General features: G+C 40.6%; 3 protein-coding genes across 3 annotated transcripts; all 3 read left to right on the top strand.

Moving 5' to 3' along the window:
• The first annotated feature begins 41,708 nt into the window (after window positions 1-41,708).
• LOC138357546 (uncharacterized) lies at window positions 41,709-46,490 on the top strand. Its single transcript, XM_069314407.1, has 4 exons — window positions 41,709-41,790; window positions 44,039-44,198; window positions 45,044-45,136; window positions 46,343-46,490. Exons 1-4 carry the CDS (start codon window positions 41,709-41,711, stop codon window positions 46,488-46,490), a joined length of 483 nt encoding a protein of 160 aa, XP_069170508.1.
• Window positions 46,491-56,509: 10,019 nt separating this feature from the next.
• On the top strand, window positions 56,510-57,475 carry LOC138357534 (dynein heavy chain-like). The gene has a single exon (XM_069314405.1). The coding sequence runs from the start codon at window positions 56,510-56,512 to the stop codon at window positions 57,473-57,475; it is 966 nt and encodes a 321-aa protein (XP_069170506.1).
• A 1,456-nt stretch (window positions 57,476-58,931) lies between these two features.
• On the top strand, window positions 58,932-67,305 carry LOC138357525 (zinc finger CCHC domain-containing protein 10-like). Its single transcript, XM_069314394.1, has 3 exons — window positions 58,932-59,083; window positions 61,606-61,843; window positions 67,216-67,305. The coding sequence occupies exons 1-3, from the start codon at window positions 58,932-58,934 to the stop codon at window positions 67,303-67,305; spliced, it is 480 nt and encodes a 159-aa protein (XP_069170495.1).
• The last annotated feature ends 4,784 nt before the right edge of the window (window positions 67,306-72,089 follow it).

Here is a 72,089-nt window from a genome sequence, read left to right as displayed (position 1 = left end):
ACAATGTCTTCTCAGAAAAGATATATATTGTAAATTAATTTAAATTAGTTGGTGAAGGCAGAGGTAATCTAGACACGTATTCTTTGCATCAATTAGCTATATGCAATGAGTTATCAACTAAGGGTTGTTACTTCAATTTGCTGATGCCTTTCACACAATTTGTTATTCTGAAATAATTCAATTAAACTACGAGGAGGCTATTAAGACCACTATAGTTTATGCATCTGTGGGGCTATGGAAATATCGCGCCCTACACACACACACACACACACACACACACACACACACACACACACACACACACACACACACACACACACACACACACACACAACTACACACACACACACAAACACACACACACACACACACACACACACACACACACACACACACACACACACACACACACACACACACACACACACACACACACACACACACACACACTCGTCCCAGAGCTACGAGGGATGGGGTATGAAGAGCGCCTGAGGGAACTGTGCCTTACGACACTAGAAAGAAGAAGGGAGAGGGGGGACATGATAGGAACGTATAAGATACTCAGAGGAATTGACAGAGTGGACATAGACGAAATGTTCACACGGAATAGTAACAGAACGAGAGGACATGGATGGAAGCTTGAAACTCAGATGAGTCACAGAGATGTTAGGAAGTTTTCTTTTAGCGTGAGAGTAGTGGGGAAATGGAATGCACTTCAGGAACAGGTTGTGGAAGCAAATACTATTCATAATTTTAAAACCAGGTATGATAGGTAAATGGGACAGGAGTCATTGCTGTAAACAACCAATGCTCGAAAGGCGGGATCCAAGAGTCAATGCTCGATCCTGCAAGCACATATAGGTGAGTACATATAGGTGAGTACACACACACACACACACACACACACACACACACAGAGCCGGAGCTCAACCCCCGCAAGCACAATTAGGTGAGTACAATTAGGTGAGTACACACACATAAACCACTCTTTCTAGCATATACATTGAAATACAAACACGTAAACACTGACAAACATGTATACACAAACATATGAATATACATACACGTACCCCGTAAATAAAAAAATAAACACAAATACTTGTACATACACATCTTTGATATATATAATAAACACACATACACAGCAAAAACATAAACAAAAAACAACACATGAGACATATAATGTCACACATTCGCCTCATCACTAGCAAAAAATCTTGAATCAGTGTGCATGACCAGAAACACGCATGATTCATTCTTAATTGATACCAACCCGTCTCACAACTCATCAGCATTAGCCAGAGTAGCAATACTGATGTGATGAATGCACATTCAGGTGTTTATAATGCAGCATGGCCATAATGACGGTAAATCAACAGGTTAACGGGGGAATTGATCGATTCGATTAGTATTCCGGCAGTTGCTTTGCAGCGGAGGTTCGTTTGGTATGGCCGTGCTTGTGTTTAAACGAGGGCGTGAATCTTGTTTTTTTCTTTGTATGCTCTTGTGTTATGCGTTAGTGTGTGTGTGTGTGACTGTGTGTGACTGTGTGTGTGTGTGTGTGTGTGTGTGTGTGTGTGTGACTGTGTGTGTGTGTGTGTGTGTGTGTGTGTGTGTGTGTGTGTGTGTGTGTGTGTGTGTGTGTGTGTGTGTGTGTGTGTGTGTGTGTGTGTGAGTGTGTGTGTTCGAGCTATTAGCTCTTGGACCTCGCCTTTATAACCAATCTATTTTTCTCCTATTATATCTACTACATATATTTCTAACACACGCGCACATACACATCCCCAGGAAACAGCCCGTAGTAGCTGTCTAACTCCCAGATACCTATTTACTGTTAGGTGAACAGGATCATCAGGGTGAAAGAAACTCTGCCAATTTGTTTCCGCCTCGGCCGGGAATTGAACCAAGGCCCTTTGGACTACGACACCCCGGCGCTGTTCACTCACCCGCGACGCCTCTTAAGTACTCACCTAGTTGTGCTTGCCGGGGTTGAGTTTTGGCTATTTGGTCCCACCTCTACACCGTCATTCAACTGGTGAACAGATTCTTGCGCCTACTGGGCTCTATCTAAACTACATTTGAAACTGTGTATGGAGTCAGCCTCCACCACATCACTGCTTAATGCATTCCATTTGTTTACTACTCTGACACTGAACAATTCTTTCTAATGTATCTGTGGCTCCTCTGGGTACTAAGTTTCCACCTGTGTCCCCTTGTTCGTGTTCCACCCGTGCTGAAGAGTTTGTCTTTGTCCACCCTGTCAATTCCTCTGAGTATTTTGTAGATGGTTGTCATGTTTCCTTTTACTCTTCTGTTTTCCAGGGACGTGAGGTTCAGCTCCCTTAGTCTTTCCTCGTAGCTCATACCTCTCAGTTCCGGGACTAGTCTGGTGGCGTACTTATGAATCTTTTCTAACGTGGTCTTGTGTTTACCTAGGTATGGACACCAAACTGGAACTGCATACTCAAGGATTGGTCTGACATAGGTGATATTCAAGGTCCTGAACGATTTCTTATACATGTATGTGTGTGTATTCACCTAGTTGTGCTTGTGGGGGTTAAGCTCTACTCTTTCGGCACGCCTCACGACTGTCAATCAATTGTTATTAACTACTATCCCCCCCCCCCACACACACACCCAGGAAGCAGGCCGTAACAGCTGTCTAATTCCCAGGTACCTGTTTACTGCTAGGTAACAGGGGCATCAAGATAAAAGAAACTCTGCCCATCTGTTTCCGCCAGCGCCGGAATCGAACCAGGACCCTAGGATTATGATTCCTAAGCGCTGTCCATTCAGCCACAGGCCCCTGTGTGTGTTTGTGTGTGTGTGTGTGTGTGTGTGTGTGTGTGTGTGTGTGTGTGTGTGTGTGTGTGTGTGTGTGTGTGTGTGTGTGTGTGTGTGTGTGTGCAGTCCCTCCACATACGCAAACCAATATGTTAGTATCAATATATGTATACACTTACCTAAGACAGTCTGCAGGGCATGAGTCCCCTCGCATCTCACACACGAGTCGAGCAATAATCACCAGCACATTACGAGGCGCTTAAACACTAAACAAGTCATTAGACGTTGCTTACCTGTAATAAAAACAAAGAAAACAGGAAAATAAATAAAATTATTAGATTTAAAATAACTCACAACATCTTTATTATTATTTTATTTTAGGTTACAGTTGCACCGTTTCAATACAGTTACCTGTATATATATACAAATCTTGTGCACAGTTGTAACTACTGTAATAAATTATAATTATATGTGGGGAAATTGATTGAATATAATATTATCATTAGGGAATTGTTTAAGATGGTTGAATTTTGTAAGACACCATATATCCTGAAAGCCAGTCTGTTGCCAAAACGAGTCCTATGTATAATAATAATAATAATAATAATAATAATAATTTACTTACACAAATGTACAGAGATATGATACATAAACACAGGTAGATACATAAGTAAGACAAGAACGTTGCATAAAGTCACTTAATATATTTCTGGAACGACAAGCGTCGAAATATATAAACAAAAAACGCGCTCATAATCGATTGTATATTTATAACGTTGCTTACAATTTTGTTTATAGAACATTATTTATTTGCACAATGGAATTATAACACGCAATCTGTTCTTGTAACCTGCAAATCCATCTCTGGATGAATCAGGAGTCATCTTTGGCCGCTGAATCTCTGGTCATCTTCCAGAGATTCAGTCTCACGCGTCCCCATTATTTACTTCCAATATCCCCATTGGGTACGAATACCCACCCCCATTTTCACCCCACCCATGGTTAAGAATCTTTGATCTAGAGTGCTGCACTAGGATATGGTATCCAGACCTAAATTGCCTTCTAATATTCCAGGATATATCCTACTTATTTAACAGAAAAGAACCCAAGATTTGATGCTTCACATTACATAATCCCAGTCTGATTACGTGAACTGAAATTTTAATCCAAGATCCATTAAGGGTTGTTAGAAAACATATTGGCATTGGAATGCCAGTATGTTTTATAACATACAGACCATATCTAGCATAAACAGCAGAAAACTATTTTTTTTTTTTTTGCTGTATATGTTATGCCATTCCGCATAGCATATACAGCAGTAATAATACTTATGCCCATTACACAGGATTCAATGATTTATAGAAATTAACCCCTATTTATGATCTGTCATCAACAACAATATTAATAAAAATAATAATAATAATAATAATAACTACATGTAAAAACAATAAAATAATAATAATAATTATAATATTTACAAGCAATAACAATAAAATTATAATTATAACAATGTAAATGATTTAATTTACACATTTTCGACAGGAGTTGAGGACACTTAAATTTCGCACACTTTTGCAAATTCTTCGGGCTGAGTGAGAGGGACTCAAACCACCACCGCTAAAACTGCCAAGATTTAGCAAGACAAACGTTTACGTGTCCACGGTAACTTGAGGAAGGTTTTAGAATTCTAAGAAAACTAACCATAAGAGGCAGCTTGAGCCTCCGATATTCTCAGGCCTAGGCCCCGGCTTCTTGGCAAATCCTCTTTCCTCTCCCTCCTGCACCACCCCACTTGCTCTCCCCTTCCTCTCTCTCCCTGTCTCACTCCTTCTATGTCCTACTTTTACTTGTCTCCTTTCTCGCCTCTACTAAATTCCCCTTAATCTCTCTCCACCTCCTCCCCCCAGCAATCGCTCTTACTCTCTCTCTCTCTCTCTCTCTCTCTCTCTCTCTCTCTCTCTCTCTCTCTCTCTCTCTCTCTCTCTCTCTCTCTCTCTCTCTCTCTCTCTCTCTTCTGGTGCTCTTCCCCCTGCTTGCTCCGACCCTTACGTACCATAAGCCTCACTTCCGCTTCGCTTTCTTCTGAATCCAGGCTCTGCTTCGGCTCTGAGAGCAGACAATCCCTTTAAACATTTTATTTTCTCGCTAATAGCAGGCCTCAACATGGGAAGTGTAAAGTTTGTATAGAGGGAAGGAAGGAACTTTCGTAGTTGTGTGGACGAAGGAGAGGGGGAGAGCGTGTATGCGTGCCCCCATGTGTGTGTGAGTCCGTATGAGTGTATGTGTGAGTGTCTGCGCCAATGAGCGTGTACGGGTCCATGTGCACATGTCCGACATGTGTTCTCCTTATTCATGTAGGTGGCATAAATCACCAGGTTGCACATGACGGCATAGCGGCGTCAGGCGGCGGGATCATACCAACACTCCAGAGACTCGAGTGTCAACACTCTGGACAGTGAAGAAACGCGACGACTAATGAACGAGGCAGTGAAGAGACCAAACACTGAAGGAACAAGACATGTTGGGTCGAGACAAGGATAAGAAAAAACCCACTGATTAGTCTGTGAAAGAACGAGTTAAGGTAAGAGATAGTGAGAGAAGGAGACAATGATGGTGTTAATAGTGTTGTTAATGGTTGTTTTGAACCATAACTGCATATTACTTATATATATATATATATATATATATATATATATATATATATATATATATATATATATATATATATATATATATATATATATATATTTGTATATGTTGTATTTATATTTATTTTGAGTCACTTTTTTATTGCAGGGTTTGATAGTGAATTGCAGTGATTTTTCTATTTATCTTGGCAATAAACGTATAATTGATGATGTGATTATTTTGAGCCTCTCATTGTTATTCACTGATATGGAGTTGTGATACATCAGTACTCGAACAAGTAAAACGTTCTATGGGTTTATGTGGTCATGGTATGTGGAAATGTTTGGCCAAGGTATGTGGAAATGTTTGGCCAAGGTATGTGGAAATGTTTGGCCAAGGTATGTGGAAATGTTTGGCCAAGGTATGTGGAAATGTTTGGCAATGGTATGTGGAAATGTTTGGCCATGGTATGTGGAAATGTTTGGCCATGGTATGTGGAAATGTTTGGTCATGGTATGTAGAAATATTTGGCCATGGTATGTAGAAATGTTTGGCCATGGTATGTGGAAATGTTTGGTCATGGTATGTGGAAATGTTTGGCCATGGTATGTAGAAATGTTTGGCCATGGTATGTGGAAATGTTTCTTCATAGTATGTGGAAATGTTTGGCCATGGTATGTGAAAATGTTTGGACATGGTATGTGGAAATGTTTGGTCATGGTATGTAGAAATATTTGGCCATGGTATGTTGAAATGTTTGTTCAAGGTATGTGGAAATGATTGGTCATGGGATGTAGAAATATTTTGACATGGAATGTAAAAATGCTTGTAAATACAGGAAATATATGAATATATATATTCTGTGGGCAACCGAGGATCAGGGTCGACTGGTTAGGGAGAGAGAGATGGTTAGTACCCTTTAGAGCTCTGAGCGTACATTAGCGTACGTTCGTAATGGTACGAGCGTACATAATGCACGCTCCGAATGGTAATAGCATATATTACATGCGCCTGAAACATAGTGAAAACAAACTGGATTATGATAAGTATCAATCTTCTTTCACTTAAAAATAATGCAGATACTAAACAGGTCAAGAACGAGAGTATAAACCTCAATATATACACATGTTCCCCCACACTCACCCCTACAAGCACTCACAGGTGTATACGCAGGCACATATACACTCACACACAAACACTGACACATAAATACGAACAGGCTGAAAGAGCACACTATTTGAAGGGATACGAACGCGGGAGACCACAGCTGGAAACTAAGTGTCCGAATTAGACACGCGGTTGCTAGAAAGGAAGTCATTAGTGTCGTTCTCGACTCACTATCTGGGATCCCGGGTTCAATTCCCCGGTGGGACAGAAATATGTGGGCACATCTTCTTTTACCAAATGCTTTTTTTCACCTAGCAGTAAACAAGTAACCGGGAGTTAAACCACCCATACACCTTCCTCCCCACCGATACACCTTCCTCCCCCACCCGTACACCTGATATGGACAGCAACCCCACCCCTTCCCCATCCCTTGCCCCCCCCCCCCCCCCACACACACACATACACACGCCACCATTACAGCTCACGTTCATCACCAATACACGACACAGAGGGGAAGAGGACAGTAGAGTTAGGGGTGTTGTGAAGGGTAGGGGAAGGGGAGGTGGGGACGGGAGGGGAGAGAGGGTAGGGGGTAAGGAAGGAATGTATGACATTTCTCTCCTCTTTTTCTTCCCCCTTTAAGATTTCTCTCTTTTTTCTTTATTATCCTCATTCCTACTCTCAGTCTCCCCTATTCTCAGACTCTTCAGTCTCCTCTCCCTTCCGACTCACCAACCCTCTACCCCTCCATCTCTCCCCTCCTCTCCCCCCCCTCCTCCTCCTACCCCACACCCCCACCTTTTCTTCTTCCTTACAGACCCCCGACCTCCCACACGTTACCAAATTGTTCATATTTTCCCTTTGTCTTACGTCAGTTTTCAAGCGTCATACGAGAATATTTGTCCGTCTCCTCTCCTGTCTTACAACCAGTCAAGGAACAACGCCACAACCCACAACAAATGTAACCAAAACCACATATTATGAGCCTAAATAATACACTGCAGTATGTCGATTAAAAGTGACAACCAATTACGTTTGATTTTCAGGAACAGTGGCATCGAGGGATCCCTAAGCCGCCCTGGGGCCGGCACTTCGTAGGCCTATAGCAGCGGTGGTGTCCACAACTCCCGCCCGGCCTCGACCTCAACTTAAGATTAACGCCAAATTATACTTCCCCCCTCCCCTCAATTTCCCCTTTCCCGAGGGGATCACCGACCCACACTCAACCATTCCAATGCGAAATCTCCGCAGGCAGGCGCTGGTTATCTGTCTTCCCACACGCATGCACCAAGCTAACAGGAAATAATTACTACCACGTCACCAGGTCACCAGTTCCCGCAGCAGTCATCACCAGCTACTTTAGGTGAAGGTGAATTGCCATGAGGTCCAGTTGGCCGGCTGGTGACCGGGATTCCGAGGTGTGCATGTTAAAGAAATAAAAGGGGAAATAAGGTCCTGAGCAGATTGTGTACAGTTATTTTGAAGACCCCCCTGAGACTTGAGCAATCACAGCAGCCACGAGGGAGGGGTGGGAGGTAGAGAGATGTCGGGGGAAGTGAGGGAGGAAGGGGAAGGGAGGAGAATATGGGGATAGGGAGGGAGAGGAGCACGTTTGTCAACCACACCCAACCCCCAGTCCTCTAAGCCCCCAACCCCGCCCCCACCCCAACAAACAAAGCCCCCGCCCACAATTCATCTCCCTCACAGTAACAGAAGGGAAGGAGGGAGAGAGAAAAATCATTCTCTCCCCAAGCCTACAACTCATCCCATCCCATTTCATCTACCTTCTCTTAACTCTCCCTTCTGCATCTTCCACTCTCCCCTCATTTTCCCTCCCTACCACTCTACCTTTTTGTTTTCTTTCCCTGCATCTCCCACACTCTCTCCCTCCCCCCATATTTCTAACTTCCAATTCTATCTAATTTAAAGAAATCTCTTTCATTTATAAAATGGAAGCTAATTAATCACCATATTCAACTAATACCTATGCCTGCCAAGCACACAAAGGCTTGAAATACATAATGGGGAGATTATTATTATTATTATTATTATTATTATTATTATTATTATTATTATTATTATTATTATATATACATACATATATATATATATATATATATATATATATATATATATATATATATATATATATATATGTATATATATATATATATATATATATATATATATACATATATATATATATATATATATATATATATATATATATATGTATATATATATATATATATATATATATATATATATATATATACATATATATATATATATATATATATATATATATATATATATATATATATATATATATATATATATCTTATGATCGGAGGCTCGTGCTGGATCAAGCGACGTAAGTGACATGACTAAGCAAGATGGACGATATGTATGGTGTGGGGCTTTTGGTGATTGAACAACTGGACTAGGCCTGGCTGAGTTGGAATAGGCCTAGGCTCAGGGTTCAGCAAGGTCAAGGCTGGTCTGAGTTTGGCTTGACTTGGGTTGGGCTAGTCGAGGATGGGCAAGGTCAATGCTTGTCGGTCTTAGGCATGGATTTATTTGGCTAGGTTGGGTTGATTTTGGTTTAGTGTGGCTTGGGTAGAGCTAAGCTGAGTTGGGGTATGTCAAGGCTAGTATGGGATTAGCTTGGCTCGTTTGGGTTATTTCAAGGCTACTCGAAGATATACTATTCTGGACTGGGCGTTATTTCACGCTGTTCGGAGATAGGATAGGCTGGGTTGGTCTAAGTCAAGGTCATTCAGGGAAAGGCCTGGCTGTTTTGGACTATGTTAAAGCTGGTCTAAGACAGGCTTGGCTGGTTGGGTTAGGTTAAGATTGGTCTGGGTTGGGCTTCCCTCGACTAGGTTAAGCTAGGAGGATAGTCTGGAGCAGCCCTCCCTCATCACCAGCCCAATTTTCGGGCCGTCGTGAGACCGAGTTATCAAGAGAACGAGGACAATTTACGACCGCTGTTTCCTGATCCTATCATAAGCTTGCACCACAGAAATTTTATTTTCCTCTTTGCGAAACAGTGGCACGGAATGACGGCTCATTTTTTTTTAACTACTCGATTCTTTGTCTAGTTTCGTGTGTTCCTGACTAACTGTTCTCCAAATCAGTCTTTAGCTTCTCATTCCCTCTCTTCATACTGGGTTATAAAATCAAGAAATCAAACTGTATTCTTCTTTTGAAACGTCGATCTCTTCTTCTATGTAAGGTTCTCCTCTGAAATTACCTTGTTAATCAAAAGCATTACATCATGAACGATTACATTACAAAGTTTTAATTGCACACAAATTACTTCTGCGTCGCACACATTTCTTTAGATTATCTGCATTTTTTTCTAAAATTAACTGGGTGTTGTGTGTCTCTCTCACTCAAATGTTTGGGAAGATTTCTTGATCGAGTTGTGTTAAGTATTTTGACAGCTATTAAAGGAAATTATAGTGACCATTTGTCCTGAGTGAAAAGCGTCAAGATTACAAAATGTCATAATTGCGTCCCCATATACAGAAAATGGGTTTGAGGATCACTCGATTCTAAAAAATACAGAGCGTTTCTAGTGACAGTATCACACAATATTTGAAAGTGCAACGATTAGTAAAAGTTGTTATGACTAAAGGCTTCTAATTCTAACTCTTCCAATTATCAGGACAGAGGATGACTATAATGCTAAGAGAAAAAATAGATGACAAGTATTTAAAGGCGTGTATGGTCATGTGGAGTATGATTAATATATATATATATATATATATATATATATATATATATATATATATATATATATATATATATATATATATATATATATATATATATATTTTATATATATATTATATATATATATATATATATATGTAACAGAGTCCCTATTTTAAATGATTTACAGATTAGAAAAATGAGTACCAATTGCAACGTGAATTGTTTTCGAGGGAAAACTAAAGCATTATAATTGTCAATCCTAAAAATGTATTAGGTAAAGTAGGGATCATGCCCCGATATCCGAGATCAAAAATAAATTAATTGACGTGGATAAAAATGATTATTTATTTCAAGTTGGAATAGAGAGGACGAGTGGAGACTTGTGGAAGAAAATTAAATAAATGAGTTGAAGAAAGATATTATTTGTTTTAACAGTAAAATAGTTAAAAGATACATTTTTTACGGGCTGAGGGTGATGCATGCAGGACATATGAATGTATTACAAACATTTCTGGAGTAACTATCATTACAGACGGGGACAAATTGGTAATTCCTAGACAGTTACACACACACACATGTGCGTGTGTGCGTGTACCAAGGATCTGGTAGCTGAGCGGAACGCGCGCAGTGCTTGTAATTCTGAGGCCCGGGTTCGATTCCCAGACCAGGCAGAATCAAATGGGCAAAGTTTCATTTAATGCCTCTGTTACCTAGCAGTAAATAGGTACCTGGAAGTTAGACAGTTGTTGCGGAGCTGCTTCCTGGGTGTGTGGGTGTGGGGGGGCCGAGGAAATTAGTTAGTGATTAGTAACAGTTGATTGACAGTTGAGATGCGGGCCGAAAGAGCAAAGTTCAACCCCTGCAAGCACAACTAGATGAATGCACGTACACACACACACACACACACACACACACACACACACACACACACGTTAATCCACCAGCTCAGAGCATCAACCCTTAAAAACCCTGGCCAATCCCAGAGACTTCATAATTAGAGCCAGTCGTAATATTCAGCCTAGGGAGAGGGAGAGGTGGAAGGGAGAGAGGCAAGTGGGAGGGAGGGGGAGAGACATTTCTTCCATCGCTGTTTTTCCTCGGGACTTCTACTTTCTCAAACTTATTGCGTCTAAATCATACCAGGAACAAGAAAAATACGAATCGGAATGACGTGATAAATGAAGCAGAAATGAAATGCGACTTGCATTAGGGAGCAAGGCGGTACAGGGGAGGGGGATTGGTGGAGGGGAGGGGCGAGGGGTTACTTGGATAGGGGAAGGGTTACCGGGGGAGGTGGAGTGGTGAAAGGGTAGGAGTAAACATGGAGTTGACGGAGGGAAAGGTAACGGGGGTGGAAGATGGGTTGACTTGTGGAGGAGAGGTGGTGTGGAAATCACACATTAACACCCACACAAATGTCTTTTCCTCGATATATGAGTATGATGATGGTGGTGTTGACAAAAGGGGTGGTGGTGATGGAGGAATTGATGGAGATAATGGTGTTGGATTTGGTATTGGTGGATGTGATGCTGATGGAAGTGATGGTGGTGGTGGCAGTGATTGTGGTGGAAATGATGTTGGTGGTAGTAGTGGTATTAATGGGGATAGTGGTGCCGGAAGTAGTATTGATAATGTGGTAGTGTCATAATGGTTGTGATAGCAGTGTTGGTGGTAGTAGTGGTGTTGGAAGAGTATTGGTACTCACATATTTGTACTCATTTACCTGTGCTGGCGGGGGTTGAGCTTTGTCTCTTTGGTCCCGCCTCTCAACTATCAATCAACTCGTATGGCGGTAGTGATGATGTAGGAAATATCCCCAGCGAGGGGGTAGTCATTGAGGTGGTGACCATGATTTCGTGATTGGGTGGCCTGTGACACCAGCAGCGGAGCCCAAATATTACGGGGACAAGCCCACCAATCTCGAAAGTCGTAATCACTGTACAACTGGTCCACTGATTATACTGGGCACAATATAACTGCTCCACTGAATCTACCGGGCACAGTACAACTGGTCCACTGATTGTACCGGGCACAGTACAACCCGCCCCCTGGTTGTACTATGCCACACAGTAGTAGTAGGCATCCATCAGTCTCAGGAGACATTGGGGATCCGCTCTGGTTGTCGGTCTGGGGTGGCCTCTCCAGGGTGCAACAGTATATGCCACTCAGTATTACCGGGCATATTAACCTCGAAACAAATGTTAAACTAATTAAAACCAATTTCATAATTAAACCCCAAGAACCTTCCTAACCTAAGCAACCTTCTTAACCTCCCTAATTTATCCTAAAGAAAAAGCCTAACTAAAGACTTTTATATTTAATTATTCTGCTAATGTGATTTATATGATGGTAACTAAGTAATACTAATATTTATTTAATATGTTTAAATTAAATATCAGAGTATAGATACACAAATATTACTCTTTTTTAAATATTCAAAAGGACCACAGTCTTATCACATTAAAAACAAATCCTAATATTTTAAATAATAACAATACAGCACTAATTAAAATATTACAAACTTCAGTAATAAAATAAAATTAAGATAAATACCTAATATATTTTTTGTCTTCCTCATATTTGTATTATCACTATCATTGCAGGGCATTACTTATCATCATTATAATTATTGTTATTATTATAATTATTATTATTATTACTATTCAGTTGGTAACGAGTGTACTGTTTGCGTCGTAAGCTTCAGTTGGTAACGAGTGCAGTTTTTGGGTCGTAAATCCAGGGACGCAGAAGTTACCACTTTTATTTATTAACCTTCAAAAATCAAGTATCAAAACTAAACAGGACCCTTGGTGACACCACCCCCCTCTAATCCATTACAGCAACACACTTCCCACCCCTTTAGTGCATAAAATTTCAATCCCTTCAGTATGCATAGAAACCAAATGCATAGAAGAAAAAACAAACAAAAAATGTATACACAAAAAAGCAAAGCATCTTCACACTTTACAAAATTACGAGCTGACACAGTTTTATCTCTAACTTGCTGAAGTGGAAGTGACGCCGCATAAATCACAAAAGAATTTCCTTGTCCTTTAAATTATGGCGGGAGGCTTTTTCATTACATATCTTAGCGTGGTGTGATCCATCGCCTCTCAGATAATCCACATAGTGAGGAGAAAAGTTGGGATTTTCGGTAACCAACCTAAGTCCATTTTTCACAGAGATAATGGATGGGCTGCAATTTCCCACTTTCTCGGTGCCAAATTTAAAATATCTGACATAGATTAGAACAGTGTTAATGTCTTTATTTATGGAAGGAAGTGAGAGGTGGAAGAAGGGAAAAATGGGAAACTAGGAAAAATATGAACTTGGGTTTTGAAAGTATGCAAAAGTGGTAAGTTGTTGTTATAAGCGGGATTCGACCACGGACGACAAGAAGACTGTTTGCTGTATTGTTAATATTATGATTATTAGAATTATTGTAAAGTATTTGTAATTATTATTTCTATTATTTTATATTTATAATTATTATTTCTATTATTTTATATTTATATTTATTATTTTATTATTATTGACTTCCCCATTAACATTGCCATGGTTATTTGGATTAATAGTTTGTATTACTTTATTTGGGTTACTATAAAATCATTTGAATATTTTCAATTGTTCTGAAGAACCTGTTTTCAATTTCAACTTTGTATTATTGTTGCTCAAGATAATATATTTACTTTATGTTATGATTTTGTTATATTTACTTAAAATTATTTTCTGAATGTTAATATATTTATGACAACTGCAATTACTATTAGTATAATAAGACTGTTTTAACGATAAAATTTGCGTAAATAGAGAAGGAGGCTTTCCCTGTCTTTATGTTATTTATTCATAAAAATCTCCATTGTGATAGTAGTCTTCTAATTTGATTAACTATTAACAGCTGATTAACGTCGCCTCCCCCGCCCCAACACACACACACACACACACACACACACACACACACACACACACACACACACACACACACACACACACACATGTATTCCAAGCTCACATCTCAGCATATTACAAACCATAAAACCCACAAAGCAGGTAAGAAGAATGAGCAATTGCATCAGGGGGTTCATTCTGCACAGTGTATGGGGGGAATCTATACAGGATGAGTTATAAAGAGTCTGGCACAGTGTATCTACTCTCGTCTCCCGCCCCCCCCCCACCCTGCCTTCTCCAAACTTTGTATAGGATAATAAATGGAAGTTCCCTGTCGCTGCGCTGAATGGGGTGATCACCACCAACTTAGACCTTTGCATCAGCGAAGCAAGGTATAATGTCTCGTTGTAGTATTAAGTGTATTATGAACACTAAGTAACATCTGTAGCTAAGGGTTTTTGATTACTTATAATACATGCACATTTGTAGTTCCCACACACATTAAAATTACAAATCTACATAAATAAAAATATAATTTGTTACTAAACTTACAATAATTATAAAAAAATATAATGTATCACTAATAAGAAATTCCTACTGTATCGCTGAAGAATCAAACAGTATTAAAAAATAAAATCTTCCAGTTCTCCCTCGGGCGTCCCAACTTAAGCTGATAAAGTTAGAGCTATAAATCACAGAGAGCCGTATCGAGAAAAAGCTAAGTTTTCTTATGAATTTATATATATCTTAAATTTTTAAGCTTCGTTTTTGGCTTTTTGTTAAAAAGGTTTATTATTCATCTCGCTTCTATTTGTGTGTGTGTGTGTGTGTGTGTGTGTGTGTGTGTGTGTGTGTGTGTGTGTGTGTGTGTGTGTGTGTGTGCTTACCTAACAGTGCTTACCTTGCTATGTTGTACCTGGTATTTTTAATTTGATTTTCCTGAAGTTCGATATCTTTGTGTTTTAATCAATATTACCTCATATATAAATCTACAATTTTTACTTCTCTAAATTTCTCATTATTCTTTATGTGTCTTGTTCTTTTCATCTTAAATTTTCTGTGAAAAACAACGTTAATATCTATTCAAACTAACAGTTACAATTAGCAAAATAATAAATTTCTAAGTTATAATAATAGTAGTAGTTGAATTAGTAATGATAATTATAATGAAATAAAATAATTAATAATAATAGTAAAAATATCGGTTAAAATCATTGTAATTAAAGACAATTGCCGAATGAGATAATATTTAATTATTTACGATTTTGAAGTTATAGTTGCATTACACAACCAACAGATATTCAAGTGAAGCTGAGGATGTACGTAATGAATTCATCTTGTTATCTCTTTCAAATAGCATCCAAGAAAAGTAAAAAGTAATTGGGTTGATATGATGTTCACCGAGTTAGTACGATACCCAATGGAGATCAACACTGCGTAAATACAGTGGAAAGTAACGCTGTGTAATAAAAAACACAGTATCTCTGTGTTACTTAAAACGTCAAAAGTAACGCTGTAAACATATAATCAGGAATGACAAAAACGGAAGAAAGGTTTCTCAACGAGAAGTCCAACGCTAGCAGCCTCCAGGTTCTATATATACCTCACTGGAAATAGAACCGCCTTATCAAAACAATTTAGTCTAATCTAATCTAATCCCACCTAACCAAAACTAGTAAAACCTAACCAGGTCATTGCCTAAGCTATCCTACCCAAACTCAAAATAAACATTAACCTTGTAAAAAATAGCTGGGTGTTCATAATTTGCTTGGGCCCACCGTAGAAGAGGTAGCGTTGTACTAAATTAAAAATTTGAGCTTTTAAAATTCACATGCATAAAAATTATTTGTACTAATTTACCAGTTATTAAAATCCGAGGTCTTTCACTTCTTCGTGACTCAGTTGTTATCGAACGTCATCTGCTTCCCGGGAAGGAAATCATTTATGGAGATAATGTATTTTTGTTTCTTCACGTTTGAGCGAATATTTCCAGATCAATTGACAAAATATTTTGGATAAAACATAGAAAAGATGAAGAACAACAGAAAGACATGAAAGCCAAGGCAAAAAAAAATAATAAGAGATGTACGAGAAGAAGAATAAAAATGAAAAAAAAAACACGGATGAAAGAAAATAAAATAAAAGAGGAAGAAATTTAACATTAAAAGCATCATGGGGAAACACGAGCAATAATACCCTCTCGGACCACTCTCCATCTTTACCCCCCTTCCCTCCCAAAAGACTCTCCCCATGCCCCACTCCTCCCCCACCTCCCATCTCCCCGCCCCTCCCTCTGAGGTCCCACCAGCATTTAATTGCACACTGCCACACAACTCAACGTGCTCCACCGACATCTCCTCTTCACCCCAATAACATAACAAAAATAATGACTCATATAATAAAAATATTCAAGTTTCATTTACCTACTACATCTACAAGTAAAGAAATTACACTCTGTAAGTCTGTTAAAAAATAATTAATAAAAATATAACGTAGCCTTTTCCCCCTAAAGGAGCACACAGTGGGTATATATACGTTGGCGTAATTCACGAATGGATACAGCAGAATGATTTATTGATGGTCGTGTGTGTGTTCTGGTGGTCCCGTACATGGCAGGGACGTCCGAGATACCTGAAGCTGGTCTGAGGTCTTAATGATGTCCAGGACCACTCTTCAGGTCGGGTTCCGGTGGGCCGCGGGAAACTTTATCTGATTTCTTCATTAGGTGTTTTGTATGCAAAGAGAAGTATTGCATGTGTGGATGGGGGCTCTTGGGTGAAGTGGGTCGTGTATGATGGGGAAAATGGGAGTGGTTAATGAAATAGGTATGGTTAGGGTAATGGGTCGTGGGGTGGATAGTCTATAGGTTCGATAGGTAATGCTGTAGATAAGGTTGGGGCTGAATGGGGAGTTGCTGTAATTTGCTGGTATTGGGATGTTTTGGATGTTGGTGGATGGGGAAGAGGAATGTGCCCATTGGTGGAAGGGAGGGAACTATCAGGAGAAAGTGCCAAGCAATGACGACTTTGTAGCACAGAGAAGGGATCAGGATAAGGATTTGGGATGGGACGGGGGGAGGGGTGGAAGGAGTAGTGCCCAGCTACTTGGACGGTCGGGGATTGAGCGCCGACCTGCCTGAAGCGAGACCGTCGCTCTACCGTCCAGCCCAAGTGGTTGGGTGAAGTGTGTGTGAGTTTTTTGCTCCTATACATTTGACATGTGCCAAGAGGAAAACGTTTTGGTCCTAAACATTAGACGTGGGCCAAGATAACGACGTTTCGGTCTACTACATTCGAAATAGTACAAAGAGACAACGTTTCGGTCCGTCTTGAATCATTATTAAGTCTTGAGGACGTTTACTACGAATCTTCCTTTAGGTAAATCATTTATCTATAGTACTAAACTTTGTTGTAAATTTCCAATGATTTTAAATGAAAATTAAAATTTATACACTAGAGAACGCCTGGTAATCCAGAGTAACACATTATAGGTAAACATGGTACCCTAGAACAACACATGGTAATCAACTCTACAGGTACACATGGTAGTGTAAAGGAACACTAGGTACTCAACAGGAATATTACGCTCTACTCAGCAGGATCACATGACCCCATTCTGTATAGTAACGCATGCCACCATACCAACGGGGGAAACGCATGACACCATACTAACGGGGAAACGGATGATACCAAACCAACGGGGGAACGCATGATTCAAATATAATCTTCATACCCCTGAAGTTCATTTTATGCTGTGATGTGTTGCGCGGCTCTGTACACATCACAGCACCATGGTGACCAGTTTGGGAATTACTGACATAAATCATATAATTTTTTTTTTCACTCAGATTATTTCTCCTTTTTTTCCGCCCCGACATAATTAAACTCATTATAGGTTTCCTTTTGGGTCTGTCTGAGGGTTTAGGTTCAAAATTATATGCAAAATTATAATCAAATGCAGAAGCAACAGTAGTAACAGTAGCATTAGAAGGAGCAACAATAGTATCAGTAGCATCAGAAGCAGGAGAAGTAGCATCATACTGGGGAAAAGAAATGATTTAACGCTATCACCAACAGAAGTTGGAAGAGCAGGATTTATAAGAGCCACGTTAGCAACAGCGGTAAGACCGGTGACAGCATGAAACACTTGAGGACCAATAACAGCTGAATCAACGATAACAGCACCATCAATGATAACAGCAGCATCATCAATAACAACAGCATCAACGATAACAACAGGAGCTGACGTACGTTTATATACGTTACTTTAATACAAGCAACGACGTATATTTCTACACGCTGCAATAATACAAGTAGCAACGCACGTTTATACACACTACGACAACACGAGGAGCGACACACACGCACACACGTTCACACACAAGTACATAAAGTCTACCGGAGCAGCCATGGAAGACAGTCACGAGCGCAAGATTCCCAGAGTTTGAGGCATAAATATTGGGGCAAGCGATGCACCCGATGCCGTCAGACTCACGGACACAGCTGCTTGGCGCGAGACAAGCCCAGCATCCCCATGCCTCGTGCTGTGTCAATAACATGTCTAGCAACTGCGACAAGCATAACTCTTCCCTCAGAAGGATCAATTTATTCATACTCCTTCCGTCCGTCCGCTTGGTGGGGGACGTCGCCATGGGACTCTCCTTGGAGCCTTCTCCAGCCGCTACGGCGTCGAGTTTTACACAGATCCCACTCCTGCTTCTTGAGATTATTGTGGATTACGTTTTTAATTTTTAAGTTTTTTTATGCTAAACCGCTATATATCTGGGGGGAAAAAAAGGCTTTTCCCAGCGAGGAATGCAGGTCTGGGTAGGCTGCGCTGCCATTGGTGGAGGCGGTGACAGGGCCGGGCCCCATTAATCTCACACGACGTGGCCTGTCTTTGATGTATGGCGGACAGACTCTGAAGGGTTATAAATCCTCTACGCTTCGGGTACAGTTGCCAGGCGCCGAAATTAAAATGAGACTATACTTGAATTACTAGGATGACCGCGACGCTCTGTAGGAAGATTATACCCTCGGTGAAACGAAGATTAAAAGGGCTACTACCTCCATTATTTCAGAGCCGAGAAATGCCTCCTACAATTGCGAGAAACGAGGAAATAGTGGAGTAAATTGGCGAATGGAACCATCTTGCTTTTGTTGGCTGGCAGGATCGGAGCGCCATTACAGACTACCACCACACGGCCGCCTCTTTAACTGATTTTAAAACTTTCCGTTTTCCATACGAACTAATGCTTTATGGTTCTCGCCGCTGACTAGGGGAATTAAGCCTCATTTGAAAATAAAGTTCGAGGAGTTCCTAAAAGTTCCCAAACGCAGGCGAGCGGGTCCAGAGTTTTTGTCTCCAGTTTTTTGTTATGCTTCCACGGACCATGGTGATGTTGTTGTTGTTGTTGGTGGTGTGTTTGTTAGCGGGGTGAGGCCGCCGTGTTGGCCAAATGTGTCCACGCTGTACACAGGTGGCGTTCAGCGGCCTCACGCCACCTGGAGGGTCGTCAGGTGGTTAGCTAGGAAAGTTGTGGGAGGTGGGTTGTTGGGTGGTGGAGAGTCGAGGGTGGTGGAGAGTCGTGGGTGGTGGAGAGTCTTGGGTGGTGGAGAGTCGAGGGTGGTGGAGGAGAGTCGTGGGTGGTGGAGAGGCGAGGGTGGTGGAGGAGAGTCGTGAGTGGTGGAGGAGAGTCGTGGGTGGTGGAGGAGAGTCGTGGGTGGTGGAGAGTCGAGGGTGGTGGAGAGTCATGGGTGGTGGAGAGTCGAGGGTGGAGGAGAGTCGAGGGTGGTGGAGAGTCGAGGGTGGAGGTGAGTCGAGGGTGGTGGAGAGTCATGGGTGGTGGAGTCGAGGGTGGTGGAGAGTTGGGGTGGTGGAGAGTCGGGGGTGGTGGAGGAGAGTCGTGGGTGGTGGAGAGTCGAGGGTGGTGGAGAGTCGGGGGTAGTGGAAAGCCGTGGGTGGTGGAGGAGAGTCGTGGGTAGAGGAGGATTGAGGAGGCAGATAATGGAGTGATGATATTCACTTACCGCTGATGAATGTCAGTTTTGCAATACGATTTTTGATACATACTCTTATCATCCCTCTCTTCTCCCTGCAGGCCTGGCTGCCTGTTGCCTGCCTTTCTGCCTGCGTGAGTACCTACTCTTACTTCCCCTCTGTCTCCCCTTCTCTTCCCTCTCTCTCTTGAACCCCCTTTTCCCCCTGACCCAAGGCGCTGAAGCACTCAGCGGTCGATCGAGAACGTTTAACACTCTGGAGTCTGGACAATGTTGGAGGGGCAGCTGCTGCGGTCGTGCTCCAGACACTCCCCAACACCACCACCACTGACGCCAGGCGGTGTACATGTATAACCATTTATGAAAGCAGCTTTTGGTTTGATTTGACTTTGTATTTACACCATGGGAGGGAAGACAGACTATAAGGATCAGAAAGATAAACATATCTGGGAGTGGATATTGTGAGTTAACTCAAACATTAACACTAGAGACACATGAACAAATTAACATGGCAGTTACCATCCACCCCCTCCCCCCCTCTCCACTATCACCTTCCACCAAGTCCTCGTGCCTCACGCAACAATACCCAAATGACCAGTTCGAACCATTAACAAAACCTCGATTCTCACTCTCCAGCATTTAACATGCAAGTGCATGCAAAAATGGGCATAACGTTAAGGTAAACAAGCCCGTTAGGGGCCACACTTGCAATTGGTTACATTTCCCATTTCAAGATAAGTTTCCATGAACGGTCATCAATGCAGTGTAGTGTTGACCATCTTCTTTCCTGGACAGAGGAAAGAAGCTAACCAAACCCATTAGAAGTACCATGAAGAACTGGGAAGGGTGGTATCATTAGAGGTAATACCATAAAGAACTTTGAAAGGAGGTTGTCATTAAGGGGGTAGTACTATTAAGAACTACGAGGGAGTGGGGGGTTGCCCATGCGTATAGTACAAAGAGTAACGAGAGGCAAAAAGGTGTCAGTAAAAATTATAGGTGTCAGGTACAATGGAGGAGAGTGTCAGCTGTAAGGAGGGAGGGAAGGAGGGGGATGATCGAGCATCCATGTCCTTACATAAATATTTCAAATTCCTGTCGATCCTAATAGTCTGGGAACAAGGAACCCATCAAGGGAGACTCGCGAAGATGGGTAATGAGAACTCGACAATGAATTTACGTGGCACAGCAGGAGTAACGTAGCACAGCAGGAGTAACGTGCCACAGCAGGAGTAACGTGGCACAGCAGGAGTAACGTGGCACAGCAGGAGTAACGTGCCACAGCAGGAGTAACGTGGCACAGCAGGAGTAACGTGGCACAGCGGGAGTAACGTGGCACAGCTGGAGTAACGTGTCACAGCAGGAGTAACGTGGCACAGCAGGAGTAACGTGGCACAGCGGGAGTAACGTGGCACAGCTGGAGTAACGTGTCACAGCAGGAGTAACGTGCCACAGCAGGAGTAACGTGGCACAGCAGGAGTAACGTGCCACAGCAGGAGTAACGTGGCACAGCAGGAGTAACGTGGCACAGCAGGAGTAACGTGGCACAGCAGGAGTAACGTGCCACAGCAGGAGTAACGTGGCACAGCAGGAGTAACGTGGCACAGCAGGAGTAACGTGGCACAGCAGGAGTAACGTGCCACAGCAGGAATAACGTGCCACAGCAGGAGTAAAGTGGCACAGCTGGAGTAACGTGTCACTTCCTTTTCATACATGTCATTTGGACTGCGTTTCAGCCACTTTGTTATGACTTACTCTTGGCATAAGTTAATAGTTCCATGAAATTTGTATAAATATGATGGACTATACAAGTGACAAAGTAAAATACGACATAATTCACAATTTAAAAATTAGTTATTTTGGGTATAGTTGCTGATAAAGGGAAATTGCAGCAATAGTTTGCAACAACGCTGATTCAAGAAATATGCAGACGATGAAGACTAAACTAATCTTTAGTCTTCATTCTTTAGCACTTGATAAACAAAATTGAAGTCAGAGGATAAAAAAAAATGAAAGGTAGCAAATATTTCTAGAAAAGTGAAGCAAAAGAAAAAAAAGAGATGGGGAAGAGAACGATGAGGTGGACAAAGAGGATGAGTAGGAGCAGAAACAAGGTAAGTACACCAGAAAGAATATGATGAAGCGAAGGATGAAGAGGGATGGGAAGTATGAATAGCAACGGGAAGAGGATGAGCAGGAAGAGAGGGATGAGGAGGAGGAGGAGGAGCAGGAAGAGGGGGAGGATGAGAAGGAGGAGTTTGCGAAGGTGAGAAAAAGTAAAAGAAAGAGAAAAATAAGGTGATCGCCTTGATTAATCGTCAGAGCACCATTGAACATAGGAACAAAGGCCGAGTCGTATTTCTGGTGGTGTGTGTGTCGGTGGAGTCCACGGGGGAATGATACGTGCCAGGCGCCCCTGGAGGTGTGCTGACGGGCCCACGGGGGAATGATGCGTACTAGGCGCCCGTAGAGGTGTGTTGACGTGCCCACGAGGGAATGATAAGCACAAGGCTCCTTCGGAGATGATGTAATCCATGATGGACGCTGATCCTATCCTCTCGCATTGACAAAATATCTATATTTAGCTTCCAACTTTGCCTCCATGGGCTTTCTTTAAGATTCATAGCTCATAACCCTTGTGGAGTGAGGTGGAATCTGTTCGTGTCAGTTATACTTTATGGTTTATAATTCCTTCCGTTCAATGTGATGAACAAACTTGTTTCTACAAAATATCAATGAAAATTAGGAGCGTCTCGTACACTGCAAATATGGTTATTAACTTCTTCAATCAAAGCCTAAGGGCAGAGGAAGACATCTGCTTGCATCGTTTTCACGTTCAGTCTCTCGCTTAATCACAGCGTGCCGAAACATGGATCTGAACCTCTGGCACAAATTTAAGATCACCTTTCCCAGTTATTGTTTAAGTGCACTAACATACATCCAAGCTTCCTCGAATTCGTATTTCGTTACCAGTTACGAGAACTCAGTGGTAACGTAATTACTGTCATCGGTCACAAGAGGCGATGACCATTAGTTTAATCCAGTTAAGTGACTTTTCTTGACAAAGGAGAATAACACTACACAATGTATAATTTCTAAAATGGTTTATTTTGGTTACATGGGACCGGTGCCATACAACCTGTCCTTCTACTAACGATTTTGTTGCTCCGTCTAAAACGTTTCGGGTTAATGTATATTTACACAACAAATTTAGTTTTTCTGTTCTCTTTTCCCCTTTTCCCGTCCCTCCCCCTCCAGTCAGCCACTCACGTTGGACGGTCTAGCAAGTCTCGCTTCATGCAGGTAGGCCTTCAACCCCGAACGACCAAGTGATTGGGCACCATTCCTTTCCCCCGTCCCATCCCCAATTATTATCCTGGCCCCTTCCAAATGCTATATAGGCGTAAGGGCTTTGGTGATTTCTCCTGATAGTTCCCTTTCCCTCCCCCAACCTCCCCTTTAGCACGTTTACGTTACTGCCGACTAACTTCCATGTAGCTATTTACTACCAGGGTGAACAGGCTCTTCGGGTGTAAGGTAACGTGGCCAAACGTCTACTCCTGCCTGAGAATCGACCCAAGCACCAATCGGTTCGTGAACCGACTGAGCCACCATTGCGGATACAGACAGATGAGCCGACATGTGTGACGGTGAAAACAAAGATGAATAGAAGAGAAAATGGTAAATGAAGAAAATATTTGTTTGACATTGCCTCTGTATAATGTTAATATAGTTTTAATGTTAAACTAAAACAAATATTGTTTTGACGAAGGAAAATTTTCACATAAAAAGGTAGAGGAAGAAGTATGATGAATATGAAAGAAAGAGAGATAGAGAGAGAGAGAGAGAGAGAGAGAGAGAGAGAGAGAGAGATAGAGAGAGAGAGAGAGAGAGAGAGAGAGAGAGAGAGAGAGAGAGAGAGAGAGAGAGAGAGAGAGAGAGAGAGAGAGAGAGAGAGAGAGAGAGAGAGAGAGAGAGAGAGAGAGAGAGAGAGAGAGAGAGAGAGAGAGAGAGAGAGAGAGAGAAAGACAGCTCTACAAAACTAATTTCATGAGATACACAGTAAACTAACCAATAAAACAATAATCAATTTTATAAATGCTGAAATAAAAGTATTAAAGAGAACCGAGACGTTCAACACACTGGAATGCTGAAAATTAAGTCCCCTCCCTTCCCCCCCTGATTGATTATTTCTCTTCCCCACAATGCATGGTCACTTTTCTTTAAGCATCGCTTCTGGCATGTGAGAAGAGCCAACGTGACAATGCCGGACTCCGCCGATTCGAGGTGACGTGTATTTCAGTCAGCATCGGTCAGCTGACACATTATTGCTGTCAGCAGCGGTTAGCTGACATGCATTATTGCTGTCAGCAGCGGTTAGCTGGCATACATTATTAGTGTCAGCAGCGGTTAGCTGACTTACATTATTGCTGTCAGCAGCGGTTAGCTGGCATACATTATTAGTGTCCACAGCGGTTAGCTGACTTACATTATTGCTGTCAGCAGCGGTTAGCTGACTTACATTATTGCTGTCAGCAGCGGTCAACTCTACCACCAGGAGTGCGGTGGTTGTATCTAATTCATCCCATCCTGCAGTCATGATCTTGAAACATACAGTGCTTTCAAAATCAGTATGATGTCATATATAAATTAATTATTTTGTATATTAGAATTATATGTTTTTTTTTACCTAGGTTAAGTTAGGTTTGCTGTTGAGGATTTATTATAATTATCTGTATTTTTAGTACGTGAGTGAAGCATTTTTTTTTTTTGAAATATTCAGGAGTTCTTACATTTTAGTAAAGCCACAAGCACGCATGGCGTTTCGGGTATTTTATTAATCTTAATTTTCCCTGGAGTACAACTCGCTCAATCGTTTAACAACCAGGTATCCATTCACTGCTGGGTGAATAGAGGCGTACAGGTAAGGATTGGCGCCCATTCAATCCTCCCCGGCCAGGATACGAACCAAGGCCAAATCTCTTGCGAAGCGAGAGGTGAAGTCCCCTTTGGCATCCCCAATTGAGTATGATTCGAAAATAGAAAGCGATCGAGGCACTGTTCCAGAAACATTAAAACGTTGTCAAGAGATCGTCACATGTGAACAAGGAATTTGGCGACTGGATTAATATTCATTTTGCTGTGACGAGAACAAGCTTAATTGCTTGTTAATCCAGCTGTCAAATCCACTGTTTATGAATGAAAAACATTTAACACATAACTGATGAAGTTCGATTTTTTTTTTTGAAGAGCTTTACTCAGGTTACCTGTTCGAATTTCCCTTCTAAATGACTCACCCACGTACTCTAAATTGAAATAATTTACAAAGAAAACATAGACACCTAACCTAAATAAGCCAAACTATACACAAAACTATATATATATATATATATATATATATATATATATATATATATATATATATATATATATATATATATATATATATATATATATATATATATGTATATATATATATATACATATATATATATATATATATATATATATATATATATATATATATATATATATGAAATGTGAAATTTGAATACACTTCACGCGAAGATTGGTGAATACGTCTTTGGGGTTGGCCGTGGCTTGGACGAGGCTAGCCTGAGAATGGGTTGGACGATCACCACCTATTTTAGGAGAAAACCTATTTCATAGACCATGGGTTCTAGGGGGTACCCCAGGGCTCGTCGGTTTGTGCGAGTTCTCCCCTAAATTCACTTAACTGAGTGAGACTTCATCCCACTTTGGTCCCAGCTACCAAATATCAGTTGATACGTGGGCCCCATGTACAAATTCCAGAACCTATTCTTCTATCCATCATATATTTTTGAAGCTACAAATGAAGTATGTTTACTCACCTAATTGTTTGTGTACTCACTTAATTGGGTGTGTACTCACCTAATTGTGTGTGTGTACTCATCTAAATATGTGTGTATGTGTGTAATCTGATGCATATTTATGTGTGGGGGGGGGGAGTACGGAAGAGTTTGTGTGCCAGAGACTCGAAGAGAAGCAAAAGAAGTGGAGGACATAACAGAGTAAGTAATTATCAAAAGAAGGCACCAAACCGGGAAGGCTATGTAGCACCAAGAATATAAGAAAGAGGATGGAAGGAAATAAAAAGAGAATGCGAGAGAACATACACTAAATACGAACTCTCAGCGAGTGTATGCGTGTGCAGAAGCGCGCGCGCGAGCATAAACTTCAATGGCGTGTATCTAGATACCCCGCACAGTGATCATTATATTTTTTTGCATGTGTCTGCGTTGCATGTGTGTCCGGGTTGCATGTGTCCGCGTTGCATGTGCCCGCGTTGCATGTGTCCGCGTTGCATGTGTCCGCGTTGCATGTGTCCGCGTTGCAGGTGCCCGCGTTGCATGTGTCCGCGTTGCATGTGCCCGCGTTGCATGTGTCCGCGTTGCATGTGTCCGCGTTGCATGTGTCAGCGTTGCATGTGCCCGCGTTGCATGTGCCCGCGTTGCATGTGCCCGCGTTGCATGTGTCCGCGTTGCATGTGCCCGCGTTGCATGTGTGTCCGCGTTGCATGTGTGTCCGCGTTGCATGTGTCCGCGTTGCATGTGCCCGCGTTGCATGTGTGTCCGCGTTGCATGTGCCCGCGTTGCATGTATCCATTGGTTGAGCTCTATATTACCCCCATTTTCACACGACCGTCACACAGCATTATGAAACTCTCTTATTTACCAGAGCGAAGTTTTAATTCCTACGCGGTTTTATGGTACAAAAAAATTATAATTAATCTTCATTACGGCTGAGTATATATAATTTCACATAATATATGACCCTGAAATACACAGAAAGAAAAACTATACATCTAAAATGAGCCCTGCCAACTATAACGCAATTCTATGCAGTTTATATCCCTCCTCATATTAACATTAGGATTTGAATTGTGCAAGCATTGTTATGAATAATATAAGTAAGCTTACAGATATTCCCATCAGTATAGTATTTGTCTTCCTTAAATACGCAATGTTCCCCTCCTTTACTGACGATTAATTCCTCTGTTCGTATTGCCTCTGACAACTTTCCACCCTCTTCCTTGTCCATTTATCTCTCCCTTGGCCAGCTGGCAACTCTCTCTCTCTCTCTCTCTCTCTCTCTCTCTCTCTCTCTCTCTCTCTCTCTCTCTCTCTCTCTCTCTCTCTCTACATTTATATACATATTTTTTCCTCTATTTGGTAAATTATGGTAGCAGTTTTTTTATTATTATTATTTATTCTACGTCACGATTTATTTATGTTACGTTTGATTTGTTCGCCTCAATATTATTTATTACCCCTAGATACGTCTCTCACACTTGTATCATTCCAGTTTCCCTCTCTCACTCCCACTTCTACCTACCCTTCATTCTCAGTCTCATCTTGTGTCCAACGAACCAGTATTCTCAATATTGTCTTTCTGCCGTCTTACGGAATGAGAATTCCGGGTATGAGGTTCCCTCGTCACACAATGAAACTTTTTTTTACAAAAAATTATTTCTAATTTTCGTCCTCACTTGGTTGTCTGACCTTGGATACCAACCACTTCTCTCTACATATGTAACTGAAAGAAACCCTAAAATATCTCCCCAAAAATACCCATAAAATACTAGAATTAAACCCAGTCCCATATAATGATACTAATTAGCAAACCTCTTTATTACCCTGCTTCCTTTACCACCCTTACCTTAGTACTTTCCCTTTACCCAACTTTTCTCCGTGCGTGTCCTTCAATAAATGCGGGTTAATGACACTAATATTAACGTTAGAGGTGGAGAGTGAAAAGCCTGGTGCTTATGTGGCAATTGCTGGACCCTCAATTGAGAATGTCACGAAATCGTGACATTCATGCTCAGGCGGACATTACGTGGAGTATCTTATTAAGTCTTCACACACACACACACACACACACACACACACACACACACACACACACACACACACACACACACACACACACACACACACACACACACACTCATACACACACACACACACACACTGAAACACAAGCAAACACGCTCAAACACACACACACACGGGTTCGGTTCTAGGCCATGACATACAAATTGGCAGGTTCTTTCAATTTATGTCTCTCTTAACCTAGAAGTGAATAGCTACCAGGGGTATAATCATCTATTGCGGCCTGAATCCTAGGAACAAATGTGTGTGTGTGGGTGGGTGGGTACCCATGCGGCTGACCCACTTTGACATGTATGTTAATATGTACCTTACTGTATAACAATCAAAGGTATTGCTCTACATACATGTGGCTATCTTTCAATAGGGTTTCGTACATAGTTTTTCATAGGTTTATTAAACTAGATTGCTTTGGTTCGGTTGGTAATTAAAGCTTTATCTCCAGGTATGCTTGTTCATCTCAAGCTCTTGGTGTAAACCTAGATCAATACCAAATGACGTATTTTAACCTAAAAATACACTAAGGCTAACTATTCACGAACATATTGTTCATAATAATATACATTTGTTTTCAGAGTGTTTATTGCACCTTATTCAAAACATTCTCGCATCTGAACGATGTATTTTATACTGTACGACGTCACCATTTGTTACTCTCGTGCACGCTGCGGCTGTCCCAAAAGGCACATTCGTAAAAAAATAAATCCCGTACTATGTAATTAAAAACGATTTTGTCTCATGTAAAACCTAATATTAATAATAAACCCGTAGGCGTACGGCTTTATCCTTAACTGTACGCTTCTGCTCACCCAGCAGTGAATGGGTTCCTGGTTGTTAAACGATTGAAAATTGGGATCAAGTGCTTGGCCGAAACGCTATGCGTGCTAATAGCTTCACAATAATGTAAGAACTCTTGTAAATAATTAAATAAAATAAATATATGTATGTATTAAAGGTTTGGTAATAGCTAGTCCTGGGTAAGGTTAGATTAGATTTTGGTTTTATTGACAAGGGGTACATATGCCGATAGTCGCCTATGTTTATGCCAACTGACACGATGGACCGTTTCGTACGGTGTAATAAAGTAACTTTCATACATTTATATTAAATAAATTAAATACTGGGACATTTTGCGTATGATAAGTCAAGAAAATGACAGGTAAGGTGTTTTGGTTAAGTTTGATTAAGGAAATGTTAACAGTACAGGCCGAAATTGAATGAAGCACGTCTCGAGTCATAGTTTCGAAAGGAGTCAGATTCACAAAAGTTCAAACACGGACTATTCTCGACTGGAATATTACATATTTTGCACATAAACATTCTGAACCCGCTGGACAGGGTTCGGTTATGAAGACGGGCTGCAAGCGTGTCCAGCACTGTTCGAACGTAATCAGATCTGCAAATTGTTTTCCATTATTGGGAATTTTTTGCATATATATAAAGATCTATAATATCATTTTTCCGAACATTTTATATCATTATACACTTACATGCAGAGGTCGTGAACACGTCAGCCAGCGGAGCACATCTTGACCGTTACGCAATAATATAAGCCACAACACCACTTATTTCGAGCGTCCCTCACACGATAACCACCGCGACTAACTGCTCCTCCTGTCACTCGCCAGGGTCGCCACTACAGTTCATTTTGTAAATAAACTGCTCAGTGTCTTGTTTAGTCTCTCACTTCTCTGTTTCTTGTTTAGTCTCTCACTTCTCTGTGTCTTGTTTAGTCTCTCACTTCTCTGTGTCTTATTTATGCTCTAACTACTCTTATATCCTCCATATTATGCTCTCTTTCACTACTCTTCTGTGTATGTTTTGCTTTGTCGCTTAACATTACTCATGCCTCGGTACGACCAAATGGCTGTGGTACGACCAAAACGACCTATAGGTTACCGACACGTGTAGGATGACACTTTTTCTCTCTATCTAGTTGCAAGATTATTTTCCCAGTGCTATTTTTAGTTTGTCTTTCGTGCTGGGTTAGGTCACTGGAGTCATCAACTACCGACATTGTTCAAACATAACTAGGAATTAACTATCAGTAGGTAATGAGAGTAATGTTTGTGTTGATGGGGGATGGAGGGTGAGGGTTTGCCGTACCGTACCCAAAGGCCAGTTGCCTAAGTGACCACAGAGTATTTTGTTATTATCCTATAAATACTCACACCGAATAGGTAAAAAGACAAAATACAGCACTTAAAATGGTAGGTTTGAACTGAACTATTGGTAACATAAAACAAGCAATGTTAGATAAAGTTAATACAAGAAATAGATTAAACTTTCAAGAGAGGCGCATGAAGCCCTTAGATCTCTAAGGAACAGCAGTGGTATTGTAATCAAGCAGACAACGGTGGAACAGTGGCGGTATGGAAGACTGAAAACTATAAAAAAAGAAATGTTCAGGCAACTCGAGGATGAGACAACCTATAAAAAAAATACAGAACCCACAGACAGCCCTAAAGAATGTCCTAACTCGTAGTAAAAACTAATTATTAAACTATATAAAAATAAAGACAATAGATCCGGTGGTAGTGGAGATTTACACAAAGCAGAAGCAATGAACAGACTTATAGCCTTTCTCTACAATCTACCTAAGGTTCTCAAAGAAAACTTCCTTTAACTAACACTTGGCAGGGTTGACCAATTCCTAATGTTTGCCAGGTCCTGACAAAGCGTGTTGACTGGGTCTGTACAGCCCTCCTCCTTCAACTCCTGCCGGAGCGTTTGAAGGACATTACAGATTTCTTAAGGCTACACACAATCACCGGCCCCCATACAACAAGGAGCCTGCCTTTTCTCCCTAGATGTTGTCTCCCTTTGCCCAAGTAGAGAAGCATCCAGGATAGCGGCGGAATTTTTTGACGTTAAAAAACATGGAATCAGGCCGAACCTTAGACAGGCAGCTGTATTTAGGCCACCAGTGAGAGAACTTCTTAAAGAAGCTCTCCTCCATGTAATAAGGGACACTTTACTGACGTTCGACAATAGAACATTCAGAGAAATAAAGGGTGCAACATTAGGGACATCAAGTAATGTGGCAATTGCAAAAATATTTGTGCACACAGAAATTGAATCAGCTCGAATACAGCGGTCACAGGGTCTGATAACATACCTGCGCTATATAGGTGACACTTTTGGGAATAATGGAGGGCGGAAGGCAAGAGCTTGAACATTTCTTTAATTGGACAAATTCGGTCCATACACATAAGGTACGGTTCATACGGTTTTCCGTAGAAAGGAGTGACTTAATCATTTCGTTTCAAGACACAATAGGACATTTTTGGAAACAATGATAGAGGACTTCACACGACAGAAGATTACAAGCCGACGAATCATCACTCTTACTTGCTCTATTCTACCAGCCATTCCCTATCACTCAAAAAATGTTTACTCAAAACATTTTGAGTAGAAATTTACTGAACCAGCCATCCAGCCACCAATCTTTATCACCAAGATGGCTGTCATCCGCCCCTGCAACAGCTGTGTGACTATCAAGACTCCTATCCCACCTGCATTTTAGACCACCTGCGTCTCTCACAAGTCATCATTACCCGCTTGCGTCACTTCTTCATCCACTTGCATCTCTTCTTCCTACTTGTATCTCCCCTTCAATCACGTTTTCATTTTGGCTGATTATTTGTAAAGAATAATGTAACTGTTGACTATTTGGTCCATGTTTTGCACATATACTCAGCTGACGCTAAACGTACTTAGTACCTCAGTACTGGGGATGGGTTGATCAGCATTAACATCTGCAATGGTGTTGTTGCCCGTCGGTCACTCCTGTCTCCTATCTCCGATTGATAGACAGTCACAATCTCCTTCCTCCCCCCCTCCTCTTAACCACAAGGGAATAGATCGCTATCCACTCAACCCCTGTCTACATCTGAACCACATCCTCAACCTCCTCTTCCTCTATTTAACATCCGCTACACTCCTTTCTCTCTCTTTCCTCCCTATCCAGCGTAGAAACATACGCCCACACACACATCCAATAATTCCCCAACTTCCCTCTATACCTATCCTCCTCCCCTTTCTTTCCCCATCCCCCTTCCTCAGTAAATGCGTCTCTGACCTTGGGGTACGGAAGTTTAGGTAGGTGGGAACTAGCCTGTGGCAGGAAAGACTAAGGTACTTTATAAACTCAAAGTTACTTTTGCTATCCCGAATAAGCAGGGATAGGAAATATTCCGGGATAAGCAGGTATGGAATATCCCGGGATAAACTATGTATGGAATATCCCGGGAAAAGCTAAGTATGGAACATCCTGGGTTGTGAGAAAAGTGAAATAAGGAATGTGGAATATCACTTCATGTGAGGAGTGTAGAGTATCGCGGGATATGTGGAATGTGGATTATCCCGCAAATATGTCTGGGGTTGGCGTTTCGTTGTCGACAGAGGGAGGTGGGTGGGAAGGTTGGGTTGATGTGTGGTGAGTGGGGGGGGGGGATAGTGGGTGAGTGGGGAGGGATAGTGGGTGATTTTGAAAGGAAAACAATTATTGTGGATATTCTGCATTACAGGATCAACGTTTATATATATATATATATATATATATATATATATATATATATATATATATATATATATATATATATATGACAATGTCAGACCACAGAGGAAAATGAAACAGGAATTTCCTTAAGTACTTTCGTATATTAAATACATCTTCATTCCTTCTGAAGATGTATTTAATATACGAAAGTACTTAAGGAAATTCCTGTTTCATTTTCCTCCGTGGTCTGACATTGTCACATTCTTAATCACGTGTTTATTTTCGTGATATACACACACACACACATATATATATATATATATATATATATATATATATATATATATATATATATATATATATATATATATATATATATTTATATATATATATATATATATATATATATATATATATATATATATATATATATATGCATATATTATCACCCTTATTACAAACGCAAATCGTTGAAAATTCTGTATGCAATATCTGCAAGCGTGAATAACAATGAGGGTTCTGGGGGGTGCAGCTGCCTTGCTGTATGCTGCTATTAATGACTTCCGCCAGAATGCGTTATAATGATATCGTACAAGATATAACAATGACGGAGGGAGATCTACAATCATAATTTTTATACAAATATATAGTGTTAATGATCAAAAGTATCTTAGAACGAAATCAATATTATACAAAAAATATATCACATGAGGAAGGTACATAAAATAGGGAAAAGAGAGAGAAAGATTTCACGAGATAAAATGTTTTAAATGTTTAATCGCAATGGTGATGGTGATGAAGATGGTCATAATGGTGAACTTAAATATTAAAGAAAACATAAGCTGTGGAATTTGTCAATGTGAATATAACAACAGACCTTTTTTGTAAAGGTGAAGAGCTCCGAAGGAAACAAATCCCTAATTCTCGGTTTCAACTATTAAGAACGTGAGAATCACGAAATTTATAATATATACGTCTTGAGGTATAAACCCACTCAAAGGGATGAGGTAGCTCAAGTTATTCCCCGTTCAGTGCAACGTGTTCAGTACAAAATATATATATATATATATATATATATATATATATATATATATATATATATATATATATATATCCTTCTGAAGATGTATTAATATACGAAAGTACTTAAGGAAATTCCTGTTTCATTTTTCCTCCGTGGTCTGACATTGTCACATTTTTAATCACGTGTTTACTTTCGTGATATACACATATATATATATATATATATATGTATATATATATATATATATATATATATATATATATTTATATATATATATATATATATATATATATATATATATATATATATATATATATATATATATAGACACACATCACAATAGAATCATGAAGCATCGCAGTAACGCTAATTGACCTCCACCCCCCTTCTCCCGCAACCCCATCTAATCTGATCCTGAAACCTGTTTAACTCAATAAGGCTAACTGGTAGCCAATTCCAGTCATCTGCAACCCTATTACCAAGTCTGTACTTCCCATTAGGAGCAGCCGGAGCTGCTGCCGGCAAGGATGTCAACAAATAGACTACACGAGCAGCCCGTTATGTTGCTTGCCATGGTTTTCAAATATTAGAATGAGGACGTAGGTAATTTGCTTGTCCTTCTCAACGGAACGAGCCATGCGTTTGGGCTCGCAGGTACTGTGTAACCCTGCTATATATTCCAGCCCACTACCGTCATGTCTACATTAATAAACATCGGACGAGTGTAAATACGTGGGTATTACATTTTGAATAACGAATATGGCTCTTACTTCAGGGAATAACTGAGCAAAAATATAAGGAAGGTGTTCAAGAAACTATCTTATTTTACATTTGTTGAATGTATTTGTTGAATTGAATGGAAAATCTGTTGAATCGCGCATGTCTATGGTGAACGAAGACGGATGTTCGACTCCATCGCATTGCAACAGACAATTTTCTCATTTTTTTTTAAAGACTATGGATTGTTGTCGTATTAATTCTGACCTACTCATGATCATTGTGAAACTATTGAGGTCTACATTTTGAAGATGCCATAGACTGTATACCAATGAACTCTGCACCAGGCCCAGATTCCTGCAAATCTAAATTCATCAAGAACTGTCAAAAACCACTGTCGCAAGCCCTTCACATTTTGGAGGCAAAACCTAGATACTGGCGTTATCCCTGACCCTGACATACTTAACACAGCAGAGATAGCACCACCACTTCTTTAAAGGAGGAAATAAGGCAGAGGCAAAAAATTACGGACCGATATCACTAACATCACAAATCATAGAAATCTTTGAAAGGGTGCTCTCTCTCTCTCTCTCTCTCTCTCTCTCTCTCTCTCTCTCTCTCTCTCTCTCTCTCTCTCTCTCTCTCTCTCTCTCTCTCTCTCTCTCTCTCTCTCTCTCACTCTCTCTCTCTCTCTCCCTCGCCTTATCAAGGAGTTTGGAGTTCGAGAGGGGTGAATAGAGCCCTCCTGCCTACTACACAAAGAATGACAGATGGGCAGTGGATAACGGGGTCTGGGGTGTGGATTAATTATCATCCTGCCGTAATTAATGGTAATCCCAAGAAGCCAGATGCATTAACTATGCTCCAAGACCCTTACCCACCAAATAAAAAAAGGTGAATATGAAAATAATGATATATTTCTATACAGTAAATCAACGTTAATTGAAGTCGTGATATTCGCAGGATCTGTGTGGTTTGGATATGTAGTGCATGTACGGTGTTAGGTGTATTATATACTTGCATACAACTCTCTCTCTCTCTTTATATATATATAAATATATATAAATATATATAAATACGTCTATTTCACGTCAATTAACATGAATAATGAATAATGTTCTATATGTCGTTAAATGTTTCCCCTGTTGTATCAAATATTGTTCGCAATTAAGAATTTAAGCTCATTAAAATTATGAGGACACTTTAAATATAGCGCATTTATAAACTTTGGTGAATGTTCTGAATATATCCTTTTTTGTGTGAGGTATAATGAGGTATAATTTAAGACAGATAATGAACAAATTGGGTAGTTTTTTCTGTCAGGGTCGTTGGTTTAGAGATTTGATTTATAGCTGGGTCTGCCAGGGAGATTGTTGTCTTAAACTCACACACACACACACACACACACACACACACACACACACACACACACACACACACACACACACACACAAACACACACACACACACACACACACAAACACACACACACACACACACACACACACACACACACACACACACACACACACACACACACACACACACACACAAACACACACACACACACACACACACACACACACACACACACACACACACACACACACACAAACACACACACACACACACACACACACACACACACACACACACACACACACACACACACACACACACACACACACAAACACACACACACACACACACACAAACACACACACACACACACACACACACACACACACACACACACACACACACACACACACACACACACAAACACACACACACACACACACACACACACACACACACACACACACACAAACACACACACACACACACACACACACACACACACACACAAACACACACACACACACACACACACACACACACACACACACACACACACACACACACACACACACACACACACACACACATGCGATTCGTTATTATGAGAAACTGTTGTTCTTCTGTTTCCAAATCTCCAGCATTTCAATAAAAATGCCTTTACGTTCACATTATTTCCACACTATATTTAGTAGTTATTCATTTCATTTCACACCACTTAAGATTTTTCTCTGGTTTTTGCTCAAAATTCGCCACCTGCCTCACATAGAGCAGTGTGAGCGTGTAAGTCACTGTCTTACACGGTCAAAATATATATGATGCAGTTGCTCTATATATATATATATATATATATATATATATATATATATATATATATATATATATATATATATATATATATATATATATATATATATATATATATATATATATATATATATATATATATATATTCTGGCCAGCAGGACCTACAAGGCCTCGAAGGCATTGCAACTAATACTTAACAACCACTGGTATTAGTCTTATATTTTATATTCATTTTCACTAGTTATTTAGCTTCGTTTGTGTTTCGCAGGATTTATTTTTCTAAAAAAGGTGAACGTTTTTCTGATAAAAAAAATTTTTCTATTAATACAAGATGAATTATATCACTTATTTATTCTAATAAATTTTTTTGTTCTAGTAGAATGTGAACTACATGAAATATTTTCCAGATTACACGGATTATTTTCTCATTAAAATCTTTTCAAAATTATTTATCCTGGTTTTGTTGGTTCAACACAGTAGGCCTATCTAAACATGTAATTTATATGTATTGCAGTACAAAGAATTGCGTTTAAAAGTTTCACACTAAATTCGTTTTTAAACTTCGGATATCACCACAAACACCTTCGTTCGCACACTTAATAGCTTTTCCTTCTATAAGAATATTTAACTGTTCTGTTATCTATACACATAATAACTAGATTATCATAGTTACTAATTAATACACTTTATTTATCATTTCGTGATCATTTCATCAAACTTCATTTCGAAGTTTAATTATTTTTTTCGTAAAAGCTATTCACTTTTTCCGAGAAAAGACCGAGCTATTCACTTTTTCAGACACTTTCACACGTTTTCGTTAAGTGCTTTTTAATTCATAATTAACTGTATCGAAATTGTAATTATATTATTTTCATATGGTCGTGATCATTTAGATTGTTGATTCCTTATCTATTCATACATTTCCTAAATATCCCATTTTCTTTTTGTATTTTATATATTAGCACTTTCTTTCTACACTGTATTATCCAAGTTTCGTTGAGCACATGATCTTTAATAATATTTTATTTATATTTATGTATGTATAATTTCTATTCATTGTACACTGTGAATAAAGTCCATATATTTTCTTTTAGATATTCTTTTAATTGTTCCTTATCATTAATTTTATTTAGATTTTATTGAATATTCACTTTACACCATTCACTATTACACTATCATTAACTTTATACTAATTATCAAACATATTTCACTATCTGTGAATAACTTTTTTTTCACTACAATTTGTTTTCAACTATACTTGCTTTCTTCTACTTTTTTTTGTCATTATTTTCTTCTCATTACCTTTTCTTTCTACTATCTTCTCATGCCACTATTTCTTCTTTCCACTACCAATTTTTATCACTTAGTTTAATTATAGTTCTTTTGATAAAGCGTCATCTTTCTTTCACGAATGATCGCTAGTTTTTCTCGTTTAATTCACAACATTTAAAGTATAGATTTCGTAATATTCACATTTTTTTTAATTCTCCACAATAATTGTTTTTAACTTTCCTAATGCAACAATATATCTCTTTCATTCTCTGCTTGTCTCGGTGTCTAATTGTCGTTCTCTCTCTTATTCTCTATATCTGTTAAATACACTCTCTCTCTCTCTCTCTCTCTCTCTCTCTCTCTCTCTCTCTCTCTCTCTCTCTCTCTCTCTCTCTCTCTCTCTCTCTCTCTCTCTCTCTCTCTCTCTCTCTCTCTCTTTTTCTTCCTCTCTCATACATATGGCGTTGCCTAAACAGACATTCCATCGCAGGGGGAAAAAACTGAAAAAAAAACTGTTTATCTAGTGAGAAGATGGATGAAAGATCAAAATTATGTTTATTATGAACTAACAAAAGCTGGATCTCATAATAGGATTAATGTAATATATTTAGGGTACAGCATATTTATTTAGACATTCAAAGTATGACGATATAGAAGTGATATGAGGTCCAGGATCTGGAGTTAGGTGGGAGAGAAGGAATGGTGCATGAACATTTGTTGACCGTTAGGGGATCAAATGAATGATCAGAAAAGAAGGAGAACTGTTGCTGTATGGAAAAGATCGAGTGAAAAGAGCTACATGGCACACACACTAAAACATCGAGTCAACAGTCTCATTCACAAACCTGAAACAATCACCGATCGACCTGAGGATCTTGACCAGTGGGACGAACTACATCCTGAAACACTCTACATTTTATAATTATAAACATTAATGAATTGGTAAATAAAGAGAAAACAAGAAACAGCACAGCAAGGAATGTTGAGGCTGGTAAATATCAGCGAGATTCTGGAGGCCGTCCTTGATAAGGCCACCACCAACAACAGCACTGCAAGATAAGGTCACAAACATCAACCCGCATAGATAAAGAGACCGACATCATCCCCCCCATCATCCTTGCTTGCTTGATCAAGCAAGATCAAGATTGCTGAGATAATTCCACTAGTATCATTCCTCCTAGGCAAAGCCACCAACATCATCCCTCCTAGGCATGGTCACGAACATCATTCCTCCTAGGTAAGGCCACCAACATCACCCCTCCTAGGCAAGGCCACCACATCATTACGCATAGATAAGACCACCAAAATCAACACTCTTCGGTAAGGCCACCAACTCTAGTTTTTCTAAATAAAGACACTAATATCGGCCCTCCTAAATAAGGTCACAAATATTGCCACTTCTACATTAGGTCACCAATACTGGTCAAAATTACTTCAACGCTGAATGCTGGCCCCCTCCTGCATCACTTACGGTGATGTACTATCCTAGTATCCTATCCCGACTCTAAACATAAGGCCTGCTCAACTCTACCTTGAGCTCATCGTGTTACCAAAACCTAAAATTCCAAATTTCCGCCACCCAATCCTTCTTTGTCACAGGGACTATATTCATCAAGCATTTCCCTATCCACTTACGAAATCTATATATCATTCAATAATTATGGTAACTTTTTTTGCATTTATTAAAATGCTTTTTGAACTCAGAAGCTCAAAGGGATTGTATATAATAATAATAACCTTGAATTGTGAAGTTGTGAAGGACTTAAACTGCATACCATATGCAAACAAAGCCGCCACGATTAAGGAAAGATGCAATAGTTTTGTAAGTTGTTATATAAATGCTTGATAAATCCTGTCGCTAGCTTCGCGAGTTGAACAACTCTCAAAATCATCAACAGGAAAACAGGTAGTCATCAGGTTCGCAATGCAAGGGTTGCTTAAGCTTAATGCGAGGCCAATGTTTTGGTCCCGAGGCCTCTGGACGTATGTATTTTATATACGTCTGTATAGAAAAAACAGACGTCCAGAGCGTGACAAAATGACCCGAATTTAATGTGTATTCACGTTCGGAGAATCCAAAGCGTTAACGCCCTAATTGAAACTGACAAATTGAAAAAAATTGGAGCTGCCTCGTATGGGTCAATAGGCCTTCTGCTGTTGCCTTTATTCTTATGTTCTAAACCAGAATAACAGTAATTAACAGGTGATGAGGCTTGGATTTAAGAGCTTTGGTCGAGACTTTGTCCGCCACAGAGGAGGTGGTGATATTTACTAACTGAACAGACCACAGAACGCTGATAGCGATTCAGAGAAACACCAAGATACAATCACACGTTATTTATGATTTACCGGTATATCTTCCATAACATTTAATTTAATAAAGCCCTAACAGACGTAACTATCATCTTAAGTAAAGTTAATTCTGATCATAATGTTTCTCGACATCCATTTATTAATACATACTTTAATCCGGTATACATACCTACATAAACACAACAGAATACATTTACCGACAGCATTTAAACGAACCCTAAATAATAGTTTAAATATGTAATAAATAATACAATCTAAGAGATACCGATTGACCTTTAGTGAAAGGTGACGTAATAATGACTCGTAACAAAAGAAACTTATCGGCTTTGCTTAATGCAGTGTTCACTTCAGTTTGTATTGTTCACAACGATACAAACTCACGCAGACCCTTTCATATAATCTTTGTTACATGTATCGCGACGACCTACTGTATCATCCCGACCTATTGTATCGAGACGATCTATTGTATCTCGTCGACCTATTGTATTGCGACGACCTGTTGTACTGCGACGACCTGTTGTATCACCTTCACCTATTGTATCACCCTGACCTATTGTATTGCCTCGACCTAATATATCCCACCAACCAACGTGTTACAACCCTAGGTGTAAGGTATACAACCTGGGAGTCCACTGAATCCTCCTTTTCTCAATGATATGCATCACGTTAGTGTGATTTCTTTATATAAATATATGAAGCTGCTTGAGCGCTTGGGTGTTAATGAACTACTTGACCTACACTAAAGTGCCTGAAGGTAAATAATAGATTTAATAATATTTATAAGTAATAATATTTAAGTAATATATTATTATAGTAATAATATTTATAAAAAACTGAAAATGCAATCCTATGCATGTAAAACTTGGATTTGCTTCAGTAGAAGCCTCCAGACTTCCTGAGGATTCAATGTAATGTTGTTGCTTTAAATTCAGCTACTGGGATCAAAAAGTTCCAAGTAGCACGGGCTATGGTGAGCCCGTAGTGAACTTACCTGGCACACGAACGGGGCTGTAACTATTAGTTGAATCTGAGATTGAATAACTTATACCAAGATGTGGTTCAAGGGAGTAAGGTGAGCGGCTGGGAGCTCCTTGGTTGCTGGTTCGAGCCTCCTCATTACTTTCATTGATTTTCTATATATATATATATATATATATATATATATATATATATATATATATATATATATATATATATATATATATATATATATATATATATATATATATTAATGTGATTTTTTATACACCTTGTGGTAATCTTAAGATAGTTCCAAGGATCAATGTTCCCCTCGGCTCGGTCTGTGATCAGGCGTCCTGGCTCATTTTCTGATTAATCAGACTGTTAGACGCCGCAGCTCGCAGCCTGATCATTTGACACAAAGTGCGAATTCGAATATTATTTTGAAACGCTTAGAGATAATCAGCTTGTTTAAACAAGATGACAGTGATAAACTACAAGGCGTTTGCAAGGCGTGATAAGCGCTTTATCATCCGACGAAACGTTCGAAATTATAGTCGAACGGGCTTCGAACAGGTGCGATTTATCACCATCGGACTGAATTGCAATCTCCGAGGTCTCCATGGTGACAGGCGCCATACATCATGTTCTCCCGAGCGCCCTACTTTGCTGAATGGATTTCCTTTCGTAAGATGAGTAATGATGATGATGATGATGGTGACAATGATGGTGACGAAGATGATGAATATGTTGATGAAGATAATGACATTGATGGTGATGTGGATAATGATTAAAGTAATATAACTATTATTGATACTAGTATTAGTACTATTATTATTATTGATATTATTAAAGCGCGCGCGCGTACGTATGTGTGCGTTTCAGCCCTTCGCCCCTCCCCTTCCACTGTCATCAGCTCCATTATCCTCCCCCCCTCTTCTCCCCATACAGCCTCTTCTCTTCTCTACCCCACTCAAATTACTCACCCCAACCCTACTTATTACAGGCCTTCTGGACAATGTCAAATACATACATTTATGTACATATATATATATATATATATATATATATATATATATATATATATATATATATATATATATATATATAAATACTTTATATATAGAACTTTCTATCTACATGGGTAGATAGAAAGAGAAGGTGAGTGAGATGGATATAGAGAAAAGGGTGGAAAAGATAGGAAATAAAGGAACGGAAGGAGAAGATGAAGAGTGACAGATAGGATTGAAAGGAAAGGGAGAATAACTGGAGAGAACATATAAAGAACTTTGGTGACGGTGGCCCTGTTCCTGCCGGCAGCGCTGCAGGAGGCTGGTGTTGAGGGCCAGGGGATGGAGGGAGGGTCTTGGCCCTAAAGGGAAGGAGGGGGAGGACGGGGGTTGGTAGGTAGACCAAGAAATATGGAGATGGAGTGGAGAGCCCGCGGAGACAGAAAAAAAAACAGAGAAGCGTACGGTTTCAGGAAGGAAGAAGAAAGAGAGAGGGGTGGGGGACCGATAAAGGAGGAGAGGAATAGAAGAAGAGACGAAAGGAAAGGAAAGACGTTGGATTGGGGTTTCACGAAGAAGGGTAACGGAGGCGGTGTCACTGACGCTAGCAGGAGGGGAATAGGTTGGGAATGGGTAACAGAAGGGGGAGCAAGCAGCAAGGAATTGAGAGGAAGTGGAGAGAAGAAGAAAGATGATGAGGAAAAAGGTGGAATGGATAACAAGGGGAAATGTGGGGTGAGATGGAGTGGATGACTAGGGGAAATGAGAGGATTATTTATGAGAGAGAAGGCAATGGCGAAGTGAGAGGAGGGGATATGACAGGAATAGAGTAAGAGGAAGGTAATGTGACCACGAAAAAGAAAGGGAATAACTAGAGGAGAGGAGGGGAATAAGACAAATGGTCAGCAAAGGCCTATAGTGAAAGAGAGGAAATGGGCAAGGGGGACTGAAGAGGGCTATGACGAGGGGAGAGAAGGGGGTTTCTGCGATGGAAAATAAGGGGGTATGTGATCAGGGGACCGAAGGGGCTATACAGAGGGGACACAAGGAGACTATCGTGATGGAAAAGAAGAAAGGTTATGACAAGGGAACTTGATGTGTCTGTGACGAGGAGATAGGAGGGGAGGCTAAGACGAGGGGACAGGAGGGGGCTATGACGATGGGACGGGAAGGGAACTATGACGAGGGGAGAGATTATAGGGAGAGGAGGGATAACGACGAGGAGAGGGAAGAAGGAGGGAAGACTATGACAAGATGAATATAGGAGAGAATGGGCTTATCGAAGTGAAGACAAGGACTTGAAAGTGAGGTATGGAGGGGGGGGGGGGAGTGGTGAGACAAAATATGGCAAAGGAAGAGGTAGAAGGAAACGGTATGACGACAGGAATGGATGAAAGGGGAGGGACATAAGAGAATAGGAAGAGTAAATGAATATAACAAGAAGAGAAGCTGTGGAACGGAACATAGAGAGAGAGAGAGAGGTTGTGGATGGGGGGATAAGGGAAGGGGGCAATGACGAAGAAAGAGTTGAAAGGGAGATTAGGCAGACTTGAAACTAGTTTTCTTACCTAACCTAACAAACCTATTCAGTGAAGCGTTGTCAATTCATAATAAAATATAAGGAGATACTTCGTGGAAACATCTTTAAATGAAAAAAACAATGAAACTCAGAGAGAGAGAGAGAGAGAGAGAGAGAGAGAGAGAGAGAGAGAGAGAGAGAGAGAGAGAGAGAGAGAGAGAGAGAAAAAGAGAGAGAGAGAGAGAGAGAGAGAGAGAGAGAGAGAGAGAGAGAGAGAGAGAGAGAGAGAGAGAGAGAGAGAGAGAGAGAGAGAGAGAGAGAGAGAGAGAGAGAGAGAGAGAGAGAGAGAGAGAGAGAGAGAGAGAGAGAGAGAGAGAGAGAGAGAGAGAGAGAGAGAGAGGAATGTGGAGGACAGAGGCGGTAGTGACGGGGGGAATTTTAATAAGAGGTTGCGGGGGATAATAAGAGATTAATGATGGACGGCTTCACGCAGGAGAACAAGGAATATTAATAAGTTTTGCAGGAGACACGGAGGAAGATGAGGAGGAGGAGGAGGAGGAGGAGGACAAGCAGGAGAAGGAGGAGGAGGAGGAGGAGGAGGAGGCCAAGAAGAGGAAGAGAAGAAGAAAAAAATGGGAAAGGAGAGTTAACAGGTGGAGGATAACAACGATGATAACACAAAAAATGACGAGAAACAAGAGTAAGCAGATGATAAAGATGGAAAGAGAGAGAGAGAGAGAGAGAGAGAACAACGTTCTGATGTGTAGAGAACATCACACCAATACCGGAAGAAAACGAAGAACAATGGGCAGGAGAGATGAGGAACGAATAAAAAGTCTTAAAGAACAATGATAAACGTAAGACAAGACACGAACAAGGAAGGTGACCTAATCATCTTAGGAATAAACAAAGAAAACGAGTTGTTCCCCCCCCCCCCCTCAGGGGACGAGGGTCCATATCGTGTAGCCAGATTTTACAATTTCCGAGTAATAAATAAATAAAATATCGTAAAAAACATAAAAAAATAATAAAGCATGCTCGAAATTATATTACCTTATTAAAAATTAAACGTTTTCATTAATATTAGATTTATTTATGTTAAAGCCTAAAACACTTTACTTCCATCAACTCACCCCCCCCCCCCACTCACCCACAGGACCACCCCGCCTCTCCTCTTGACCTCTGACCTCACCCGACCTGCTTTGCGTCAACACTGTCTCAGTTCCCTCGCTATAGTTTGTTTAATTTATCTTCGTTGCATAATTTTGTAGAGTAAACTTGCGTTTTTTTTCACCCCGTCTCATCCTTATCCCTCAACTTACCTTTGTCGTTTTGATTTGTTTTTGAATTTCCATTTGCGTTTAACGAACACCTCCGCACTAACGAACGACTCCAAACCAACGAACACATCCAAACCAAAGAACACCTCCACACTAACGGACATCTTCGAACGCACGAATGAACGCTCATCTCCTTTTCACGAGTTCACTCTTTACAGATATATTGCTTTGCCGTCCCGGGCTTACATTCTCTTTCCTCTAAAAAGTGTCATGAACATGCATCACATTCCTCTCATGAAGTCGCAAGGAAGGTGAGTCTCGAAGAAATCTGAATAAATTGTGTAAATTATTTATTATCTGTCACCCATTTTTTTTTTTACACATCTCGATCTGCCCTACAGCATCAAAAACCAGCATATAACATCCAAGTAACCAATAACCAGAATCCCCCACATAGCATCCCACGCCCAGCATCTAATATATAGCACTCAGCATCCAACAGCCAAAAACCACCAAAAAACATCTAATATCCATCCTTCAACTTTTAACACTCAGCATCCAACGCCCAGAATCCAGCACACAGGATTGATTTCCAACATCCAATGCTCAGCATCCTACCTCTAACATCCAACATCAATCATGCAACACCAAATAGAATGAAGCAGCAGCCGAATAAAAAATTCAAATTGCATCTCTACAGGCATGATGACATTGCAGCTCAATGCACCTCTACCTACCAATTACATTTCCAGCGGGTGTTCTGCAACCACCTCACATGCATCACATTACTGACTTCACTCAGGAAACTGAAGTTGAGACACACAACAAAGCTAGTTTTTCAATCCCAATAGTCACAGTGGAATCCTCTCTCTCAAATAAGAAATAAAAAAATAGACAATCTACCAAGAAAGAAGTATACATTTTCTCAAGACACATTTCAAATCCCAAATGCCAATATGAATATTTTAGTGACAAACATTAAAAGTTATTCCAGGCGCTCCTAAGACAACTCAATTTTCACATATAAAATCAATTATTATTAATCTCACATTAAGCAAGGAATATTTACGACCACTTTTCTTGCATAAATAATAAAAACCCACCTACAGCTTCCTCACTTCTAAGTAGGTCAGCCTCCCCTTTTAATCACTAAGATGAACATCTTTACAAATAATCACTAATGTATCATATAGGTGTGTGTGTGTGTGTGTGTGTGTGTGTGTGTGTGTGTGTGTGTGTGTGTGTGTGTGTGTGTGTTTGTGTGTGTATGTGTGTGTGTGTGTGTGTGTGTGTGGCGATCCACGCAATGACGTCTCATTAGCGACCTGTGGGGGGCCGACCGTTGACTGTTTACTCTGAATTACAAGAGACCTGAATCGCCCAGGGACACAGCGGGAAGATCAACCATTGACCCAAGTCGTCGTTGGGAGATCGAGCCGTGATTAACAACAACAGGATGCATCTCCCACTTCGTTGGTTATGAAGTAATGACGATTAATTAACCGCGATCATCATAGGATGCTACCGAGGGTGCAGGAGGATCCGAACGAGCGACTTCGACTTCTTCAAGAACAACAAAGGCGACTACGTTTCTTCCAATTGGATTTTTACGCTCGAAGAACGGCAAAGTTAAGAACGATTAAGAGACGTTTGAAGGGTGTTTGAGACGGATTAAAATAGAAGGATTAAAATGACAGGAGCAAACTATAATAATAAATGGGGAGAGTAGACTATAATAATATATGAAGATAGTAGGTTATGAGAGTAGATGAGATAGTAAAAACCGAAGATAGAGTAGAAAGGAAAATAGTAAAAGCCGAAAAAATAAGACTTACTGTAGAGAGAATAACACCGAAGAAGAAGGAGACCTGTGAAAGGAGAGATTGAAAGAGAAGATGATGAAAGAGGAGATGAACGAATTGGAGCGAAAAGATTGGGATAAGAGATGCTGGGAAAGGAGTGAAAATGATTACACAGAGTGATGGGGAAGATTGGCAAAAAATGACTTCTCTTATTTTGATAATTAAATATAGAGAGTAGAGAAAAAACAAAATAATATGCACATGGAAAACCCACAAAGGGAAAAACATTATCAAGTACTAATGAACGAGACATTAAGAAGGAAAAAACAAATATGAAATAATAGAGTGATAGAGAATAAAGGACAACAAGTTTACATGTATCACATCCTTAAGCTGATAAGGATGAAAGACGAGAAGGAGGAAGTATGACAATAAAACAAAACAGATGTAGAGGAGAAAATAAACTGACATAGATATACAACAATTATGAAATGGATTGTAATTCAAACACATGAACTCCCGCCATGTTTGAAAAAAATTAACTGAATGTTTTCCTGTATAGTACTTTTGTGGTAGACGATAAAATAAAGGCTTCTCAAAAAAATTCTCTTCGAAGTATATTATTCAAAAAAAGAGGGAAACAAATAACCAAAACCATTACAAATTTATCCGTAATTGTGTGACTAAATACTAATTACAATATAATAATTTTATAAACAAGCCCTTAAAAAAATCCAAATAAAAAAATTCTCCAAATAAAACCTGAAGAAGAAGAATTAAGTTTCTTTTTTATATTTTAAGAAAAACCTGTTTCTTCACGAGTTACTTAAGGAACTAGAAAAAAATAACTACATATGAAGAAATAAAAACCAAGTATTACACTCACGTCTAAACCTTAAAGACGAAGACAAACAAAAAGAAATAACCAAGAAGCAATTGCAAATAAAAAAATCAATTGGTACAAGGAAGAAGGCTCCAGACGCAACAAAAAATAAATATGGTGGAAGGTATTAGAAAGCGAAGATAGAAAATAAGAAAGAAAAGAATTGAAAACGAGGGGAAAATCCAAAATTACGGCAGAGAGGGAAGCAACCAAAGGGGAAATTAAGTTAGTCACGAGGGGAGATGACGAATGGCCGCAGAGGTAATATAGGAGAGTGTAATGTACAGGGGAAAGAGGAGGAGAATGAGAAAGAGGAGCAGGAGGAGAAGGAGGAGGAACGAGAGATACATATATATATCTGCAAACACACCTGCATACTAACATACAAACATAAAGACAGACTTACAATGAGAGAAAACCAAATAATTAAATGCACAAGCGCATTTGTGCAGAAAAAATATTTAAGAAGGCAGAATATATCAATAAAACCGTGACAAATAAGACTAGCACACTGAACAACGTTACAAGCAGACCGGAAGACCAATTAACAAAAGCGATGGAAGGAAAGAAAACGAAGAGAATAAACCGAGAAGAATAATTGCAAAAAAAAAATATATATAAATACGGAAGAAGCAAGGGAAGTGGAAGACTCAAAGATGAATAAAACGAAGAGGAATCAAAAAGACTGAGGCAAGACCAAAAAGAAATGAAAGAGAAGGTAATAAATTTGAGGAATAACTTAATTGCCTTGACAATTGGATAACGTCACGTAGCGAAGAGCGGAAGAGATAGAGATCTAATAAAGAGGAAAAAGAAATAGGCGAAAATTATGTAACAATGAAAGAAAATGGGAAATAACATCTTTGGTATCACCGGCACCCCTCTCCTCCATCTTCACCCTCCTCCTCACCTTCACCCTTGCCTTTACCTTCACCTTCACCGTCCTCCTCATCTTCGCCTCCATCTTCACCTACTCCCTCATCTTAAATTTTGCCAAACAGGTGTACACCCCAAACTTTCCCACAATTTTAAGCAAGCATTCTCCTTTGCCCGAAACGCTGCGCGTAATAGCGGCTTTAGAAGACTGTAATTACCATTTTAGGTATCCTCACATTCCCAATGTACGTTCTTGTATATGCATAAATAAATAAATAAATAAATAAATAAATAAATAAATAAATAAATAAATAAATAAATAAATAAAGTGTTCACCCAACACATGCACACTCTCCCAGGTACAGGTACACTAAACACCTACACGCTGCCACAAGTTTATGTATAGCTAACACTCTCCACCATACTTACACTCCCTCACAGTCATGTCTATTCAAGCCTTCCCTCCATCAGTTACGTCAACACCACCACCATCACCACCCACCACCACGGAACAACACCACCACCACCAAGCACAACCGAATAAATCACCACAACAAAACACAAGGCAACCCTTAATACCAACGCCAACCACCACCACCACCCCCACCAAACAGTACTACCACCCTGGATTACCACACATCCATCCCAACAACAACACACGACCCCCCATCTCAACACCCCTCCTCAACACAACCCTGATCAGTTCCCCACCATTAGGGGCTGACGCTCACAATAGAGTTGTCAAGAGGTGGTAACACACCGATATGCTTGCTGCGCGTGTACACGAGTGCTGTAACCATCACAGATGAAGGAGGGGGAAGCAGTGCACGACCATCAGATAACTGCAGAACTTAACAATCAATCAGATTTCAGGATTCATCAATCATTTACGCATCGACTTACGAAACCTCTTTATCTTTCCTCAATCACGGCATGTTTGTTTACATATATTAAACAGTTATGGAGTTCCATAGCACTACGACAGTTTATAACAATCGTTATAAGGTTTGCCACCTATGTGTTGTGTAGCTCGTAAATTGTTCAATAAATGTAAACTAAACCACAATAATTGTTGAGAGATTTACAGGTTTCGTAAGAGCTTTACAAATCCTGTCCCAGGTAGACACGGGCGTAGATAAATACGTATTAACCAGTCATTTGCACACAGTGATTGTTAAAGGTATTTTGGAGATTGGACAACATGGAGACAAATTATTTGTTGCTTGTATTTGCGTGAAAATATTTCCACGTAGGGTTTTTTGTGCATTTTTGAGGATTTTTGCTTGCGTGCTTGTGTCCACGGGGAGCGTGCGAGAGTGAAAAATAGGTGTGCGTGCGTGCGTGCGTGCGTGAGTGTGTGTGTGTGTGTGTGTGTGTGTGTGTGTGTGTGTGTGTGTGTGTGTGTGTGTGTGTGTGTGTGTGTGTGTGTGTGTGTGTGTGTGTGTGTGTGTGTGTTTACTCGTAAATACAAAGCCTACATTGATCAATATAAGTAATACGGTAACATAGCTTCACAACACATACGTAAAATGGTATATCCGCGCATAATGCATTCTGAGTGTGGTATATCCAGCAACCAGTTGGTTATACTTCATGAAATGGTAGATTAATAGCTCAATGAGTCATGATGAGTATAATACTATCCGCGATATAAGTATGGCACCATGATATACCCCCGCCAGTTGGATATACATCACAGCATATTGGTTGTGTGGGGTAATATATGTGCGTCTTTTACGTGCATGTGTGTATGTGGGTGTGGGGGGGGGGGGTATGGCAGGATATGTGTGTGTGTGTGCACGCGAGAGAGAGTGAGAGAGAGAGAGTCTGCGTGCATACTTGCTTCTTTTCATGTATGCACGCATGCGTGCGTGCAAGCGTTCGTTGAAGCATGCGCGCGTGTGGATGTACGTGTGTATGCCCTGCCATAAAATAACATATACACACCACAAAGACACAAGGATAAACGACAATAAACTACATACAAAAAACGATAATATCATCGTTTACTCAAGCTCCAATTGCACTTAGCAATTATATGAAGCGACTCGCAGCATACTAAAGAACGAGACTTAAACTTTACTCCATTTATTTACGTTACAACCTCTATAGTGTTCATCAACGTTTTCAAATTAAACTCTCCCATCTGGAATTCTTTCATATATGATTATTTTCTTGTTCGCTTATTTACGTGGCAATTCAACTCATAGCAAAGATAATCTCAACAAACGTTCACGAGTGCAAGGAAAAGCTAGGAAGGGTAGTTTAGTGTGAGAGGAACAGGGAAGCGTAGTTCATGACGACCAAACCACACACTAGGGGACCAGAAGATGAGGAGAAGTCTCTCGGTCCGTCCTGGACCCTTATCAAGGCGATTGACTTGATAAGGGTCCATTACGGACCGAAACGTTGTCGTCTCCTCATCTTCTGGTGAGTTTGGTTGGTCATCATATCTTCAGCAACGTTATTGTCACTCGTCGTCTGAAAGAGTAGTTTAGCTTGAAGGAAGGAGTAGTTTAGTTGGGGCAGGAAGAGTTGTTTAGTGGGGTAGGAAGTAATTAGGGTTTTTATATGAAACTAAGAATTATAGTTTGGTGGATGAGGAAGTCGAAAGATTTGTTTGGCATATATAAATTGAGTTTCGGTTGACCTGATGTAGGGTGACCTGGTGTTGGGTGACCTGTTGTATAGTGACTTGGTGTAGGGTGATCTGGTGTATAGTGACCTGGTGTATAGTGACCTGGTGTATAGTGACCTGGTGTATAGTGACCTGGTGTAAGGTGTCCCCCAGCCTGCTATGACCACAAGGGAGCGAAGTGATTAATAGACACCGAGAGCACAAAAGAGAACGAGAATGAAACTAAGGTTTTAGTGGATATCAGCGATAAATAACGAGTGTAAATAAATATGAAAGGAGAGTGGATAGGTGTAAGTGGAGGGAGATTGGTCTCCCCTCCTCCCCCTACCTACTCTCTCCCTTACCATCAGAGAGAATGAACCCCCCACCCTCCCCCCCTACCTGCTCTCTAACCCTTACCACCAGTAATGTTGCAAATTTTATTGGAATTTGGCCCGTGTGTGCCAATGACATAGGGACGAAAGACACGTTTGCGACGTTCCAAAGTGAGGGACGGATTCCCCTTTTGGCGAAGAGGGGGATTAAAAAGTTCACTTAATGGATCCGAGTTCTGTTTACTCTATCGTGAAAGAGCATTCAGTCCTTCGTATCAGTGATCTATGACCCCTCCCAGTTAATACACAAAAAATAAAAGACCCGAAGGCAAGACTTTTAGATCATGTGTTTTGTGTAGTGAAAGGGTATTTGAGTTGGGTTCAACCTCTTTGCTCTTCAGGTGATGGTTATTAATACATACAATACATTTCAGTCTTCAATATTTAAATCTTGCTGTATTTGCTTTGTAGAATTTTGTTTTGTTTATTCACTAATTTACTATTTGCAAAGCCCTTAAAAGCTATCTGTACCTAAAAAAATAACAAAAGGCAAATAAAAATAAAAAACAATTGGAGTACAATACATCAGCGTTGCAACAATTTATGCTTCTTACAATATCGGGAAAAATGAAAACAGAAAAATGTTTAGTCGTGTTTACCCTGCAAATTGCCCCGGTTTCCTGGCCTTCAGTAACAGTGATTTACGCAGCGCTCTGCTTGGATTCCCGGACAGTTGGGTGACGTATTGCTCTTTGATGTAGCTCGAAATTAAAAATCATAAGTCATGCCCGACACGCTGGTTATTTGAAAGGGCTGAGAGGGGGTCGGGGGTTTGGGGGGGGGAGGAATCAGGATTTTGTGGGTGGGGGGGGGGTCGATGGAGTATGCAATATGGTGCTAGGCCTTGAGCGAGTCCGCCGTAAGGGCGAGTGAGTCATAGTTCTGGAGTGGTTGTGAGAGACTTAATGACTTGTGGTGTTAAACATTATTTTTTCTCTCATTTTTTTCTCTACTCATGCATCTCTTTGCTTTCTCCTCCCACCTTTCCCTAACCCCCTGAGTCCTCCATCACCGCTCCTCCCTCATTCTTCTCTCCTCTCTCTTAGACAAGCGTTTTCACTCTAGAGATCAATTTGCTTTGTTTCTTTTGAGTGATAAGCAAGTTTATTGTGACTGTGTATGTGTCTGGAGTAAAGACTGGGGGGGGGGGGGGGGGGAGGGTGTGTGTGTGTGTCTTTGTACATGTTCTGGAGTGTGTACCTGTGTGTATGTGTGTCTGAGGTAAATACTTGAGGGTGTGTGTGTATGTGCAAGTGTGCGTGTCTGGGCTCCAGACTGTGAGATGTCTGTGCGTGTGTGAGGTTATACCTGGGGGGGGAAGGGGGAGGGAAGGGGGAAGGGGAGGGGAGGGGAAGGGGGAAGGGGAGAGGAGGGGAGAGGAGGGGAGGGGAGGGGGGAGGGAAGGGGAGGGGAGGAAGAATTTTGGGCTTGCTGCTAAAAAGACCGATGGCCAGACTCGAGGGATTACGTTGTAAAGCGGACACCCCGCGCGACTCTAATATTTACGTATGCAAATGTTGCCTTGGATCCGCGCTAGTGTTTGTGTTTGTTCTGTGTTTAGGACTGAGGGTAATGTGAACCTGTGTGTGTGTTTATGCCCATGTGCAACTTGTGTGTGTTTGTGTGTGTGTGTGTGTGTATGTGTGTGTGTGTGTGTGTGTGTGTGTGTGTGTGTGTGTGTGTGTGTGTGTGTGTGTGTGTGTGTGTGTGTGTGTGTGTGTGCTTTGATACATGTGTGCAAGTACGCTGGAATGTAGTAGCTAATGTGTGTATATATATATATATATATATATATATATATATATATATATATATATATATATATATATATATATATATATATATATATGTATATATATATATATATATATATATATATATATATATATATATATATGTATATATATATATATATTTACAAGTGTGTGTGTGTGTGTGTATGTGTGCGTGCGTGCGTCTGTGTGCGTGTCCCACACACAAGACCACATATAAGAGAGCTTATAGATGACAAGTTTTCTAGTATACACAAAATACACACACTGTATACCAAGCATATCTTCTCAAATCTCCGATACATATTCATCACATTCAACGAATTTTTCCATAAATTTTTTCACCCAGATACATCTTTTAAAAGCCCTCAATTCGTCTTCTTAAATATCAGGAGGGTGGTATGGAGGCATTTCCATAATGATATATATACAAAACTTGGCCTTATTAATGCCTATAAGAGCCTCCCCTCACGTAACACATTGATCATCATTCATCTCGCAATTTTGGTGAGGTTTTCCATCACAACGCTTGCCTGAATATTGCTCGATATATCAACCATTTTGGGGGGGCCTCACGCAGTTTGGGCAACACCAGTGCAACCAACACACACGCTCCCCCCTCCCCCCACCACCCGTCACCCATTCCGACGCTGCCACCCCCTCCCCATGCCAGCACCAGACCCCCCACCCCTAATCCCCCCTATGTGCCAACACCACCTACTCCAGCGCCTTCCAAGAGACCTTCTTCCCACACCCGGGTCGTCGGGGCTCCCACTTGGCGCACTCTCTTTTTCCCGCCTGGATAAAACGCCCAGCATGGCCACCCTTCCCAAATACCCTCCAGATGCGTCTCGCCAAAATAGCCAATGCGGTGATAAATAGTCAAGGTTGGCACCACTGGCGGGGCTGGTTCTAGGTGTTCAATATGCGAGTTGTGCCGTGGGGCCGCTCCACTATATACTCTCTCTCTCTCTCTCTCTCTCTCTCTCTCTCTCTCTCTCTCTCTCTCTCTCTCTCTCTCTCTCTCTCTCTCTCTCTCTCTCTCTCTCTCTCTCTCTCTCTCTTTCAGGGACCATTAATGGGCCAATAGAAGGCAGCAATATCATGAATGGTACCATGCATAGGCCTCAGAGGTCCAGTGTAGACGGGAAAATCAGAGGATGAAAAGGTTGTACAGGTAGGTGGGTTAGTTTGACGACAGGACAGGAAGGAAGAGGGGCAAAGAGGGGCAAGGAGGGGCAGGTAGAGGGTAAAGCGAATTGACTGGTTGATAGAGGGGAAAGGAGGAATAAAGGGGTAATGAGTGGCAGAGGGGCATGGATGGGTAGAAAGGCCAGGAAGAGTAGAGGGGCAATTAAGGGTAGAGGGGCAAGGAGGGGGGTAGTCAGAGTGGCTGATAGAGGATGAATGGAAGGAGAGGTGAGGGGAAAAGGAAGCTAAAGCACTGAACAACAAAGCATATTTCCCTAAAAAGTGCTCATGAGAAACTTTATTAATGACTCGAGGGTGGAGTCGTGGGCGTAAAGTTAGCCCTTAATACACACGCAAAAACAAAACTCAAATACAGAGTGCTTACTCTGCTTACATGAAGAGACGGAGGATGGAAGGGAAAGAGTGTAGATGGTGAGAGGGAAGAGGAGAGAGGTGGGGGGGGGGGGGGGGAAAGATAGTAGTTTGGGGTGGGAGGATGGGGGAGGGGGGGAGGCTAATGACTTCTCTACTACAATCACCACCAACACAACTATCTCCTCTACTACCACAGTCAATACCAGCATTAACACCACCAACATCACTACCAGTCAACTCCACCTCTGACAACACCCCCACAACCACCACTACCACCACCACCCACACAACCACACACCGTCTGAAAGCTAATGAATAAGGCTATAGATCATACCTATATGACTTAATTACTCATCCATTGTGTTGGAAAACGAGAAATTAATCAAATCAACCACCTCCTCCCTTTTTGGGGGCATTGAAAAAAATAGACAGAGGAAAAAATATGTGTTCTCTGAGATGACGCATTGTAGGTGATCAATCAGGGGATATGGTGGCTTTTGGACCGCTCATCAGAGTGATATTGTGTGTGTGTGTGTGTGTGTGTGTGTGTGTGTGTGTGTGTGTGTGTGTGTGTGTGTGTGTGTGTGTGTGTGTGTGTGTGTGTGTGTGTGTGTGTGTGTACTCACCTAGTTGTACTCACCTAGTTAAGTTTGCGGAGGTTGAGCTCTGGCTCTTTGGTCCCGCCTCTAAACTGTTTCTACTACTACTTTTTTTTCCACACCACACACACACACACATACCCCAGGAAACAGCCCGTGACAGCTGACTAACTCTCAGGTACCTATTTACTCCTAGGTAACAGGGGCATATGGTGAAAGAAGCTCTGCCCATCGTTTCTCGCCGGCGCCCGAGATCGAACTTGGGACCACAGGATCACGTGTACAGCCAGCTGTCCGCTCGGCCACCGGCTCCCCCGGTGTGTGTGTGTGTGTGTGTGTGTGTGTGTGTGTGTGTGTGTGTGTGTGTGTGTGTGTGTGTGTGTGTGTGTGTGTGTGTGTGTGTGTGTTTAAGGATCTTCACTACCAACAAACAATTCCAGCTATGTCCCCACCGGCCGTCACGTCTCTTCATCACCACGATCACCACGAGGATGAAAATTACACTTCAGCCCCTAACAAGAGCCAGGTAGAACAAACCCGCTAACAATTGAGCTCTAACAACAGCAAGGTAAATTAAATCCCCTCAACACTTCAGCACTAATAAGAGCCAGGCAGAGCAATTCAGCCCCAAAGCCACACATTTCTTTCTCTATCAAACTTTACAAAAGCCGTTCATGTATCGTGGACAATATGTACAGAGAAACTGCGTCCACCAGATGAAGACACTACAGTGAGATCCTATTTAGTCAACTATTTAATCAAAATAGTATGTACTGTTAGACTTCCCCACTCAATAATAATATGCTAACGTTTTGTTTCACTGTATTTGACCAAATGACATTCCCCCCCCCCCCCCGAAAAAAAATCAACTGTAACTAAGCAAATCACTTTGTTTCACCAATTATTATTGATATTATCCTTCATTATCAAGAGTTATCACATTGTTTCACTAATTATCCCTTTTTATGTTATGAACTATCACTTTTTTCACGAATTCTTCTTCTTATGATTCCTTATTATTATTGATTATCACGTTGTATCCAGGTATTATCACTCTAGATTATCACATTGCTTTTAACATCACTGTGGATTATCCATAATAAATTGATATAATATATTTTTCACTCAATATGTAAATTAAACATTTTATTTAGCCTTCCCGTGATTTATCACTATGTATCACCTTAATGGTTTATCACTTGTTATGTATCACATTAGCGGGTTTATAACTCTTATATGTCACATCCTTGGTTTATCACTGTGTCACATCCTTGGTTTATCACTGTGTCACATCCTTGGTTTATCACTGTGTCACATCCTTGGTTTATCACTGTGTCACATCCTTGGTTTATCACTGTGTCACATCCTTGGTTTATCACTGTGTCACATCCTTGGTTTATCACTGTGTCACATCCTTGGTTTATCACTGTGTCACATCCTTCGTTTATCACTGTGTCACATCCTTGGTTTATCACTGTGTCACATCCTTGGTTTATCACTGTGTCACATCATTGGTTTATCACTGTGTCACATCCTTGGTTTATCACTGTGTCACATCCTTGGTTTATCACTGTGTCACATCCTTGGTTTATCACTGTGTCACATCCTTGGTTTATCACTGTGTCACATCCTTGGTTTATCACTGTGTCACATCCTTGGTTTATCACTGTGTCACATCCTTGGTTTATCACTGTGTCACATCCTTGGTTTATCACTGTGTCACATCCTTGGTTTATCACTGTGTCACATCCTTGGTTTATCTCTGTGTCACATCCTTCGTTTATCACTGTGTCACATCCTTGGTTTATCACTGTGTCACATCCTTGGTTTATCACTGTGTCACATCATTGGTTTATCACTGTGTCACATCCTTGGTTTATCACTGTGTCACATCCTTGGTTTATCACTGTGTCACATCCTTGGTTTATCACTGTGTCACATCCTTGGTTTATCACTGTGTCACATCCTTGGTTTATCACTGTGTCACATCCTTGGTTTATCACTGGGGCACATCCTCTTTTTATCAGTGTCACATCCCCTTTTTATCACTGTATCACATCCTCATTTTATCACTGTGTCACGTACTCTTTTATCACTGTGTCACATACTCTTTTTATCACTGTGTCACATTCTCGGTTAATAACTTCTAATTATGATATCCGGGAATTAAAATCCCTCCTTATGTATCCTCTCCATTGTATTACAGCCTACTACGTGTCTCTACAAACCCTCATTGATCACACGTTTCATAATTCTTTGGTTGTCATCACGTGTCGATATACACATACGAATCACAGAAGCAGTCCAGGTCATGGGAAATATCGGTTCGCTGTTCCTAAGGAAAGGCACATTCAGGAATTACAATTCTTTGCCTATATCACCACCCTGCAAACACAAACCGAAACTGTCTCTATCTTCCGCTTGTTACAACTTGTAATAAAGTTGTTACATCTTGGCTTAACGTGTTTATGACGTATTAGAACGTTGTTACAACTTGTTATATTGGTTGTTTTAACTGGTTAGGAGGTGTTAAAACTTGTTCGAACGTTGTACCAACGTCGTAGTTTCGGTGTGTGTTTGGCGGGCACCACGTATTAATGTGTTATTATTAACTCTGTATTCCTTCGAAATGTCGTAGGATACGGGCATGAATGTATGAATTAATACGTGAATGAATTAAGCACTGAAATTTGACTTGTTCAGTTCGTTGCTAATTAAAGTTTTCTGAAGAAAATTTTCACTGTTTTTATACACTTTTTCCAAGTAATTTTGCTTTCCATTTCGGCCCAGAAAATTAATTATTTGCTGACTAAAAAAAAAAAGAGTGAAAGGGCTGGAAAACCAATACAGTTATGTACAAGATTTACCAACGAACAAAATACAGTTAAGTGCAAACAGCCAACTTATACAAAAACAAGAAGATTAACATAAACAACATCAACAACAACAGAGATTTCCATGTAATTTTGTGCACAAAATTAACACCTAACATCCTTAACCTTTACCGGAGCCTATGATGAAGAGAGGTGCCACATATTAAAATAGACAGAACAAGTATATATACATAGCCTAAAGTATGTGAAAAATATTCATACTTTCAAAGTTAGGTATTTTTCCGGGAAGAGCTCGAGTAGTTTAGAAAAGTTCCATGGAGGGGGGGGGGGGGGGTTGAGGAACTTTGGGTAAATTACGACATTATCGTAGGATTAAAATTTTGAGAGAGAGAGAGAGAGAGAGAGAGAGAGAGAGAGAGAGAGAGAGAGAGAGAGAGAGAGAGAGAGAGAGAGAGAGAGAGAGAGAGAGAGAGAGAGAGAGAGAGAGCAAGAGAGAGAGAGAGAGAGAGAGAGAGAGAGAGAGAGAGAGAGAGAGAGAGAGAGAGAGAGAGAGAGAGAGAGAGAGAGAGAGAGAGAGAGAGAGAGAGAGAGAGAGAGAGAGAGAGAGAGACGATGATCATTTTCAATAAATTTATATTAAAATAAAAATAATAATCAGTGCAGCAAGATATATACAAAAACTTACGACATTCAGTCTGGAATATATAGAAGGTGAATATAATAAATAACGTAAACGTGTAAAAGAAGGTAAGAAGAGGAAGAATGTACATGATTATAAAGAATAAGAGGAACAGGTGGAATAGTGTAAGCAACACCAACACAATCATAAAGAAGAAGAAGAAGAAGAAGAAGAAGAAGAAGAAGAAGAAGAAGAAGCACCTTATGCATATAAAAAGGCCAAGGAAAAAAAAATAGTGATAAGACAAACACAAAATCAACTGTACTGCCATCCCAGGCAGAGTTCCCAGTACGTCATTCCCAACAACAGACTGTGTAAAGAAAGTTTGGTGTTGATATTGCAAAGGAAAATATGGCAAGACATACGAGGCAGTGTGAGTCATGAGGTATTCGGATAAACGGTGTGTGTGAATTAACGTGGGTGCAGATTAACATGGGGGGGCGTAGGGATGAATATAAAAGGTCTAAAGTGAGTGTTTGGGTGATGATCTATGGCTCCCAGGATGTTGCTAGCAGCCTACAACAATCAACAGAAAAATATTATATGTTCCTTAGAATTTTTTTTTTAACCCATTTAAATGATTGTTTGCTTTGGTGTTTTGCTGGTTCTCTGTTTTTTTTTAGCTCGTGTTCATTTTTATTGTTATGTCTAGTTTTCTTGAAGTTCCTTGTGTTAAATATTTCATTGTTAGTTTATCTCTAGTTATCTAGTGCATTGGGTAGTTTGTTTTCTTATATATGTTAGCTATTTTCTATCTCTAGTTTTTCTCTCTCTGTAACTTTATTTATCCCTAGGTTTGCATGCGTCTCCTTTCTTAGTTCTACTCCTAAAATTCTTCCTATCCCTTGCTCTCAGTTTCTTCTCCAAGTTATCACCATTGTCAGAAGTATCACAATCACCACCACAACCAATATTGTCATGATTACCACAACCAACTCCACGACCACCATTGTATCAATTACCAAAACTACCACTACAGCCACCATTATCAGAAGTACCACAATCACCATTGTCACAAGTTGATTAACAGTTGAGAGATGGGACCAAAGAGCCAGAGCTCAACCCCCGCAAGCACAAGTAGGTGACTGGGATCCGCGTTTAGTAAACAAATAAACCCCTTTAAATACTGATGTTTATGACTATATTAGAGCCAGAAATATTAGGGTTAATATATTAAGGGAACTAAACCTCTCAATCTGTGGAGATATGGATATGAACAAAGGCGGATATGATTACTACATACAAGATACCGAAGGAAACAGATAAAGTTGACAAGGGCAGCCAATGAAAATAAAAGTAGGACAAGAGAGCATTAATAGAAGCAGGAATCGCAAATGAGATCAAGAAATAAAATGACCTCCTCTACAGTTGCTCCTTGTACAGGCAGTCAACAAGTGAAATGTGCTGAAAGAAGTCGAGGAAGCCACCTCTGCCAATACCTAAATGCAATAATTGAAATAGCAGGAAAGTTAAAATACAATGCAACAGGTCTAAGAGGCGGGGCATAAAAAGATAGGCATTACCAAACCGTAACCACTTTTATTGTAGATAACATTGCTAGGTAAACACGACCTCAACAACCACAAGCACCACTACCGTCGCCAACATCCTTACAAGCACCACAACCAACTGAGGTTATGGTGCTACCCCCTGCTTCTACCACCACAACCACCACACCACCACAACAGACCCCCTCCCCCACGCCCACTGTCGTTGGCCAAATCTGTGTAGGGAAATGGATGGAGTGAAGTAATGGGCCATAAATCCTCTCTGGTCTGAAATAAAAACCTTTAGTTTCCTTGGTTTGGTTCTACTGTAGAAGCCTGGTTACGATCTGAGAAAATTTTGAGAACATAAGTCAAAGTGAAGAGCCTGTCAGAGCACTCAAGGCTCACCGATACAGGCAGCTTCAGAGTCGTCCTCTGCCGCTCCTAAGACACTTCAAAGCCTTCGAGAGTGTGTCCTTAATTTCTCCTCCCAAGTGCAAACCGCTCGTAAATATTGATACAAGAAATTTAAAAAAAAATAGGGCATGAAGATTCTTAAGAGAACAGGAAGATAATTTTCTTTTAATACTTCAACATCAAGATAGTTTTACCACCACTGTGGCTAGCCAATTATCAACGAGATCGTTAAGTATGCAACGTTGCCCTAACCTTGAGGATCTAGAATCTCCGGAAATCTGCTGTAAACAATCGTACTTAGAAACACGGACGTTTGATCCCTCTGACGTAATTGGTGGTGAATTAAATTGTTCATTTAAGCGGACGAGTTCACTCGAAAATTATCTTCTCAATTTTGTGTTTGCTACACAAAGTCCTTCCCACTTTTTAGCTATGTCCTGCCAGCAAGGATATTAATGAAGGTTTATTAAAATGGTTAAGCTATTTATGGACGTTAATGTAACCTGTAAAATGATATTGTTGACGAGCTACACAAACAGGATGTAGCGGCATCTGTCTTCGGATGGCATCCACTCGGGAAAGTTCTGGTCAAGACGTTTGCTGGATATATTTCCCCCCAGCTGGTTATATAATGGTTTGTGGGGGGAAGCAGTGCGTGGTGGAGGCAGCAGCAGCAGCAGTTGCTGAAGGAGGTGGAATTGCGATATCAGAAGCGGTTGTATGAAAGGGAGGAACATACGTAGTTTCAATAGAAAATATGCAGCACCACCAGCAGATTTCTTCAACACCATCAGTAATTTTAAAATACTACAAGTTTTTGAAACACCACAAGCAGTTACAACAATTCCACTAGCTGTTGCACCGACGCCAGCAGCAGCAGTTGTAACAACACCAGCAGCAGCTTCAACAATCCCAGCAGTAGCTTTAACAACCCCAGCAGTAGCTTTAACAACCCCAGCAGTAGCTTCAATAACCCCAGCAGTAGCTTTAACAACCCCAGCAGTAGCTTCAATAACCCCAGCAGTAGCTTTAACAACCCAAGCAGTAGCTTCAATAACCCCAGCAGCAGTTTTTACAACCCCAACAGCAGGGTAACAACACCAGCAGCAGTTAGTACAGCAGTGCCACTTGCATCAGCAGGAGGCTCGGGAGCTGAAAGTCATCCATTACAAGCATTCAGAAGTATCCTGTTCTAAATTAATGCCCATCCCACCCTGTAAATCGTGGCCGTGGACAAAAACACCAGACACCCGAGGAATACAGTCTTTGTTAGGCACTGAGGAACCTCTGATTTACCGCCCTCAGCCCACACCTGCCTGCTGACGCAGGGGCCGAAGGCTTGGCGCTCTCCACTTCAGAAGCACTTAGCCAATAGCGTCTGAAGGATTACCAGTGGGGAGACTAATACGGTTAGCTTTAAAAATCTCTCAAGGAACATCTCTCAAGAGGTTGTGGTTCCACTGGCATCAGTGGAACCATCACATGTACGTCAGTCGGAATTCTCGTCTTAAACTGTTTACGTTAAATGCTCAAGTTTACTGCAGATTTAATTATCGACTGAAAATTATGCTGTATGATACAAAGGACCAATCAGACCTAATAAAATCAAAACGAATCAGATATAATATCATTAAGGACCAGTAAGACGATACCATTAAGGAATAATCAGAAACGCTTTTACTAATTTGACCTGATTCAATTTCTAGCCAGTCATTCAACCATGTTTGACATTTCATTTACCAAGTGGTCAGTCCTTTGATCTGAGATCCCCTTTCCCCAACTTATTATACAGATGTTTAAATAATCATATATTCCGGTCCATTTAATGACTAATCGGATAAGTAGGCACACACACACACACACACACACACATATATATATATATATATATATATATATATATATATATATATATGTCGTACCTAATAGCCAGAACGCACTTCTCAGCCTACTATTCAAGGCCCGATTTGCCTAATAAGCCAAGTTTTCATGAATTAATGTTTTTTCGTCTACCTAACCTACCTAACCTAACCTAACCTAGCTTTTTTTGGCTACCTAACCTAACCTTACCTATAAATATAGGTTAGGTTACGTTAGGTAGGGTTGGTTAGGTTCGGTCATATATCTACGTTAATTTTAACTCCAATAAAAAAAAATTGACCTCATACGTAGAGAAAAGGGTTGCTTTATCATTTCATAAGAAAAAAATTATAGTAAATATATTAATTCAGGAAAACTTGGCTTATTAGGCAAATCGGGCCTTGAATAGTAGGCTGAGAAGTGAGTTCTGGCTACTAGGTACGACATATATATATATATATATATATATATATATATATATATATATATATATATATATATGTGTGTGTGTGTGTGTGCGCGCATACTAGTGTATAAATATACTTACAGGGTGTCAGGAAAATGCACACAGGGCGCTCGCATATGCGCGCACACACATATACACACATACACGCACACACACACACACACACACACACACACACACACACACACACACACACACACACACACACACACACACACACACACACACACACACACACACACACAGTCCAAAGGTATGCTACTAGACTAGTCCCAGAACTAAGAGGCATGAGTTATGAGGAAAGGCTGCGGGAAATGCACCTCACGACACTGGAAGACAGAAGAGTAAGGGGGGACATGATCACAACCTACAAAATCCTCAGGGGAATCGACCGGGTAAACAAGGACGAACTTTTCAACACTGGTGGGACGCGAACAAGGGGACACAGGTGGAAGCTGAGTACCCAAATGAGCCACAGAGACGTTAGAAAGAACTTTTTCAGTGTCAGAGTAGTTAGCAAATGGAATGCATTAGGAAGTGATGTGGTGGAGGCTGACTCCATTCACAGTTTCAAATGTAGATATGATAGAGCCCAATAGGCTCAGGAATCTGTACACCAGTTGATTGACGGTTGAGAGGCGGGACCAAAGAGCCAGAGCTCAACCCCCGCAAGCACAATTAGGTGAGTACAATTAGGTGAGTACACACACACAATTAGGCAATTAGGTGAGTACACACACACACACACGCGCACACACTGGGGGTCTGGTAGCTGAATGGACTGCACGCAGGACTTGTTATCCTGTGGCCCAGGTTCGACTCCCAGCGCCGACAGAGACAAATGGGCAGAGTTTCCTTCACCCTGATGTGCCTGTTACCTATCAATAAATAGGTACCTGAGAGTTCGACAGCTGTTACGAGCTGCTTCCTGGGTGTGTGTGTGTCGGGAGGGGGGATAGTTAATTAGTAGTTAGTAACAGTTGATTGATTGACTGTTGAGAGGCGTGCCGAAAGAGCAGAGCTCAATTCCCGCAAGAACAACTAGGTAAATACAACTAGGTTAACACAAATAGGTGAATACACACAAATTAACAGCGCACAGGTGGAAACTGAGTACCCAAATGAGCCACAGGGACGTTAGAAAGATTTTTTTTCAGTGTCAGAGTAGTTAACAGATGGAATGCATCAGGCAATGATGTGGTGGAGGCAGACTCTATGCACGGTTTCAAATGTAGGTATGATAGAGCCCAGTAGGCTCGGGAAGCTGTACACCAATTAATTGAACGTTGAGAGGCGGGACCAAAGAGCCAGAGCTCAATCCCCGCAAACACAACTAGGTGAATACAACTAGGTGAATTCACCACAAGAAGGCCCGCCCAAGTCTACCACACAAATCGCTTTTCCCAGTTTCTATTCGCGTCCACTACGCCAGAACACCATCGTTTTCTATATTTCAAAAAGGCCTTTATTACGCATAGAAGAGTATCCCATCTACGCTGCCCTTCATCCCTATGCCAGCGATCTATCCACGCTACTCTCAGGGACAGATAGGTTGGAGGGGGACATCAACGGACTGTGAGACGGGAAGGCGAATATGCCTCTCGGACCATGCATCAACACCCACACACACACATACATACACACACAACTGATGCCCTGTTCACCAAGTAGTAAATGGGTACCTAGGAGTTAGCTGCTGTGAGCTGCATCTTGGGAAGGTGGGTGTGTGAAAGTAAGGGAAATATATGTTTAAGACTAGAGAAAGTTAGGTAAGGAGTCAGCTCATTAGACAACCAATGGTTGAAAAGGCGGGATCCAAGAGCTAACAGCTCGATCCTGCAGGCACAGATAGAAAGAACTCATATATAAACAAATATCAGCTTCTCTCTCAATGTATAACTATAACTCAACCTACCTCTTATGAGTCAACATCCTCCTGAGTCAACTGCCTGCTATAAGTCAGCTGCCTCATATGAGTAAGCTGTCTTCAATGTCGTCTTCTATTGTCTCTGTGTCGTCTTATAGTGTCGCTGTGACGTCTTATCTTGTCTCTATGTCGTCTTCAATGTCATCTTCTATTCAATCACTATTTTCAATGTTCGTCTTCGTTGGCGGCAGCTTGCTGCTGTCATCATCGAAGCATAGATTCAGTACATCAAAACCCTGACAGGTGCATGCATATACGCATCTAAATTAAACCCCATCCTGGAGGATGGGGTTGGGGGGCTTAAGGCGCATCAACCTCAATGTATATGTACCGACCGATACGAGGAGTATACCTCTCAAAAAATATATATATATATATCCTTGTGTCCCTCATCCTGGGTTTGTATGTAGCTGTGTATATCAACGCAGTGCGAGACCCACTTACATTTCGGGCGTAAACCACTAAATATCAAATGTAAACAATCTCTAACAGCCCAATCCTCGCGTATGACAATTACGAATTAGGCTTTAATGAACCTCTTCAGTTATTACTGAGGGACAAGTGTTTTGTGTGTGTGAATGTGTGTATGGCGGGCTGATAAACCACATACCATAACCATCAATAATATTGCCTTTCACTTGAAAAAAAGTAATCGATAAAATAATCGAGACAAGATTGCACGACACGCGCGCGCGCGCGTGCGTGGTGTTTACCATTTGCGCCTACAGGATCGAGCTCTTAGCTCTTTGACCCCACCTTTCTGACCATTGCGTGTCACACTACTAATTCCCGGCCTTTTTTTCTCTATCGTATCTGCTATATATATTTCTCTCTGTGACACACACACACACACACACATACACACACACACACATATCCCTCCCCACACACACATCCCCCCCCCCACATACACATCCCCCCGAACACACACTGAACACAGCGGAAGATGACACCAGAGTGACGGCTACAGGCAATATGTGGAGGTGGACGGGGATGAAGAGATCGCTGGAGGACTTGGTCCCCCAGTTCATTACAGTATCGTAATAACGTGAAGTGGCGTCAGGGACCTCATCTCTGGCGCACACAACTGACTGCTGAGAGGAGCATCTACCTGTTGCTGGAGGCAGCCCAAGCACAGGGTAATGAATACCCTGAAAGAGATAGTAGCTTCAGTAGACTGTGAGAGATAAATAGAGACAGAGTTATACCTTCGTTGTCTGTCCGTTTACTTACTTTGACTCTGTCTTTCAGTCCATTCTCTTTTCAGTCTCTTTTCTCAGTCTCCTGAAGCTATTACATTTATCAAGCATGGTATAATGTTAGCGAAAGCTATAATTTAATTATGGTGGAGCATACATGTACCAAAATGCTTGACAATGCGTCAATGCATCTAGGATGAATGGCAAATGATATATCCCATAACATACCAGTTTCTTCTTCAGTTACACTGTCACACTCTGACAGCGTGACGCCCCAATTTAATGACACTGTCACAATATGGTGCTATAACACCATCACACTGTGCAAATATATTGCATTATAGAACGACGGCAACTTGACACACTATTACAATATGACACACCATGCAGCATATCCCATCTCAGCACCTGAGGATCATGTTGACACCGTGCTACAATTTACATATATATATTTATATATAAGCACTTCGACACCGTATCGTAATAGTGGAAAAGTATGCTTGACATCCAGGGCAATATGGCATTACTCCACCTGAACACCATTGTCATGCTACCAGCGTAACTTGAAACTCATTACATTATAGGATCGTTTTACCTTGAAACCTTGCACGGCTGTTCTACTTCAGAATCATTGCATTTCGTCAATTTCTGGAACCTGGATCCATTTGTTTTCAATCATATGGTACCGGCGTTATAATGTAATCATTCAATATTTAATAAAACCCACTAGTCTTGAAACTTTGATATTTATATATATATATTGAAGTAGCTTGGGCCCAAAAGGAAGAGTAAGGGAAGGAGAAAGGACACGGAAAGGAGAAGATGTATGAGGAGGAGGAGAAGTAGGCAGAAGGAGGAGAGGGTCGTCACTACATTCATCGATCCTGCCCCTAAATCAACGTGTAAAGAAATCCATCTCTCGGAGGGAATCGATGTTCTTGCTGCATCAGATTTGTGGCCTCGTATATTTAGTCTGTCGATTCGTATTCTGTTGTATATTGCCAATGGAAGGAGGAGGAGGAGGAGGAGGAGGAGGAGGAGGAAAAGGAGGATGAGGAGCAGCAGCAGTGGCAGCAGAAGGAGGACTCGAAGGAGGAGTAGGAAGATTAGAAGAATCAGGATCAAGAGGAGGTGGAGTATAATGAGAACATGGAAGAAAAGCAGGAAAAGGAGAAGGATGAAGAGGTAGAGAAGAAGAATAAGAAGAAATTAGAAGGATGAATATTGAGATGAATAAGAAGGAATCAAGGGGTGTGGAGAAGAAGAGCGGGAGGTAGACGGATAGCTGGAATAGGGAGGTGGGAGGGTGAGAGAGGAAGAGGGTAAGGAAGATGGAGAGAGTTATGCATCTCTCACTTGGAACAAAAAGGGAAAACAATAGATCTATCCCAAAACGTGGAATGGTATTACCGGCGTCTCTCCCATTTCTCCCTAATACAGTCCCGGGTTATTTATATAAATATTTAAATAACCAAAATTTCCTCACCAGCAACGAAGCAACAAAAATATACATTAAAAATCATGATTTTAACTGTTTGCTAAAATTTTATGCAAATATTTTCCTGAATTGTATAATCAATTTCCAAAATTGAAGATATTCCTTTTCACATAACAAAATGCATAAATATTTAAATGTGTCTGTTTGTGTGTGTGCACTTATCTAATTGTTTTTGCGGGAGGTTGAGCTTCAACTCTTTGGTCTCGCCTCTCAACTGTCAATCAACTGGTGCCCGAGCCTCGTGAGGTCTAGTAGTCAGACATATGACCAGACCTCTGTGGCAACAGACTGATCAAAGAAACTAATGTTGTAAGCAGCAAACAAGCCCTCACAGTGTCACTCCCAGGTACCTATATACTGCTAAGAGAACGGCTGCATCAGGTGAGACAAACTGCATTATAGTTTCTTGGCGCGAGCATGTTCGCTGTATCAAAATTCGTCAAGTAATCGTCCACTTACCATCTAACTGTTCCCTCTTTCCACCATCCCTAAATCTATAAACATTGGAAGCGTCATCTAGGCAAAATCCCCCCTCCTCATTCTCCCCCAATCTACCGCCCCCTCTCCTTTCCCTGTAACATCTCCAAAAGAAAGAGATAACGCCTCCAATAAATCCAGAGATAAAACCCAAATAAGAAGAGAGAGAAAAAGACAAATAAATTTCGTCTCCTTCCAGCCTTCTCTTCTAAGGTTTAACATGTCATGGTCGGCTGGAAAATTGCTCTTTTACTTATAGCAGTCCATTAGAGGTCGTTTTTGCTTACTTACACCCCATTAGGACGAGTCGCCTTTATAGCCTTCAGAAACTGCAGATATAAAGTAATATATTTCGTGACTCCGAGTGAGTCCTTCTTTTTTAGGGGGGTTTAATCTTTTGTGTCTCTCGCTACTATCGAATGATTATATTCTGCAAATCTGTTTTTCTGATTATCATTACGTGGTACAGGTGTAAGCTTTCCTATTTTAAATTCTTCTGATGTAAGCTAATTACGATATTTTTAGTTGATAAATACCTACTCTTTTATTACCAACCTCTCCTTTTACTGGACGCACTATATATTTAACGCAATTGGTTCCGACGTAAAAAGATAGCGATTTTTATTTTAGGTAAATTAAAAACACTGCAAAACTGGCGCTTCGTGGGCTAATGATTATTGGCTCTAATAAGTAAGGTGAGGTTAGGTTTGGTTGGGTTAGGTTAGGTGGGTAGTCTGGGCTCTGACCCTTCTGGTTAGGCTAAACCACTGCCTTTTGTACGGAGAGGGAAATATAGAGAACAATCTTTTACCAGATTAGTTATGTTTTAGTGATGAGTTTTGTGAGTCTTTAGTGTAGAAATAAGAAGACACTAGGCCTATCACTTCGATAACTATGATGGTTAGTAGAAAATCAATTTGATTATATATAAATTCTTCATAACGGGTCGACATGTGCTGTCATCATTATTGGCTTCTAATTTAATGACTGACTGACATGTAATCTCAACGGAATAACACGTTCCGCCCACACCGTATGTACTTCTGGTTGCTCGCGACACTGACAGCACAGTACATGATAAAGAGTACAATTATTCGGATATGTTGTTCGTTATTAACAAACATAATATATATAAGAAAGCTGAAACAAAAAATGATGAGAAAAAGTGTAATCTTTCGAACACGGAGAGAAAGAAAATGAGAGTTACCCACCTCCATCCCCCCCCCCCCCCCCCCCGCAACCTCCGTGCCTTTCCCATATACCTCATGTGGTAAGGGAAAGTTATGACCCCATACACACATACATACATCCACAAAACACGGCTAAATAAATTAAAAAAATGCAGCAAAAAACAGGTGAGTCAATCTTAGACCGCAGTGGACACCCTCAAACCCCCCTTCCCCCCCCCCCCTCCCTTCCACACACACTCCCACTCCCACCCAAGTTTACGACAGGCGTCTGCCCCAATTTTTTTGTGCATCTTTTTACACTTTCTCGCTCAATCTCGTCCTCATATTTTTTTGCTGATAGACCTCTTCCTCCTCTTCTCCTCTCAACCACCTCCCCGACCATGGGACTTTATGACAGGTTGACGGGGAACACCGGCACAGACGCTGTGTCCAATCTCAAAACTGGTCTTCTTTAAATCTTCAGTTGATTTGAAGCTTCGTTTGGAGACACACGAAAGAGGGGCAGAGAAGCCTAGGAGCCTACAAATACTGTCGCTCTCTTCCTCGGACCGATTCACCTGGACCGTGATTTTCATAACACAAGGTTAGTTTTCTCGTTAACGCAAAGATATTTTCGAAGTATTTCGTTAAGGATATAATTCGTGATATTAGCTTTTTTTATAGCAATTTGGGAAATTTCGAAGGAAATGTAACTTAATTTGTTAGAAATAGAATGATGTAACTTGATAGTTCTTCATTCCGAAACAATAGATTTTGAATTATTGTTTTTGATCAATATTATTTTTATTACAATTTATTACAAGTTGTATTACAATACAACAATATTTCAATTTGATTTTGAATTATTCGTGCGACGGTGAAGTTTTTTATGCGTTACTGAAGCTGATCATGCTTCACTAAAGCTGTTTATACGTCAATGTTTATAGGTCCGTGAATAAATTAGTGCATCACGGAAGCTGTTTCTGCGTCCTCGAATAAATTTCTGGATTACTAAATCTGCTGATTCGTGAGTGCATCCATCTGTGCGTTACTGAAGCTGTTTGGGCGTCAGTGAATCCATTTGTGTCACTAAATCTGCTAGTACGACAGAAAATCAACGTGTTCTTTACTGAAGCCGTTCGTAGCCAGTCTGGGAGTGTCGTGAGTCAAGAGTATATATGTATGAACAGAGCGGAACATGACAGCTGAGGTGTGAGGTCCGGCGGGAGGAAGGCCACTGCCAGGAAACCAGTTTTTGTGGAGTTTGTTGCCCGTGGCGACCAGAACAGGTTTGGTACACTCCTGCACTCATTACATATATATATATATATATACATATATTTTTTCCCCATCTTACAAGCTGAGTAATACTGATGCGGGAATCATTTAACGCTTCATGGTTTTTGGACCTTTCAAACTGGAAATTTCCTCAGATTTTTATCATAATTTTAATGCACTTGCAGTTACTTCAGTTTGGAAAAGTCTGACTCACCCTTGTTTAGACTACTTTTCTTACATGTGGGGTTAGCTGGCACGAAATTATTTATGCAGTTCAGAAGACTGAGGCATTTGCCTCTCACCGCAAACGTGAATTACTTTCACTTCTCATGCACTACTTCGAGTTATCCTGCTCTCAGCAACCTGCCAGTCTCCTCGTCTAAAAGAAGGGTCATGAAATACTTATACCATATTTTGCAACAGATTCAGTGTGTTTATCGATAATCCCAGCACAGACTGCTATATGCTCGATCATTTTTTTCACTCCACTGCAATCTTAAGAAATGTACTACCACCCGACAATTTTGATCATCAATTATTAGGCAACCGGTGTGTGTGTGTGTGTGTGTGTGTGTGTGTGTGTGTGTGTGTGTGTGTGTGTGTGTGTGTGTGTGTGTGTGTGTGGTCCTTTATTTGGACTTCAGTGATATTTTTATCCTCCAAGGTCATGCATTGTTGAGAAGACAACAACGTTGCCCCTTGCAGTTATATATATATATATATATATATATATATATATATATATATATATATATATATATATATATATATATATATATATATATATATATATATATATATATATATATATATATTTGTATGTATATATATATGTACCAGCACTGGAGTCACTAGAAGTTTTATTTTCCACCTAGCTTCGTGTTCTGGACAGCACTCACACACACCCTGATGCACCTGTTCACCTAGATGTAAATAGGTACCTGGGAGATGGAGAGCTGCTTCGGGGTGCTTCCCTGGGGATGTGTGTTAGAGAGAAATATATGCAGTAGATATAATGGAGGAAAATATAGATCGGGTAGAAAGGCGGGGCCCAAGAGCTCGAATCTGCACGCACAACAGCATATACAAGTAGTAAATACACACGCACACACTGATAGTTATCCTTCATATACTGCAGAGAAGACCCTTCCCCCCCCAAAAAAAAAAAAAAAAAAAAAAAAAAATCATGCTACCTCATCTACTCCAATTTTGAAGACATACCTGCAGAATTATCAAATACATCGTACGCAAAAGTATTCCATACTGATTTAACATACGCAATGAAACACTCATATATATAGACAATTAAACATTCATACGCACAATTAAACTTTCAATTACACAATTAAACGCTTTACAGACATGCAATAATAAATACATAAAAATAAAAAATTAATAATAAAATATTTTTAATAAAGACACTCCGAAAATCCTGTTTTTAAAAAATATGAAACTTTAATATA

This window comes from Procambarus clarkii, chromosome 7, assembly GCF_040958095.1.
Source record: "Procambarus clarkii isolate CNS0578487 chromosome 7, FALCON_Pclarkii_2.0, whole genome shotgun sequence".
Classification (NCBI taxonomy): domain Eukaryota; kingdom Metazoa; phylum Arthropoda; class Malacostraca; order Decapoda; family Cambaridae; genus Procambarus; species Procambarus clarkii.
This window is presented reverse-complemented; position numbering and strand designations above follow the sequence as displayed.

What these genes read in the sequence shown, in the direction of transcription:
- LOC138357546 (XM_069314407.1), top strand. Translation starts at nt 41,709, where the DNA reads ATGAGTAATGATGATGATGATGATGGTGACAATGATGGTGACGAAGAT. An exon ending in TGAAGATAATGACATTGATG is followed by an intron (nt 41,791 to 44,038) that starts GTGATGTGGATA and finishes GGCTTCACGCAG; the next exon opens with GAGAACAAGGAATATTAATA. An exon ending in TGGGAAAGGAGAGTTAACAG is followed by an intron (nt 44,199 to 45,043) that starts GTGGAGGATAAC and finishes CACTCTTTACAG; the next exon opens with ATATATTGCTTTGCCGTCCC.
- LOC138357534 (XM_069314405.1), top strand. Translation starts at nt 56,510, where the DNA reads ATGTATCACCTTAATGGTTTATCACTTGTTATGTATCACATTAGCGGG.
- LOC138357525 (XM_069314394.1), top strand. Translation starts at nt 58,932, where the DNA reads ATGTACATGATTATAAAGAATAAGAGGAACAGGTGGAATAGTGTAAGC. An exon ending in AGGCCAAGGAAAAAAAAATA is followed by an intron (nt 59,084 to 61,605) that starts GTGATAAGACAA and finishes CAATTCCACTAG; the next exon opens with CTGTTGCACCGACGCCAGCA. An exon ending in TTTACAACCCCAACAGCAGG is followed by an intron (nt 61,844 to 67,215) that starts GTAACAACACCA and finishes TGCCAATGGAAG; the next exon opens with GAGGAGGAGGAGGAGGAGGA.